Genomic DNA, 72,089 nt, shown 5'->3' with positions numbered 1-72,089 from the left:
TCTCCCATCACGTATCGGACTTCTTCCTCCATTTTGACTTTTCTTGAACAAAGATCTTTCAAGAATTTGGCATATTTTGGAATTTGCCTGATAGCATCGAGTAGAGGTATGCTCAACTCAACCTTTTGAAACATCTTCATCATTTCACTTGCTTCCTTCTCTCTAGCTTTCTGTTTCAGGCGTCCTGGGTAGGGTGCCTCGGTTGGGTTGCTACCTCCAGCTTGTTCATCAGTTGGACTTTTCCCACTCTTATTCCAGCTTCCTCGAAGCAATTCAGCCTCTGCTAACAATCCTTCCTCTTTTTCCTCTCCTTCAGGAAACTCGGTTAGCACTACTTGGGCATGCTCTCTGGGCTTGATTCCCACGGCTGGGAGTTTACCAGCGTTTTCCTCCAGTTTGGCCACTGCTTTAGTCAAGTGACTAATTTGCTGATTAGTCTGGTTCATCCCGGCACGAATTTTATTGCGAAATTTCTCACTCTCCTTAGCCATGCTTTCGATGGCTTCGTCCCAAGGTGCTCTCCGATGTGGTGGTTGATAAGGGGGTTGATGTTGATTCTGGTTGTGGTGCTGAGGTGGTCCCAACTGGTACTGTTGTTGATGCTGGTTCTGATTATACTGAGGACGTTGCACTGGTGCGCCCATATTGTTCTGTTGTTGGGGCTGACCATCTTGCTTCCACCGAAAGTTGGGGTGATCTCTCCACCCCGGATTGTAAGTGTTTGCATAGGGATCATACTTTCGTGGATTCCCATCATGTCCTCCAATGGCATTGACATCAACAATATCTTCGCCAAAATTTGGGCAATTTTCAGATTGATGTCCTGTGGCATCGCAAAGGCCACACTGGCGAATCTTCTTCGGTATAGTCAGGCCCGTCAGAAGTTCCTTGAGTTCGTTCATGCTCTTCTCCATAGTTTTCTCCAGTTTAGACATCTCCTCCTTCTCTTCAGCTCTCCTCGGTTTTTCCAGATTCCTTTCATGTCCTTCATCGTGTGATTCTTCTGCCATGGTGCCTAACAATTGGAAGACCTCCAATGGGGTCTTACTCATCAACGATCCATTGCAGGCTGCTAGGACCAAACTACGATCGTTCTTCCGCATGCCTTTTACAAAACTCTCCACCTGATCTTTTGGAGAGATTTGGTGATGAGGATAATTGCTTAACATTCTCTTGAATCTCGTCCAGTATTCATAGAAGGATTCTAGCCCATCTTGTCTGATGCTGCGGATATCCCATCTCATCCGCTCCACTCGTGCTGCTTGGAAGAACTCTTCCAAGAAGGCCTGTTGCAGTTGTGCCCATGTAGTGACACTGCCTTCGGGCAGGTCATACAACCATCTTCTTGCGTTGTCGACCAAGGTAAAAGGGAAGAGTATCAACTTGACATACTCTTGCTGCTCATCAGTTGATTGGTGCATGATTGTCATCTCAAAATCTTGGAGATGGGTATGAGGGTCATCTCCTGGGTATCCATTGAACTTCGGTAAGATCTGAAGCAATGAGGGCTTCATGTCATACCGACGCGGTGCGAACGGATTTGCGGGTAGGGTGATTCCGTTCGGCCTCAGGTTGAGGTTAGTTGGGTATGCCAACTGTCGGAGGGTCTGCTTCGGTACGGCTTCTGCTTGTTTAGCCTCTGCTATAGCTTCGCGTCTAGCTATTCGTGCTCCTGCGCGCAGTCGTCTTTCTGTATGATCGATATCAGGATCAAACACCAAAGCTCTTACAGCTCTACGAGTTCCACGCATACACCAGTAGCGGAAAATGGAGTGAGGAGAGAACAAAATTGTTGCGCGTCACTCCCCGGCAACGGCGCCAATTTTGACACACACCCATCGTGCGGTGCGGACAAAATACCTGTGTATGCCCAGTACAGACAGTACACGCTCCTACGTCTCACAACAAGAACTTAGTCTTAGCGGTAAGTGTAGGGTCGAATCCCACAGGGAGTGAGGAACCACTTTGTTCTCCAACGACAAACTGAGGTGTCACAATTCTTAATCTGTATACTCTGCACAAGGAATAAACAAGATCAATAATAACAAGGGGTGAGGTTATTTGGTTAGGTCATAACTGTTGTTAACATTCCTTTCGGTCATAGGCATACTGATGATCCGTCCATGATCCATATAAACCCAAGGCGTGGCCCAAAGACATTGGGGCGTTTCAAGGGGTTATAATTCACATTTAGGATGGTTGATCCCATTGTGGTCACTTGGTCCGAAGGTCACACAATCCCCGGTCACAAGGCAGTGCTTCACTTCTCCTTAGATGGTAGTCATACCCGTTACTCACCAAGTATGGCCCCTCATCAACCTTCCCTCCCGAGGTCCCCAACTCCGCGCTTTGAGTGACACATACCTCCTGGACACAACCATTTCCGGGTTTGTCAGCCGACCAGTCATAGACATGCTACGGCGTCGAGATTGCTTTCCTCGTTTGATAACCATGGCTTTATGCCTCGTCACAGTTGATGGATAGTCTCTAGAGAAGCCCAAGACTGAGAAATGACAGTGTATCCCATCAATCATTTCCCCACCTTCTGGATCTACAACGCCCTTTTGTTGACGCTGCTCAGCTACTCGGTCTTGGGTATACCGATCATTGTATCTTGCTACACCCTGGCCTTTGCTTGACACGGACAGCGTTTTACCGAACGGAGATCAACCGGTAGGCCCCTACTGCCCATGGTTTCGAACAGATCCTTCCGGAACCACGAGATTCAACCGAAGGAACAAATGCCTCACGAATGTTTTACATGTTAACAACAATTATTTCCACCCCTAAAACCTCACCAAGGGAACTACTCACACATATTGAAAAACGCAAATGCAAAATAGATTAAACACATTGTGGAACAAAAGAAAATACTTGAATAGATAAATAATACCTAGGCTTCAAGCCTTCGATCTTGTTCAAATGCAACACACAACGGAAATAGAGAGAATGGTACTAAAACGTAAATTATTTGGATTCCACACACGGCAAATTAAAGTAATAGCTAAGTAAATACAAAAGTTTCAAGTGCCAAGAGTCCGTGCACGTTGCACACCATTAGTCTTTTATACTGCCGAATGGTTGAGGTCCAACCCTAGCTGCGCCAGCTCCAAATCTTCGCTGGGATCTTCTTTCCTTAATTAGCTCAATCTTTGATTGATCCGATTGAAGATGGCTTCCAGCTGCAAGCTTAGTCAACCTTTCCCATTCTTCCGATCCTTCCAGTTTCTTCTTTCATCTTCCACGTGCTTCTTCGAAATCTCTGAGATTGACTTTCCTTTCGTGGCTCTAGCTGTCTGCTTCTTGTGGTAACGGTCAGATGGATTGCTCTCTTCGGTGTGGTTCATACCAGGTGGGTTGCTCCAGGTTCCCATGCCCGAGTTAAACTGGGGAGGTACTTGTTGGCCGAAGCTCCATGCTGGCAAACATGACATAACAATCTGGGCTTGGTAATGCCCATTCTGACCGCATTTCCTCTGTTTTCGCTCCACTGACCTTCCTTCCTTCACAACTTTGTTTTTCCCCCGGACAGATCTGTACCGACACAAATAAAGAGAAAAAATAGGGCTAAATGGCCCAAAAGTCGAAGACGCATCAGTAACCAATCCCTCAAATCGGTTGAGATGTACTTCCGGGTCAGTGGTACCGTCGTTGTCCAGAGAAATGGGTTTATAGCTTCGCGGCAGGGTATCCGCTAGGATGTCATCGGAGAACGGACTGCGATTGTTGATGGGATGGAACCTTGACGTTTTAGCCCTCTTGTCCTCCTTATCTCTCCCATGTTCCCGTCTGTCCCTCGGAGAGTCGTGAGCGTGGGGGCGCTTGTGACCCTTGCGCCCTGGCCTGCCAGATGAATACTCCAGCTCCCGTTCCTCTTACTTCTCTATATAACGTGATTTCTCTGAACGATGGGATCTCTCTGATCGATGCGATCTCTCTGCCCTATGAGACTTTTCTGACCTCTGGGCCCGGCCGTCCCTCTGGGACTTCTCCTTCACTGAATTCTCCAGGTCCTCCAGCTGGTGTTTCAGTTGCGATACTTGGTTTTTCAGTCGTGCATTCTCCTTCGGCCTCTCCTCCTCGAACACGAGCGAGACGTATTGACTATCAGACTCATCAACCCCCTCCCGTCTAACAACACTATTAAGCCTGACTCGACTCCCCTCCGGCCTTTTCTCCAATTCCTTGTCAGCAGGAACCCTTTGTATCTCCCTAGGCAGCGGGGCCTGTGCATCAGTGAGTTGGTTGTTCATCTCCTGAACAGTAGGAGGCGGGGCTTCAGTACCCTGTGGAATGAGCGCTCCTGCCAGAGGAGTTGCAGCGGGGATGGTGGACAGCAGAGGAGTCCCCAACGCCTGACGCATAGTAGCGTAGTTGAGTAGAGCCATCATTTGCTCTGCCAGCCCGAAGTTGAGCGGTCCCCCACCAGATGTAGGGGCCAAGCCTGGCATCTCGGAACCCGGAGTCACCAGAGCAAATCTCTGGACACCAACATTTTGCCCTGTCGGCGGAGTGGCTGAGACAGTGTGAAAACCCGGCGGTTAAGTGAAGATGGTGCTGGTGGGCAGCCCATTAAACAGCGAGGTGGGCACTTCAGTAGTGTGGGCAGCAGAGCCAGACCCCACGTTGTCGAACTCCTTCTCCAGAATACGGCGAGTTTCAGAGGAACCCATAGTACCTGCACATAGACGATGTGAGTAAAATCCAGATAACAACTGAGTCGATCCTCCTTTAATGATCGAAACTTCCCGAGGTAAGAAATCCCGAACACCGGCGCGGAGGCCGTTAAAAATTCCTCCTCAGAATATCTCTATACACTGGGAAATAAACCCAGGGCATAGATTGAAATAACAGAGTACGAATGACATAGATGTCCCCTTTGAACGCATATTATCAGCAGAGCCACATTAAGAAGAAACTCGAAGACAGATACAAACACAGTAACAACCAAGAAATCCATTAGCGAAATGCGTTAGGCATGATAGAAAATGAGGATTATGCGAGGAAACGCGAAGATCATAACCCATAAATATCACGAACGTGTACTAAAATAACCATGAAACCCAAAAACAGCAGAATCAACATATCAACCGATCAGATTATTAGGAACACATGTTATACATGCTGCAAAGCGAAGATTATACGAAAAAACATGAAAAACACCCATAATCGTCACGCTTATACGTAAAACACCCATAAATCAACAGCAAAAACCCAAGATAACGAAAACAGAGTGTTAATCAACATATCACCGGTGCAAAACGTTAGATCCATAATGAAAACAAGCATTAAGTGAAAAATCGGCATAGCCGCACACAATTATCGAACTGATCTGTAAGATAATCAAAAATAAACACAGATCTCCCAATTTACGGCCTCCACCACCTTTCCCCATGCACAAAAAACGCAATTAAACACAGATTTCCCAGATCGGCAAGTAGATCGGCGTAAAAACATGAAAATCGAGCTAGAAAGGCTTGGGCACTCCGAACAACGACGCAACCGGGACTTGCGCATGCAAATCCGGTCGGCGATTCCAGATCTGCATGCGCGGGGGTGGAATTCTCACATCTTAGCTCATGTTTCCCACAAACGGCGCCAGATGGTGTGACATGATTTAGTGGGTGTAGATTTAATCGGAGAATTAAGGTAAAACGATGAACTATACCTAGTGTTACTGATGGTCGAGAGAAGAAAGTAAAGCTGAAAGCACGAAATTGATTACTGCTGTATTAAGAATAGAGATAGCGTAAGTTACAAAGGAGCACGTATACTGGTATTTATAGATTACATATGGAGGGTAAAATGGTAAAATCAGCACCGGAGCATGCGTCTTGCGTGGTCGGGGGCATAATCGTAAAATCGCCTTCACGCAGAAGATTTCCCCGCGTCTCTGGTGATTCCTCTGGTGAAGGCCATTCCTCTGGCGAGAGCGACCTCTCTGGCGAAGGTGGTTCCTCTGATAAAGGTGATTCCTATGGCGAGTGTGATTCCTCTGGCGAGGGTGATTCCTCTGGCGAGTATGATTCCTCTGGCGTGTGTGATTCCTCTGACGAGTGTGATTCCTCTGGCGAGTATGATTCCTCTGGCGAGAACCATCTCGCTGCTCCCCGTGATTCCCTTGGTAACGTCATTCCTCTGTTCCGCATATATTACTCCTCATCAGGTATGTAATTAAATTCATTAATCAAATTCACACAATCAACCTATTAATCATAATTAATTACAAATTTAATCCAGTTTTGATAAGAGATCACAAATATAACCACACACTCTCGCCATAGCAGCACATGACAGTAGATTAATAAATTATATATCTCCGGTAGGTCTCAAGAAAATCCACCTATCTCCGTCAGGTCTCAAGGTTAAAATCATATCATACATTCTTGAATCCGCTAAACAGTTATCTCCGCCAGGCCGAATAGTTGATCACTATTTTTATTGGCAATAAAAATACCGCAACTAACACGGTGTAATCATAGCAATAAACAGCAAGTCGAGTATCGTATCCACAAGGACTGATAAATGAAATTACTCTAAATAATCCTAGTAAGAACTCCAACAATATTCAGGCAAACACCAAGATGATGAACAATTAATTAAAACTAAACTCAATAATGCAAAATAGAGCAAATAAAAATCAAATAGATAAATCAAATGTAAAAGACTCTGACCATAGGAAATGTACTGTTGTTAATCAAACACATGCATTCAACCTATTGATTCAATTACCAATTTTAATCCAGCCCTAATGAAATATCACTACACTATTCACAATCTTCTTTAACAAACAACTATGAAAGTAGATTAGTAAACCCCTTGTCGCATTCAAGACTCAAAGGAATAAATTAACTCCAAATAGCACACAAAGAATAGCTTCCTAAAGTCCACCTATCACATTCAAGACTCAAGGCAAAACTATATCATGCATTCCTGAATCGGTTGAACAATTATCACATTCAAGACTCAAACTGAATAGCTAGACATGCAAACTATTGGTTAGATAATTCACAAGAAATCAAGCACCAGGAATCATAAATCATTAGCTGGAGGGTAAATTGATATCAATAAATCAAAAACACATATTCAATCAACTATGTACAAACTCTAGGTTCAGAAAAATGAGCTAGCCAGACATAGCAAAAGAAAACATAAACATAATTAAAAAGAACGTAATTGTAAAAACTAAATTATATAAAATCCGGAATAAACCAAAGTGACATCTTGAATCTTCAATCTTGCATAAATCCAATCCAAACTCTAAGAACTAGAAAACAATGAAATTCTAAAGATATGAAACTCAAAACTAAAGTTAGGAACCCTTAATAGGTCAATAATGAGACCTATTTATAGTCTCAGGGAAAAGTATAGTGTAAAACCCTAAAGGAAACATAAAAAAAAATGAATAAAAATAAGGATGACCGGACACGCGGCTGCCAGTGTGGCGGTCGCCGCACCCTGTGGAAAATTCCTTCTAATCGCAACGGTCGTCGGGATCTCGCCATCATTGCCGTATACTTGGCCGTCCTCGCGGCGGGCGCCGGATAGGTCGCCGCCTCCTTCACCGTCTTCCTTCTCTGGGCGGCGGTCCGCTGCCCCGTCAGTTTCTTCGATTTTTTAGCCTTTCGAGCTCATTTATTCGATTCTCGCACCCAGAACACTTGTAACTCGATCCTTGAATCTTCATCATCTATATTAAGCTCTCTAAACACTTGAATCTACATCAAAATAGTTAAAGCTATACCCAAACGTAATATCGCCAAAGAATATAAAACTCAAACCAAATAACATCACAAACAGACATAATCATAACACTTTAAGCACTAAAATACCACAAAAAACAATGCAAAATGAGTGTTTATCAACTCCCCCAAACTTAAGTCATTCTTCGTCCTCGAATAATGAAAAGAACACAATCATTAAACACGAAAGGGCAGAAATCTATCATAGAAGCCTCAGAAAAATATAGAATGATAGAATTCTTAAATCCTCAACAATTAAGCACAAACTCCACCAATAAGCACAACTCATGATAAATCCAACCTTGACGTTCCAAACAATTGAAACTCACAAGTATGTGTATCACTCAACTCTCAATTGATGGAATGTGACGTGTATACTCTCATCGAATTCAATACAATGCAGATCACTTACCATAAGCTTGTCAATCGTCTACAGTCTCCATCGCTTAAAGTGTGTCAGGACTATGATCAAATAGGTCTTCTAATTGGGTTATAATGTAGGGACATTGGTTAAGGTAGAGAAATATAGGCTAAGTGACTCAAATAAATCAAGAACACCAACCTTATAACTTCACAAATCAAGTATGGAATAAATTTCATCTTCCACCTAACTATGCCACTATAATCAACTCCAACCAAGTGATTTAATCATCACAATTCAAGACAAAACACTCTTTTATGCTCTCCACTTATTTCCAACAAACAAAGTCAGTTTTTTAACAAATTTATCAATGTACACTCGACTTCACACTTCTTTTTGTTCTTTTTTTTTCAGCAATACTTTTCATTTTTTTTTCTCTTTACAATACTTTTTCTCACAACTTTTCTAGAGTTTATAAGAGCGAATAGTCTCCATTTCATCCCTTATAAACTGGAAGGCAAAAAAGCATTAACAAATCAATCACATAAATCTAACTAACTATTTACAAACCCTATAATCAGATAAAGAACTAGATAGACAACATAAAAAAAAAAGTAAAGACACAATAAAGAAGACATCAATAAAAATAATTTAAATTGATAAAATCCGGAAAGAATGACAACTTGAATCTTGAAAATCTTCAATCTTGCATGAAAATAAATCTAATCTATAAAAGCTATAAAATTCTAAGTCTAAAACTAAAAAATATGAAGATGAGAGAAGAGATGTGAAGAGAACTATATATAGGCAAAGGGGATAAATACAGTAGAAAACTCGAAAATACTGATAAAACCAAAAATTCTAAAAAAATCCCGAAAATACCGTCGGTAGGGGTGTAAATGAGCCGAGTCGAGTCGAGTATTGACATACTCGAGCTCGAGCTCGATCTATATGTATCAAGCTCGAGCTCGAGCTCGACTCGCTCGAGTTTGAGATTTTTTAGCTCGAGCTCGACTCGATTGCATATTCGATGAGCTCGAGCTCGACTCGGTCCGGCTCGATTATTGAATCTTAATCGAACTCGAGCTCGTTTAGGCTCGGTGAGCTCGAGCTCGTTTAAGCTCGTCTCATACATGCTTCAACAAATTGTATATATTATGAGATATATTAATAATTAAGCTATAATATAGGGATAAAATCGTAATTTATTTGAAAGCTCGATTAGGCTCGCGAGCCTAACGAGTCAAGTATGATGAAACTCGAACTCGGGCTCGATACCTAGTCGAGTAGCTCGAGCTCGAGCTCGAGCTCGACTTATACCAAGTCGATTTCGAGTAATTTTCGAGTCGATCCCGAGTAGTTCGCGAGTTAGCTCGACTCACTTACACCCCTAACCGTCGGACACTATTCCCTGTTGCGCGCGACTTTCTTGTTTTGGTCATATCTCTCTCATCCGAACTACGATTTGCGATTCATTTGCGCTCACAAACTCGTATAGAGATGATCGAAAACTTTCATTAAGACCAGTCGTCCAAATTCAGACTCAATATGTCTGTAAAATTAATCAAAGTACGAGCAAGTATCATATTTCACAAGATAAAGCAATTTAAGCACAAAAAAATTATCAAACACTCAATTCCATATAAAATTGACATTATAAAAATATTAAAAACCATGGAAAAGTGAGTGTTATCACCCCCTCCCCTCCCCCCACCACCAGAGAACCCTCCGCCGTCGGCCTTCCTTCCCCTACGATCGCCGCCTGCCTTTCTTCCCCAATTCCAGAAACCTTCAAATGCCACCAAATATCAACAAAATCAAAAATCAAAACCATATCTTCGTTAGAACGAAAACAATCATCACATGCCCGTGTATTTTGGCATCGATCGGCAGTGGCTACGGTTGTCGCTGCCGAAAATTGAAGCTAGGGCGCGGTCGCCAGAGTAGGGGCTGGAATTTGGGGATCTAGAGTTTCGACTAGCGGTCGAGTGAGAGGGAAGGGTGAGAGCGGCGGGTGTGGTTTCACTTGCCGCTGCGGTCACCAGAATTTCAGAGGGTGGCAACGAGGCATCTATGTGTATCGTTTTCAGTGAGAGACGAGAAAGAGAGGTGTCAGAGGGTGAAGGGGCGGCGACTGGCGTGTCACCGTCAAAGAGAGAAGTTGTGGAGGCGAGGATTGATTGGTCGAAATTCAGGCGGCGACGATTTATGAGAAAAATGAGGAAGATGTGTGTGAGCATTTGAGAAAGAAAGGGGTCTGCATTTGTGTGTTGTGCGGGTGTGGGTGTGGGTGTGTCCCACGAACAAATTAGGGTTATTTGGGATGATTAAAGAAAAATAAGGGGTGCAATTAGTTTTGTTAATGAGTGTTTTAAATTACCTATTTCTTTAAAAATTATCTAATTTTTGCCAAAAAAAGAAAATGGCTCAAGCTCGGTGGAACAGCCTGAAAAAGAATACGACTCAAGCTCAGTAGGCGGAAGGAGCATTAATTATTTTGTAAATAAAGTAATTATTTATTCATAAACTATATTTTACGATATTAGAATATAAAAAAGGAAGTAGAAAATGCAATTTTAAAACATTAATAGTAGTAACAATGAAAGACTTTCAAGATGAATTCTAATTAATTAACCATACTCAGACTCTAACTTGCCATATATATACATCATGTAATTTTATTTTAATCTTTTGTAAAAGAAATAAATAATTAATTTAAAAAATTGATCTTAAACATTAACCACACTACTATTAAATCAACATATACACACTTATATCATGTATATTTCATAAATACCAAGCAAGTTCGTGAGGACATGTCGTGGGACTTGAAATGCTAATTAAACTTGGTGTTGGTAAAAGGGTATGTTAGAGTTTGAAATACTATATTTGTTGTTGTCATTTTGTAGACATCTTGAAACGTCGTTGATACCTTCTGAGATACCAGCTATGTTATCCGTCTGCTTCATATTATATACAGGATTTGCAATTTTATGGATAAGCAAGGAATTATATTTTGAGTATTATTCCTGTTGGATAAGCACTCGATTTTATCATAGAGTTCTACATGTGATGAATTTCTTCTCTTTAAAGGATCGACGTCAAAGTTTAACAAGATAATCATGGATGAGTTCTACTTGAAGAAGGAGTCTATGATTTTACACCTATATAAGGAGGCCATATTTCAAGCAAGATGGCTAGGGATTTTCGTTCATATCAGCTCTCACAATGTAGTCGAGATTTTTTATTCATGCTAGGTGTCCCTTGGACTGGTACATTCTGTAGTACTTTTTCTGTTACAATATTTTTCTTTACACTAGCATAATAGTATTTGTGAGTTATACACTTGAGCGTACATGTAAAAGAGTTATAAACTCTTATTTGTTTAGTTCTTGTTCATCAAGGGATTAGGTGGTGTCTGCCAGTGTTAACGCCTAGGAAGTTAGTCGTTGTCTAGCTTTCAGTTATTTACCGTTTGTGAGGTTTTGGGAAGTTATAGAGGCGTAGAAAGGTTGAGTCTTTTTGTATGTCCTGTTATAATTTAGTCTCTCATATAGTGGATAATTTTCCCTGGACGAGGCCCCCAACGTAGGTTGTTTAACCAAACTAGGTCACCATTCTTGGTATTTTTATCTATTATTTTTTGTGTTACTGTATATGCACACGTACTCACATTGACTGTTACAACACATCTCACCATATGTTTTATAAATTAGTCATTCTTTCAGGGTATTGTATTCGTACACACAATATTAGATACAATGTTATGAGGGGTGAAATACGCGAGGTCTTAAGATCAGGACATGTGGCCTTACTTGGAAAACCAAAATGGAATAATGACGAGGACTAGGATACTTATTAGCATAGCACTTAGCCATACCAGAACCCGCTTCACCAGAGACAGCCCTGCCGGAGACCGTCTCGCCAGAGTAGGGCGTGGCAGAACTAACTAGAGCCAGGGCCAGGCTACTGGAGCCAGAGCCAGAGCCAAGCTGTCAGAACCAGAGTCAGAGAGCCAGGCTACGGGAGTCAGAGCTAGAGCCAGAGCCAAGCTGCTAGAGCTAGAGTCAGAGCCGAGTTGCCATAACTAGAGCCAGAGTCAGAGTCAAGCTGCTAGTGCCAGAGTTAGAACCAAGCGACCAGAGTTAAAGTCCGAGCGCAGATCTACCCACTATGCCAGAGACAACCAGCCAGAGCACGGAGCTACACGCCAGAGACAGTTTTCCAGAATGTGGAGCTATTTAACAGAGCAGAGCCAAAGAGAAGAAGTCTGCTCAGAAGAGGGAAATCCAGAGCTACCAGACAGAACAAGGTGACGAAGACAGAATCCAGCTCTGTAGTTAAGGGACAATGACCTGACAAGTTATAGGCTAATGATAGCCCTAATTAGTCAAATAGTGAGCATGCGGAACAGATGACCAAGTGAATTTACTATTTTGCCCCCGACTGTAATGCCTATAAATATCTGCTATGATTAAATAGAACACACGCTTTCTCTTTTACTGCTTAAGTAACCTTCTCTTTTGTTTCCTCTCTAGAAATTCTTTGAAAGATCGGTGAATCATGGGAACACATGTAGACGATAGTAAATCCCCACCGTAGATCCGATAGGTTTTAATTGTAGACATATCACTATGTCTTACATATGAATCTATAATTCATACATATCCAAATATTAATATTTCGAAACAATAACAAAATTTTCAGCTCCATATCTTGTGAATTTTATTTTCAGAAAAAGATAAACTTACATAATACTATGAATATACATAGTGCTAATGCCCCTTAATTTTGAATGGATTTTTTTATTAATATATAATTTCATGTCTAATTTGACATTACTACATATTTTTAGATATAATGGATAGGGGTTATTGCGGGAAAATCCATCAGAATTTTTTATTTTCTGATATGTATCATGACCCCTCAATTTGACTTCTAAATCTATCAATTTATAATTTAATTTGATTTTTCCCATAATTTACAAGTCCCCCCAAATTGATACTGACGTGGATGCCGAAAGTGCTAGCGTGTATTAACCGGTGTCCTTACTAAACGACGTCACTTTCAAAAAGGAAATACGACGCCGTTTCAATCAAATTAACTTTCAAAATCCCCTTCTGCCATGAAATTAGGTTTTACGAGTTAGATTATGCAAGTAGGAGTAGAAAAAAGGATTCTTCACAGATTCACGCTCGTCGTCTGCAAACTTTCAAGGGAGGCCGAGGTTCATGGATACTGATTCATGCTCATCATCTGGTGCTAGGTATTCACATGAAATTTGTCAAATTTGCTACCACCAAGTTGCTGCAGTGATGCGAACATCACACTCAGAGAAGAATCCGGAATGAAGATATTGCGTTTGTCATCGCCGAGGGGTAGGGATGGCAATCTACCCGCGGGTAACGGATATCCGCGAAAACTCGAACCTATTAGGGTGGGTTTGGATACCATTTGATATCCACGGATAGTTTCGTGGTTGCAATTCACTATCCATTTAGTTCGTGGGTATGAGTTTGGATACTTACTATCCATACCCGCGAAACCCGTTTACCCGCGAAAAATACCCGCCAATTACCCGTCAATTATCCGTGAATTACCCGTCAAATATCCACAAAAAAATCCATAAAATATGGGCTTTGAATATATATTTTGAGATTATGGACTAGCATATTATATCTTAAAATAAGCCCAGACAGAAACTCAACGAAGACCCCAAACTCTAATAGTCTAATTTAAATTTGAATTTTGTTGAGCAATTATAGAATTTTGTTGGATTTTATATTTTAGTTGATGAATTTGAATTTAAATATTGTTCTTTGTGGATTTCAACATGTGGATTTGAATTATGTTATTTGTGTTGATTTTTTTTTCTATTAAATTTGTTGTAAATTTATATTTAAATTTTGTTTCGTGGGTATCCGGTGGATAGTAGGTGGCGGGTATCCGGCGGATAGTGGGTATGCGACGAATAGCGGGTGACGGATACCCGCCGGATAGCAGGTTCGCGGATACCCGACGGATAGCGGGTATCCGCGGGTAGTGGGTATGGATACCATTTGATATCCATGGATAGTTTCGTGGTTAAAAACCACTATCCATTTAGTTCGTGGATATGGGTATGGATAGTCACTATTCGTACCCGCCGTACCCGATTGCCATCCCTACCGAGGGGTAAGATTTAGAATAATCGACTTGATGGTAGTCAAGTCCTATATTTCCTACTGTAAATTCTTCAATTTTGTTTTTTGTGTAGCAGTCGAAGGGGGATTGTAGATTCTGGAATTGGATAGATCCTGAATTAACCCCACACTACAAGATGAGTTTTTGGAAGATTAAGAACGAAAGAGATAATGCGCAGAGGCTACTTGACATTCAAGGTTTGGAATTCAATTTTTCGAATGAAGATTCACAAGGAAATGATGAAGACAGTCAACTGAAGATGTTCAAGAAGACAATAGATGATAGCCTTAAACGTATGGAAATAATGTTTAGAATGACGTTTGTGGTGTTGTTCCTTGTTGTGTTGAAGATCTTGTTTTCGTAGGATTGGTGGTGTTTGAATGTTATCATCTTGTTGCATTTTGTTGTAGTTTTGGAACTTTTAATGCATTTTGTTGAAGATCTTCATATATTGTTATATTTAGTTCATATATCCTAACAAATGTATTAATAAACATGATAGCAAATAATAAAGAGTTAATAGCTGCTATAAACATAAAGGCTCAAGCCTGGAAATCATTTCATACCATAATCATAAGGTTTTGTTACAAGAAAAAGATTGGAAATAACATGAGTTTGAGACTGCATTCAAACATAATCAAGTACAAAAAACATGAGTATCTCATATCTCATACATCCACAAGGAAAAAAACACAAAAATCACTTCAAATCTTCAGTAGGATTGAACATTTTTTGAAGTCAGTCTGCATTCCTACTTTCTTGAGTAGGTTGCACTTGATTTACTCCACTGCCTTGTGTAGGCTCCTGTCCCTCACTTGGTTTAGATGATGAAGCCTTTGCCTTGGTTTTCTTATTTTCCCATTTTCTATAGCCCATGTCCTAAGCGGCTTCCTACACTAGGATTGTTAAGTCCCGAAAGGTCTAGAATAGGTGTATGGGGGAAGGGAATACACCTATAGGCTATTTTTCAAAACACACAGAACAACCTTTGTCGTTAACTGATATTGACAATTAGAGAAAACTCAGTTAAGCAAAGGTTGAAGACTGATACTAAAATTACTTCAGTAAAGATATCAGTTAGGCTCAAGGCTTTAACTGATATTCGCGTAGAGCTTCAGTCTTGATTTTAAAACAGAGGAGTGTTATGAATCTTATTAATTATTCGAAGGTTTATTAGTTAGACTAATAACACTGGCAGCAGAAAAGTTATCTTTTGAAAAAGCCTTTGATTATCACGTTGTCAGATTATAGTTTCACTTTGCAGTTAATCAGTTTCAGTTAAAGAGATGTTTATGCACAAATAAGAAAGTAAAACTTAAAGCGATAAACGACAAAGGATTTTTACGTGGTTCGGAACAAGTTCCTACGTCCACGGTCAGTTGATCACACTAACAAACACTCTGGACTTGTGCTTACGGGTGCACAGCAAACCTAACAACTGAAAATCAGATTTTCAGTACCAACACACTGGGTTGGATTTCTCGCTCACTCTTAGCACGCTAAGATACCACAATGCCTTTTTAGCGGATAGCTAAATCTCTTGGAGTCAGAACACTGTCTGAACTCCGCTCTACTCAAACACTCTTTTCGCTCAGTTGAAAGGAGGTTCGAAATACCAACTAGATCACAGAGAACAGGCTCTCTGTAATCGGAACTTAGGCTTTGGATAATACAAGATATTTGCCTAAGGATCTAAGATAATGTATGAAATCAGTAGTATGATTTAGGGCTTTGGGTATTCTCTTCTTCGATTCAAATCTTTGAAGGCTTTGAATGGCTGAGTTGCAATTTTGGCAGCGTTTCAGCTTGTGTTTTTGAATCGGTGAAGGTTGAAGTGATTCTCGAGCTCTATTTATAGGAGAGGTCTTGAATAAATTCGTTGGCGGAGATAATTTTCAAGAATTCATTCGTTGTGAGAGTAATTTGAATTTGGCTGAGGCTTCAATCTTCGAGGTTCCTTGTTTGGTGAGAAACGGCGTCTCAGGTACATGAGGTAAGGCGCCTCTGAAAAGTAATCACCAAAAAAGGATGCTCTGCAGAGAAAGGACGATCCTCAATATCTCTGCATTTAATGCGGCTGTACTTGAAAGTGTGTGGCTTCCTTTTAACTCTAGAGTTTCAGTCCGAGGAAGAATGTCAACTTATACTTGACTTTAGTATCAGTTCGCTAAGTCCACGTAGCCAGCATTTGATGAATCAGTCATAACTGATTCTTCAGTTGAGAAACTCGTTCAGTGAAAACATCAGTATTTGACTTGGCCTTTTATTGCAACTTCAGTTGAGGTCTTCAGTCTTCAGTCATCAGTCCTTCAGTCTTCAGTCTTCAGAACACTAGATAAACTAGAAAGTGAACTCCAACAGTTTAGTTCAGAAAGTTCTAGTCTATTACAAAGAAAACCTAAGGATTTTGGTATCATCAAAACTAGGGCTAAGATATTTCATTAAGTTCCCAACAGGGATCCACTCTCAAACCGCATCCCTAACTCAATCTTAAGGTCTTTGTGTTTACATTTAGGATCATAGACAATCCTAGGCCTTTTGGTCTTTACAGGCTCATCCTCTTCTTCAGTGTCAAAAGTGTATACCTCACCATCACTTTCAGCATATTCAGATACAACATCTTCCTCACCATCTTTTTCATTAGGCCTTACATAATTATCTATATAATCAAACATTTCATCATCATTCATATTAACATTAGCTTCTATATCATCATCATCTAAATTCCCCTCACCATCACCACTACCATCTGGTTGATCCCCACCCTCTGGATTCCCATCATTCTCATCACTGACATCTGCCTCTTCAAATCCTTCTACCACATCTTTAGCCTTGTAATTTATAGCTTGTGATTTACTACCCTCACCCGGAGTACCTACTAATCCTTCGACCACAGTTTTACTACCCTCAACCGAAGTTTCTACAGAACTTCTTCCCCCATCAACAAAGACATGCAAAGATCTCAAGTTAAAGGATAAAAAAGTTAACATTTCCAATACCTCCTTATCACTTCTTATTATCCTAAATGAATTTTGGTTAGGAATTTGGTAATGCAATTTATCCCAACTTATGAACCCTGATTTCTCCACTAGTTCTACAAGGTCAAAGTACCCAAATCTGTCAGGGTCTAAGTCATAGTGCCCATCAAATTTATCATCTTTAAATTCACAGAAAGCACGATGATGAACAAATACAGCAAACCTATCACTGCACAGCAAAATCGTAAAAAAATGGAGTTTAGTTGACTGCTTAACCCAAAACCCTAATGGTAATCGTGATTAGCATTGAAAAATCACGTTTTACTATTAAGAAAACATTAAAAATCTGAAAATTGTGCTCAGTTCATTTTTTATTCCAATACAGTCACCAAAAGTATAAAAAAAAAATTAAAACTAAGGGGACCTATTTGTTCCCCATCAGCCCCAAAGCTTTAAACCACCACACCTTCATTCATCGTGCTGTCCTTGTCGCACAGTGAATGAATTCTTGGATCAATCAACGAAATCACACTTTAACTTTTGTTTAGTAGTGATAATAGGGTTTATCTGCAAAAAAAATGAAGAACTTGAATGCGACTTTTCGTTTCTTTTTCTGTATTATTCTAAGTAAGATTTGGAGGGAGATTAGTTAGCATGAAACGGTGTCGACGTCGTTTCATTCTGATAAAGCAAAAAATAAAATAAAACAGTACTAACATAAATACACATCAGAATCGATTTTGCCACATATGAGCCACATTCAATTTCACCGGAGCTTCTCGTTTGGGGAAAAATCAGATTAAATTATGAATTGATAGATTTAGAAGTCAAATTGAGGGGTCATGATAAATATCAGATAATGAAAATTTCTGATGGATTTTCCCGCAATAACCCATAATGGATATGGCAATATTTTTTTTTTTCATTTTATCAATTACTTTTTTTGTCGAATTTTACTGTTTCTTCTGAAAGTACAACAATTTAATTGTTGGATTTCTCATTCTAGCTACTAAATATTGTACATCGCAATCTGAAGCAAATGCTGCCTTTTTCTTTTTCTTTTACAAATTACATAAATAAATAAAGAAAATTTAAAAAACACGCGACGAAGGACTTGAACTCAAGACCTCAGATCTTGAGTATTAATCTTCTATCGCTAGGCCAACACACGCACACTAAAATAATTTTTTTCCTTCTAGGAAAAAAATAATAACAAAATACTTCGTAGATTCATAAAAAAATATTTGGACGTTGACAAAAATTAATTCATTTATATCTGTGGATAATATATACCCCAGTAACCCCACCATATGGTGAGTCATTTTTCCATTTACAATACAATTAATTACCATTACTAACATTGTTAAAAAAAATTACCATTAATAACACTACTTAATTTTTAGGTGTTACTTTTTCTCAACTTATAATATATTAAATTATTTTTATTAAAATTAATAATTTCTCATTTTAAGATTAATTTTTGTGATGAAGGGAATATGAGCATAGAATCCATCTAAAAAATATTACTACTATTATTAATTAGTCACTTTTACTATCAAAATCAAATCTTTCCGAATTGACAAAATCCGGATCCACCCCAAGCGGGCATAAACATATTGTAGGGCCGGATTTAAACCAAATTCATTTCCATTTATAACCAAAGTTTGGAATTAATCATTGCTTTAAAACTATTTCAAATTTCAAAATACATGTGTTGTTTAGCCTGCAGAGATCCATTTCTAGAAGAAAAAGAAATACTACAAATTTAAAAACGTCCTCTCCAATTAATTTTTTAATTAGTTATGGTACGGTTCAGTACTTTTGTTTCTAGTGAGATCAAATGAGCGAAGATGTCAAGTTGTTTGGTGTAAAGAATCTTATTTTGGTGAGGAAAGTTCGTAGTTCCTAATTTAATTAATTAACATTAGATAATAATAATATGTTTGCATATATATGAATGTATACCTACTTCAATTCTCTAACATTAATTGGATGCCCATTACACGAATCTGGTCCGATTATATTTTTATTCAATTGCACCTTAATGCTATACACCTGAGCCATTTAATATAATTTTCGAAAAATATTTAAATTTCTTTTGCTTTATTACTTTTATTGGGTATCTTTTATTTTTTGTGAGTTCAGGTGGGGGAATTTAGAGCTTATAGTTCTAGTAATAATCACAATTCCAAAAGTACATTACAAGTTTTTGTCGGCTAATTATTTGATCTGTAACAAAATGAACAAGGCATTGTTAAAATAATGAATATTTTGTCAAATGTAGAACATGATCTCAAACTCAAAATCCAAATGTGATTATGCTCTTAAAAAAAATCCAAATGTGATTAGAAAAAATCCCAAAAATAATACTCCATCCATCCATAAAAAGTGTGTGATGGAGTGGAGGGCACATATTTAATAAAAAAATTGAAAGATGTAATTTTAATATTAAAGGGTAGTATTGGACTCACCAAATTATAAAAGTAAAGGGTGAGTATTTTGTAAATATTGAGTGACTGAGGTTTAAAGTATAAATGAAGTTTCTGAAAAAGAAAAATAAACAATTTTTATGGATGAATGAAAATAGTAATAAACATATAATTTTTGTGGACGGATGGAATATGTAAAGTGATATTATTGGTGGTTGGGAGCTTGGAAACAAACAAAGAGGAGTAGATCAAGTGGTTTCCTTCCAAATGAAAACAAAGAAAATCGCAATAATTTTAAAAAAATTCCTCAATTAATTTTGTGAGGTTTTTCTGTCTTCAGATCAGACGAATGACAATTCACAGTGGTCCACATATTTTATAAATGAAAATTCAATTAAATATCACTATAATTTGGTCACACAATCTTCTGGATTATTTAAAAATTAGATTGCGGTGGTGCTTTTGAAAGCAAAAAAATCTTGAATCAGTGCATGCACCACTTTTCGCTTTAATGGTTTCTGATTTATGAGACAAAGCTGCAAACTTCTTCACTGTGTTATTAGATGGTAAGGAGAATGTAACTACTAATAATATTGATGATAACAAAGGATATTACTATAATAATAATAATAATAATAATAATAATAATAATAATAATAATAATAATATATTTTATTGGGGGATATAAATGAAAAAATACTTCAAACATAAGAAATATAAAATGAAATAAAAAAAACGAAAATACTTCAAACATAAGAAATATACTCCTATATTAATTGATACAAGGCCACCAAAATTAAGGTTTTAAATTTTGTATTATTTGGATTATATATAAATGTGGAAATAATTATTTGTTCTTTTAGATGGATGATTCTTGAACACTATTTATGTCAATTAAACGAAGTCAACATTTCAAAAAAAAATAAATAAATAAATAAAAAGGCTTTTTTATGATTTTCCTCCAACACCTTTAGGTCGAGACATACATGCATCATGTAAAAAATTGGTGATATTTTCAATTAATATATATAATATGGTACCATTATAAATGTAGCTTTATCGGATATAACTATAGTCTAATAATTTAGGCCTCATGCAATAATACAAGTGGTTAGCCACCCAAAAATAAAATATGGAAATTAAATAAGTGTTTAAGACAAACGAAAACCTGGATGTTTCATCTCACTCTCACATCATAATTCAATTCACGCTTGGTTTTGGACTTTGGTACAAATACATGGGATCTTCAAACCATACTATTACTGGAAAGTTATCAGCTTTTCTTTAGGGATGTTTTATTTGCCTGTCTTTCAATCTGAATAATTATAAATTTTTTTTATTTTTATTTATATCGTTGCTCACTTTGGACATAAATCAGCTTGCGTGTGAGAATAAAACTTCTATTTTTTGTATTTGATTCTACTGTAAAAATATTTTCTAAATTAATTTCGTGCTCTGTATATAGTAGCCAAAATCTCTTCTTTTTCTTTTACGTGAATTTAAGTGGTTGTGGTCAACATTTTAACTTGCCCCCTAATAGACTGGTCTTGCATATTTGCATATAGGATTTTCTATAGTTAATTGATTTTGTATTTTTATTATTATATTGTGAGTGAAAAATTATCCACACATAATTTGCTGAAAAATATCAATTAGAAATTTAGACGTCAATAAAAACAATACAACTTTATTTATATAGCTTAATTAAATATCCTGGTAATATAATAATATGGGGATCGTGTAATTCTAATGTTTATTTTCTACATATTACATCATTTTAAGATTTATAATTTTTTTATGTCTATAATAAACATTTGCTAGAATATAGTGTATTTATATATTTCAATTCTTTTTTTATTAGTATTTTTTGTGACCAATAAAGCCCACAATTGCTAGCTGAAATTATTATGCACAACTTAGAGAAGCCCAAATACTTCTATGTCATCCAATTTTCCCAATCTTACATCATAATGGGCTTGTTGTGGACATTTGGGCTTCTCAAAATACCTCTAAAATTTCACTCATTGATTTTCAGACAGTTCCAAACAGGGGTGTAACTGAATCGAGCCGAATATCTTTTCTCGAGCTCCAACACCTCATGTGATTATTAACTAAATCAAGCTCGATCGAGCTCTTATCGAGCACATTTTACACAATCAAAAGCAGCAATCTTGCCTCATTGCTGCTACATTTATACAGTGAGCAATGTTGACAGGCAGCAACAAGAAAATGTTCCACACAGCAAAATGAAACATTTGAAAAGAAACAACGGCTATAAAGTTTGTCCAATGAGCTCAGAAATGAGTCAAACAGATGGGAAATATTTGTTGAGATTGAAAGGAAGGGAATAGAACTCCTCACTCCTATTATCAGTCTTGAAATCCTTGAACTTATCCCACCAATGCTTGCCTCTGTCCTTCCTTATCTGAGGATCCTTCTTGTCTAGTGTGTTGTCGAAGAGGAACGCCAGCACCCCGGCCACGAAGGCCTTGGAGGCGAAGGGCACGTTCACCATGTCGTTGAACTGCCAAGAAACCAATCAAAATAATCAGTGATCGAACAGCACTACTTCATGTTGATCTTGATCAAGACCAAGAGTAGTTAGTGGCTGCACGTACCCATCTCCCCGACGTGTGTGTGGGGCCGTATCCTTTGATGGCGGTGTACTCGTTGAAGTATTGAGCCACAGACAAGCCCAGAAAAGTGGGAACAGCTAGTATGAATTTGTTTCTGAAGCTGTTGAGCTGGCAGAATTGGAGGAAAGCTAGGCCACCAACACCTGTTTTGCAGATGTAACAATCTTGTTTTAAGTCATATGAAAAAAACTAAGATGTTGATGCAGTTTTGAAGTACTCAAATGCTCACCAAAATACCCAAAGAAGACACAGTAGAAAGCAGCCACAATAGGCATTGGGATTGAAGCAAAAACTGCTCCAAATTTGCCTGCCAACAACATGTGCATATATATATATAAATTGATGTTCAATTTGTTCATTTCCTAATCTGAGTAGAAGAATTCCAAGATAGGTTACCAAGAACAGAGAAGAAAAGCATGAAACCAGCAGATATCTGCACCGTCCTTCGACTGCCAACGCGAGTCATTGCTATAAGGCCTGCATTCTCTCTACAAGAGAAGTAAACTAGTATCATATATAGGTTGAAATAGGAGCATTGTCTTGTTTGTAAAAGATCAAAATCTTTTAGTTTACATGGATACTGATGATCCGTTTCCGGTTCCAAATAAACCGGACAGCAAGGTGGCGACGCCCTGCCAGCCTATGCCACGGCTCAGAATGGACGGTGGCAACGGGGTTGCACTAGCATATCTAGACAGCCCAATGAAGCCACCAGTTGCCTACACTTGCCATAAAAAGCACAAATGATTACATTTTTGGAGAATTCAAGGAAACACAGCAAGCAAGATTCTTGTTTTGAAGAGAAATAATCAGACAGCATAGTACCTCAACAAGAGCAACGAATGCAGCCATCATCATCGCGAAACATTCACCAGCATCAAACGAAGGCGCTCCCCATTGAAAGGGATACGGCACTCTTATCCTGCACGATTCAAAGCTTGTTATCTGTACAACTTCATAGAATATCATCAATAAGCAGAAATTTGAACACACCAAGGAGCAGCACTGATGAGTCCAGAATGATCAGTTCTACAGCTTGCTTGAGTCTGTGGTGATGCTCCGTCGTAGGCACCACCAACGGTGAGTATGTGCGCGTAGATCCACACGATTGACACGGTAATAAGAACTGCAAAGCGTTCGAATATATTCTTTCCTGGTTTAATCAGTTGTGGTAGATACTGCAGTAAAACATTATGTATATCAGTGCTTACCAAAAACAGAAACTGCAGTAACAAATGATGATTATGCTGTGAAATCAGTCTTCATGAAAGGAAAGAAAAAGAAACGAAGTTGAAAAAACCAATTTAGACTATACCTGACCACAGAAAACCAGAAGAACGAGCTCAGGCAGCCCGATTTCAACACATTTGGCAACCTAAACAAGCAAGGGAAGAGAGATCAGATCACAATGGTTTGTAAAGTACAGGTAGGGAGGCGAGGGAGCTTGCACGTACCCCGGGAAAACCGAGTTCATATAGGCCAAAACCAGAAAGAGCAACCAAAGGAACAATTGAAATTGGACTTAGAAACCTGAGATTTGCAATAATTCATGACAAAGTTTAGTAGCTTATATCAAAAGTTGACTGTAGATTAGAGCATGCTATGGTGTGTAGATTCACCTCACAACGTTCCTCCAAAGACCACTGAATCCTATCACTATCTGAATGGTCGAGGCAACAATAAGCGCGCCTTGTGTGGCCCTCATTATTTTCTTGAACCTCTGCACATATTTGCAGTTAAAACATGCAATAGAATTGAGAACACAAGTGATGTAACGCGTTTTTCGGCTTTTAAGCTGCCTGAAAAAGATTCAGTAGGATCAAGATGAGGAACCATGATAGGATCTGGATCATCCCATCTACCAGATAGGATGATTGAGATTGTGGGCGCAACGAAGGTGTATGAACCTCCGATCACAGCAGGTAATCGAGTTCCAAACCATGTTTGCAGGAGGGTGTTGAGCCCAGCAACAAACAGCAGAGTCTGAATAACTTTTGCTTTCTCCTCCTGAAGAAATTCAAGCAGAGATACTAAGCAACAAGGAATCATATCAAAATTCAGATGCAAGAAAACTGCTTTTGAACGCCTCACGTTTCCTCCTCCCATTTGAGGAACCAATGCAGTCGGTATGAGGACAGTCGTGCCCAGAACCACCAAATAATGTTGAAAACCAAGAAGGATAGCCTCAGCTGCAAAACCAATTGTGCAAACACAGTATTCATGAAGCTCAAGAAACTGAGCAGCCGTAGAATTTTACATTCGAAAGCATGTAAAAGCTAATGACCTCAAATGAAGAAATGAGATGTTTTATCATGTCAATTTGCATACATCAAACTGCTAGATTTTGATGTAAGATTATCTCTGCAGTAACATTGTTTTTTTGTCTTGGAACTATGTTTAGATATTGTGAGGTTAAACATGTATTACATGCTATAAACAGAATTTCGAATTAGGATTCTGATGAATAAATAGATATCAGCAAAAAATTGAACCATTCCACAATAAATCCACGGCTTCACACAGATATATCTAATTTTTTGAACAAAGCTGAAAAGGTTGAATCCCTTTAAACTTTGAGAGAGAGGGAGAGAAAGAGAGGATTATGGCCCAAGAAATCCAGAATCATAGGGAGAGACCATAATATACTAAAAAGTGTATTAAAAACAAATAGTATATATTAAAAAAGACTGACGCCATGGAGGAGGGCTGGTGATGCAGTATGCAACATTTGGAAGTTGATCTTTAGGAGGGTGTGGCGCTGGTTCATCTAGCTTTGCTGCCATTTCTTTGCTTGTTTATTCCCCTTCAATCTCTCTCTGCAAAAATCAACTTAATCTCTCATTCTTCAGCAGCAAAATGCAGAGGACACAAACACAGAAACAATGCAGATGAAAAAATCATTCATGAAACGTCCAAAAAGTAGCAAAAATGAGGAAAAGTCTGCAACTTTATGAGCAGCACAGAAACATAAGAATCAAGATAAGTGTTCATATGCAGCATACCTTTGTTTTCTGCTAATAGTGGAATGAAGAAGGCAACATGAGTTCAGGGGGAAATACGGGAAAAGAATTGTAATAGTGTGTGCCAAGGAAATGTAAAATACTGCAAGAAAATGTAAAATGAATATAAACAGAAAGAAGCCCAGAAAATAAATTCGATAAACTAGAGACCCCACATAAACATAAATTCGAAATCAGGCACAACAAAAAAAAAAGGAGAGAACTTTGTATTTGTAGAGAGGTGGCAATGCTAAGAGAACATTTTCTTGCACAAAGGTGAGGGGAGAAAAGAAGTCTAGAAAAAGAGTGAGCAAAATGTCAAGATAAAAAGATGAAAAACTGGTCCCAAATTTTATACTGCAATCACCACCCTCTCTCTGCAAGTGCAAGAAAAAGGACTGGGAACATAAACTGATGAGAATCTTTTAACAGTGTAGCAAAATTTAATGCCTTATTTAATGTATGGCTTTCTGCAATCACTACTCGTCAACACATATGTGCTCTTGGTTAGATAGAATATTACATCATTGAAATATTTAAATAAACAAATTCCAAGAAAATTCAACGTGTAACCTGCAAGAATTATTTTGCAGTTGCCAAAACTTATTGGTACAGTTAATGACTGTGCTAAGTCAGGTATTCAGCTGCAGACTGCTAATATGAGAAACTATTGATTTCAAAACTGGTCAAAATAATGGCTTTTCGTTTTTCGATAATCTTTCTTTAGAATTATTTGTATTTATTTATTTCAATATTACTCCCTCCGTCCCATAATAAGTGGCCACATTTCCTTTTTCGTCTGTCCCACTATAAGTGGCTGCTTTCTAAAAATGACAAAAGTTTACTTTAATTAAGTCAACAATTACTCACTAATTTGGTCAACAATTGTAGGCCACTTTCTAAAAATGCCAAAATTACTTTAATTAAGTCAACAATTACTCACTAATTTGGTCAACAATTGTAGGCCACACTCTATTAAAACATATAACACTCAATTTCTTAATCTCCGTGCCGAAAAGAATGTGGCCACTTATTATGGGACGGAGGGAGTATATGTTTCTGCAAAATACAATTAGCATATGACAGATATATATATCTAAAGATAAAGAAGACATAATTAGAAAAAGTTTGTCATTCTTCATCATTCAATTTCTATTAAGTTCATCAATCAAATACTTTGATTTTATTAGCTCCTGCCTTAATAAATAAAATCATACCATGCAATGATTGGATATTTGAATTTAATCATGCATATTCTATATATTTTATCAGTACATGATATATACAACGAATGGATATTTGGCATGCACGAGTAAAATGCATACATGAGTGATACTAAGTGTGGCGCAATAATCACATACTATATCTTTTGAAATTATCTGCTGAAATAAGATTTTATTAAAAAGAAAAGAAACAACAACGGAGAACCAAAAACCCTTGAAAGTTATCTTTTGAAATTATACAATATGATATTTCTTTTTCTGATAAAAAAAAAAAAGTACTCCATTTAGGTTCATGTTATAGTAGTAAAAAAAGAAGTGTTAATAGGGGAATCTACCCACTTCAATAATATGTCTTGCAAAACTACCCACTTTCAAAGTCAAAGACCGAAAAGCAAGTTTGATGGTGATGGGTTGCTTGGTTTTTTGTGTAAAAGTTGATGATGATGGAAATTGTGTAAGAGTTGTGTAAGAAAACAGTTAAAATTGGTACAAAATGTGAGAAAACGTCACTTTCATGCATTATAAGATTAAATAGATTTGCAAATTTTGAATAAATTAGGGGACGTTTGTGTGTTACAAACATTAATACGAAGGCCAAAAAAATCACGAACATGTCAATTCTTAAGATTTTTTTTTTTGAAACCATTAAACTATGTAGCCGCCAGTAATTCGTAGCCGGCCGAAGTAGCCGCTGAAGTTTGTGACCGGCGGCTACTATTCAACGGCTACTAATTACTGGCGGATACTTGTGTTATTCGCTTCAAAAAAAATACTTTGTTCATAATTAGTATGATTGTGAATTTTTATCCTTCGTGATTTTTTATTGTTACATATGCACCGTTATTTTTAGATTTTTATTTAATTTTACAAGGGGAAATATGAGAGATAGTGAAATATGTACAGTACAAGAAGCACACATGGATGGGAAATATGAGAGATAGTGAATCTGCCAAAATTTGGATTATAGTGGGGGTAATAACACTCACTTTATGCATGATTTGACTACACAAAAAATAATAGACTTGCACATAAAATAATAAGAAATTATATACCAATTATTTGGAAATTCATATATTCGGTAATGAAATAATATTATATAGCCAAAAAGTAAAGTATCCGCCATTAAATTATTTGATTTATCAGTAGCCGCTAACAAAAAATATATGGCGGCTACTGAACTTTTTGTACGATTTTCTGGCGGATACTTGGTCTGTTAGGCAGAAAATAATATTTTATGTCAAATTATGTATAATTTTTAATTTTTCAGCTTGTTATGAATGTTTAAATATAACATACGCATTCCCCTTTTGTATTTGTTGCGATTTTTTACTTTTAATTTTTTAGTAAAAAATTAAAAGTACATACTGAGAAGGTGACTCTGCAAAAAATTTGGTTGTAGTGGGGCATTAATGCTAATTTTATGCATGCGTGAGGTGACATGCAATAATAGATTGAAGCCGTATTGAATGAACACTGCACTTCACGTGAACTTTTTGTAAGGAATCAAGTTTAGTCCTTATAAGGCTGCATTTGTGAATGACCAAAACACAAATTGAAATACTCACCTTGAATTTCATAAATTCAGGCATACCCTAAAGATTTGAGTGGTTTTGTGCGAGAGGAGGCAATTTGTGTTGAATTTCAGCCCGAAAAGGTGATTCTCCTGTATTGTTTGTATAAATTATAGTTTGCATGTTTAATCGTACGTTGTTTTTAACGTTGAGAGCATGTTTTACGTTATTTTAATGAATTTCTTTATTATCTGAAATTTAAAAGCATGTTAGGGAAATATTAAACTTTTTTCTAATATAATTGAATGTTTTGAACCCAAAAAATAAAGTATCCGCCAGAATATCATTAGAAAACGATAATAGCCGCCGACCCTACAAGGTCAGCGGCTACTGGTGTCGGATAATGATTTACTGGCGGATACTTCATTTTTCGAGCTTATTGTGATGTTTTGAACTTTTTAAACGTATTTTAATACTGTATTTTATGTGGTTTTATAGATGGAATTCGTGAGATACATATATGTGAGATACAACGGAGTCGTCGATGGTATACACTATGTTGGCGGGGCTACGGAGGTCCTTCCCCTCTTAAATGAAACAGTTGCGAGCCTGATATACAGCATCAACAATGTGCTGACAATGCATTCGTTGAGCCCGAACTATCAATTGTATTATTTGGCGACCAATCGATTTGGAAGGGAGACGAAATGCGTAATAAGTGAGGACGATGATGTGCAAGGCTTGTTGGAAACTGCCGAATATCCCATGGTGTACGTTGAGCACAACAACGACCCGGTCGAAGAAGCGTACATCCCTACTTTTGATTTTGGCCAGGCTTCGGGATACGGAGATGATGAAGCACAATCTAGTCAGTATGAGACGTCGTATCATGCTCGCGAGAGCGCGCCTCCAACACAGTACTTTTCATGGGATGGGCAACTGTTGGACGAATCCGCATGGAATCTGAATGAAATGTGCGGGAGATTCAACCAGGTGCGGACAGATGACGATTCTGATGAAGAAGCCGTACAACCTGAAGACGAAGCCGAAGAACCTGATGACGATTCTGATGAAGAAGACGAAGAATACGATCCAACGAACGAGTCGGGCACAGATTCTGCCGCCTCTGAGGATTTATTAGACGATGATCTGATAGAGTTCACGGCGACCGAGCGAGCAGGTTGGATCCGACAAAGTAGAACCCGTCACGGAAATCCGACGGACTCGACCGGTGAACTATCTAATTGGATAGTTCCGTTGATTCCAGTGGACGCCACGACTTCGCTCGTTGCTCGCGAGAGTGAGCTGTCCAGAGTTGCTGATTTGGGGAAGAACTCTTTTTACAACAGTAAAGAAGAATTGGTCCTTGCTGTTGGCTTCTGGAATATGAAGCAAGGGGCTGAGGCAAAAGTTGTACGCTCAGATCAGGGACGCCTCTATTACAAGTGCAAGCACTCTGATAAGTGCAAGTTCGATGTGCGTGCATCTTGTCACGGCGGAGGGATGTGGGGAGTGCATAAGTTTAAAGAGCACTCTTGCGAAGGGGAGTTGGGCATTTTGAAACGAATAAAGGCACATTCGAATGTGGTTGCAGCTTATGTGGAAAAAAGAATACGCGATGACGGAGAGGTCATTAAGCCGAAATCTATTATGTCGGAGTTGTTACGTGAATTTGGCGTCAGAATCAAATATGATGTCGCGCTGCGTGCAAGAAATCTCAGCTTAGAGAAGATATACGGTCGAATTGATGATTCGTTCCTTCTTCTGCCCAAATATTTGTATGCCCTAACTCAAGCGAATCCAGGCACCGTGATGGATTTCGAAGTAGACGAAAACAACCGGTTCAAACATCTGTTTCTTGCTCTTGCGGCTTCCATCACACCTTTCTTCTTTTCGCTTCGGCCAGTGATTGTGGTCGACGGCACACACTTGAAGGGGAAGAACAATGGCATTTTGTTCGTCGCCGTGACAAAAGACGCAAACGAGCAAGTTTTTCCGTTGGCATTTGGTGTCGGGCCGATCGAGAATGATGAGTCATGGAAGTGGTTCCTCTCAAATGTGAGACAAACTTTTGGTCAGCCCGACAACTTACTAGTTGTCTCTGATGCGCATGTCTCCATTGCTAATGCTGTGAAGAGCGAGTTACCAAATGCTACTCACGGTCTTTGCTACTACCACTTGCAGAACAAAATTAAGGGCTACGGGCAAGCTGTTGTTGAGCTTTTCCGCCAGGCTGCATACGCCTACACGGACTCAGAATTTTCACGTGCAATGTCGGCTATGGCTCAATTGAAGCCGGCGGCGTACGGGAAGTTGATGCGCGTAGGCCCTGAGAAGTGGGCACGATCACAAAGTCCGGTGACCCGTTATAGTTTTCTTACATCTAATGCTGCCGAGGCTTTGAATGCTCGTTTGTTGTGGGCCAGACGCCTTCCTATATGCTCCATGCTGGAGGCAATCAGGATGGTTCTGGAGCAGTGGTTCAATGACAGACTTGCGTCTGCGGAAGAGAGCGATGACCTTCTTACTCCAGAGGCAAAACAGAAGATAAGTGCGGAGATCTCAAAGAGTCGTCGCTACACTGCGAAGAGGACCTCCGAGAGAAAATACAGGGTTCGTGCTGGTGATCGTCGCTTCATGGTTGACCTTCAAGCGAAGAGCTGTGAATGCAATGAATTCGACCTTGACGGCATGCCGTGTTCTCATGCGATCGCAGCCATTACGTATGCTAAATCTATTTTATTATAAAATTACAGTTATTAGATGCCTACTAAATATTAGCTTTCTTTTCGCAGTGAGGCGAAAGAGCCAGTGGAAGATTACGTGGAAGCTTACTACTTGCGGAGTTCACTGGTTCAAACATACTCCGGAGCAGTAAATCACTTGCCTCCCTTAGAGCACTGGGAAATTCCGTTTGAAGTTGCATCTGATATTGTTTTGCCAAACCTTTCTCGGCGACAAGCTGGTCGACCAAGAGAATCTAGAATTCCTTCAGCTGGTGAGAGGCCGACTCAAAGGACCACAACAGCGGATGCATCAAGTAGTCTGGGAAAACGAGCACCCAAAACCTGTGGTCTATGTGGCTCGCCTGGCCACACACGTAGAGCATGCAAGGGTACGGGCTGGGAGCAGTAGCTTAATTACCTTTTAAATTAAATTTTGATGGATATTGTTGTTGGGAGTATTGGATACTGATTGAATATTCAGTAGAGCTAGTTCATTCCAGTAAGTGATGTTCTGAAGTTGGGAGTATTGGATACTGATTGAATAAATTTCGAAGCGGTTTCATTTGCATAATATCGATGAACTAGCAAACACCATGGAATACTCACTATCCGCCAGTAATTAATGGTTTATCACTAGTAGCCGCCCAACAATAAACATCAGCGGCTACTGGCCGCGGATATGTATTTACTGGCGGATAGAATGATAATTAGCGGTTTTTTGATGTTTTAGAAGCTATTGTGTTGCCTGATTTGAAATATTTGAAGCATAAAACACACGCCTTTAGTAATGACCAACATGGACATGTCTTAACAATTATGAGTTGAAATTATGAATGAGACTTTGGAGAAGTGAACAATGTTTTATATAAAAGTTTAGTTAATAGCATAAAACACCCAAAGTATGCTTTTTTATGCATTAAACTATCAAATAAGACGTTTAGCCCAAGTAGCCGCCAGAAATTAATTACCCGCCGTGATTAGCCGCTGAAATGTTTTCAAGCGGCTACTGCTTGCGGATAATTATTTACTGGCGGCTAGTTTCATTAATCATCTTATTTCATAATTTTATCTAGGATGCAAGTGGAAAATCATAGAAAAATACTCAAAAAGATACTGCAACCTCTAATCAAAACGTCATTTGCATAATTATCATTTAAATGTACAAATACATAAGCTATTTCGGTGCGGGGATGCAAAACTCGTAGATGCTACTGCCTATCTTGCGCCTATAGTCGGCGGCGTGCCCATTGCCCCACGCAAGGCTCGGCGAGCCTGATATCAGACGCTCCACATACATGCACGCAAAAACACCGGAGCTGCATTGATCTGGCTGCTGAAACTGCTCATTCTCGTCGGCATATTGGATTTTCAACCTTCGCCATTGGAGGTTTTCCAACGGGTTGTCGACAATCGTGGTCCTTGCGAACCACTGGGACACTTCAAGCATCTTACCCAACAGGCACTGCAGCGGATATAGGGCGGCGATCACATCGAAGCGCGGCTGCGGCATGGTCTTGAACAACTGCGAATCGAAGATGTCGCAAACTCCACTCAGCAAATCCACTCGGCATGTAATGTAACGTCCACACACATGTATAGGCAAAATGAGCTGCACGCGCAAATGCAATTGGTGAAGAGGAAATAAAAAATGAACTACTCCAACATATTGATACTGTAGATATATATGTGTACCGTTGTGGCATTCATCCAATCGCCATGAGTCGAAGATACCCCCTGCCCATGCACCATATACATCTTCTTGGCATGCGGTTGCCACGTAGCAAAAACTCCGTCGGAATATATAAACCGCCCTTCTGCCTTCGCGGGAAACATTTCCCGCCACGCTGACTTCAACTGCGTGAATTCATCATTGAAATATTTCTGCAGCAATTAAACATTATATTAAAAGCATATTTGATTATAATTCTGTATCCAATAATAATATTTAATTAAATGCTTACGAATAACTCTGTATCCAATACGATGGTGGTCCTCGCATCAACACCGTCTATCAAGTCATCACCCCTCATCAACCTCGATCTCATCGTCATCATGTAGCAATCAACAGCCTGCACGTACTTAAATGTTAGTAACAAGTGACCAGACTTTCATGATAACAACTGATTCATAAATTAACCAACATTGGACGAGAGGTCCCTCCTCGTGTTTTGCATAGTGGTCCAAAAGCTCCACGGGAGAGGGTGTTCGCTCTCTGCCACCGACATCGTCCGGTAGTTGCCACGGTTGCCAGCTTTCATCATACGGTCAAACCCGTCAACATACTGTGAGTCGACGGGTCTCGGCACGGCGCTGTGCACGTATGGTGATCGAAGTGCAGCCGACGGGTTCCGTTCTCGGCGACTTCTGCGTGGAGCCTCCGGTGGACAAATACTGAGGGGAACAGCAGCTACTGCCTCAGAAACTGCCTCAGAAACTCCCTATAATTCACATAAAACAACGCAAGTTAAACAATGTTGACATAATTTAAATTAAATGACTTGTAAATTTAATGCAACGACAACATACCCCTCTAAACTGCTTCCAATACTCGTGCATCTCATCTTGAGTCAGGATCGGAGCCGAAGAACGGGCCGGCTCAAAAGGGTATGCTGAACTCGTGCCCGGCTCAGCCCACGAGTAGCGTGGCCCGCCATAAGAACTGGACGCCTCGAATGTGGGCATGTGGTGGACACCCATGTGCGGAGTCTGCACATGCCCAAAACTAGTCGGGCCACCAAACGGATCATGCTGCCACTGCGGGGTGTGCATGGCATCACCAGTAGTCTGTCCCACCTCTCGTGCAGGAGACTCATGTGCAGGGGATTGGTGATGCGATGGGGCCTCTGAGGATGTAGGCTGCGCCGGATCGGAGTCGGGCTCGGGCTGGGGCTCGCGTCTCCTGTCAGAGTGAGATCGTGGAGCAGGTCTGGGCACGTGAACATCAGTGCTATGCGAGCATCGGCAACGCATAGCATCGAACTTGTCCTCGAAATATCTCTTAATCCTCCTGAACAGGCTGTCCTCCACGGTCCTCGCGACCCGTTCCTCACTCTCGCGCATCATGTGCTGCATGCGCTGCCAATCCTCCTCGCTCCACTGTGAAGGTGCAGGAGCATCCTCGTGCCTAGGCCTCGGGGCTCTGTGACTGTGAGACCTTCGACCAGAATCAACGGGGTGATCGCCCCCAATGCTCTGATCGTGATGGCTGCTGCTCGATGAGGTGTCCACTATTTGTCCCCTCGGGCGCTTGCCAGTATCCTGTCTCATGTTGCGACGCCGAGGTTGATGCTCAGGAGCATCCTCGTTGTGGTCCCCACCAGTGTAGCGCTGCCGAGGCTGCCTATGACCAAAGACTGCCGGCTCTGGTACTCGAACCCCTATCCCGGCATTGACGCCTGCCACCGATAGCCAGTAAGATGTCTTGGCCTCGTACTCATCGGGGACCATCTCCCATATCCCGTTCTCCTAGAAACAAAAAAAATGTAGTCAAACATTAATATTCATAAACTAAAATAATATTAACAAATAAACAACTAAATTATTACCGGAGACTCAAAATAACTCTGTAACCCATCCAACTTGGTCTTCACGAACGTCCACCTCCGAAATCTAGGGTAAACCCCCGCATTGCATATGGCTATGGCTGGGCCCAAATAGGGAATTTTCTCAAGACCCCAAATGAATAGGGCCCAAGAAGGACCGTAGAAGTGATACTTTTTACAATCCTTTTTGATTGTGCTGTGCTTCAACCTGTAGTTCAAGCTTCTATACGCGCACGATCCCCAAGGAAATCTGGAAAAGGTCGGCAAATCATCCACCAGCTTCCAAGTCCAGGACTGCACGGGTCGGCGCACGTCCACTCCTAATACAAATGCGTGTAGCACCAACAAGTGGGCCACACGGAGGTACAACCCGCCGTCGGTGTCAACCACTGGATTGACGGTGTCGAAATATATATCCGCCAGCTCCCGCACTGACACCGGTTGAGAGCGGCAAAATTGTCTAAATGTATGAGCCCGACTAAGATCGTGCTCAGCCTCGGGGTCAAAAGGATCATCCCCAAAGGACAATCCTGTCACGAGAGCGAAATCTCTCGGAGTAAACTCAACGTTCCTCCCGTTGATGTAGAAGCAGATCTCATCATCCTCATCGTCTCTCGTGATCTTAAGATGACGAGAGACAATATGGTGCAATGCAGCATTGCACTTCTGGCCCGGCTGCCAATCCAACATCATCCCAAAGCACCCATGCCTGAACGTATTCTCCAGTGCAAAACCGCCAATTTCGTTTAGTCTCGAGACTACTGTCGATAGGTAAGTAATATTGTTGTACGTACTGATCTCAACTGCCACACGATTGATTTGCTCGCGCCTCGAATAAGGGACCTATTCAATACAAAAAATAACTCAATTTACAAAGCATAATGAATTAACAAACATCAACTAATAATAATGCATAATTAACTATTAAATTACTAGAAACATAAATAAAAAAATATAGAACCACAATAAACAAGTATCCGCCAGTAATTAATTTTTTTAAGAAGTAGCCGCCTGGTGTTTTCAAACCCGGCGGCTACTTCTTAAAAAGATTAATTACTGGCGGATATTAGGTAATTATGGTTCTATATGTTTTTATTAGTATGTTATAAATTTTTAAATTCTGAATAACCAAAAAAACGTTATTATTTTATGCGTAATACAGTAAAATTAACCTAATGATCTAAATAGACGATTAAATATATCTAAATATGCTTCAACTAAATAAAAATTCTAACAACACTGAAACTATACTCAAACTTGTAACAGCACTCAACTACACTATATCTAACATATACGAAACATATAAATAAATCTAACAAATACTATATCTAAATCAAAATTCAATACTATACAAAACATATGAAAATTCGAAACATATAAATTGTAACATACAAACATATAAATTCTAACATAATGATTCTAACATAAAAATTCACCCATATACAAAACATATAAAAATTCGAAACATACAAAACATATACTTACTTAAAAATATACAAAATTCGAAACATATACAAAACATATAGATTCTTAACATATAAATATATCTAACATATACAAAACAAATAACAAGTATACTTACTTGGTTTGAAGAAGAAGCCATGGCGTGAATTGTGTAAAATATTGTGTAAATGGGCTGATTTTTTCCTTCTCTCAAGTGGAGTGCGGCTGATTTGAAGAAGAGGAACCAAAACAATGGATTTTTTCCTCCAGCGGCTGATTTTTTCCTTCTCTCAAGTGCGCGGCTGCTTCTCTACTTCTTAACCCTAATTTAACATAAAATATTGTGTAAATGGGCCCTACCCAATTTATCTCTCTTATCAAAGCTTCAATTTTTTCAAACAAATCCCACAAAAGCCGTGCCCACTCAATTCTAGCCGCCCGTGACTTAATTTGCTGCAAAGCCTATAGATTCCCACCCTATAAAGCTTCACCCTTGCCGGTTGAATTGTCCAATCACAATTAAATTAGCTTTAGCTCTTCAAAATTGAAAAAAATACAACAACCATTAATTGGAACGATAATAAATAAAATTTATATATATTGTGATATCAAAAGCAGTAATAAATGACATGGTACTATTATCCGCCAGTAAAAAGTATCCGCTAGAAGTAGCCGCTTAGGGTTTCTTTCACGCGGCTAATTCTAGAGGATACGAATTACTGGCGGATAATTATATGGTAGGCTCTCTAGTATTTTACTGTTTCATAATATATGATTATATATTATTTTTATCCAACATTTTCTATTATTTTATGCGTTAGGCTATATTAATTCATGTTAAATAAAATAAAATAAAAAAATCGAGACTTATTACACCACTATAATCCAAATTTGTCTAAATAGAAGCCTATTATGTATTTCTACTTCATAGAATATATTTTAAAAAAAGAAATACAAAATTAAGGTAAGTTTGTGTATAATAAAACAGTAATACGAGGATGAAAAAAATTATACTTTAAGTATATTTGGAAACAAAAAAAAATTATGAACCAAATGTATACATTATCCGCCAGTAAAACATAGCCGCTAGCATTAGCCGCCGGGTTTAAAAAACCCAGCGGCTAATGCTAGCGGCTATGTTTTACTGGCGGATAATGTATACATTAGGTTCATAATTTTTTTTTGTTTCCAAATATACTTAAAGTACAATTTTTTTCATCCTCGTATTACTGTTTTATTATACACAAACTTACCTTCATTATTTTCAAACTTAGGGCATTATACGTCAATCATCTTACAATAATTGCACATTTATCTGGTTTTGTGCATTTTTAACTACCTATCTTACACATTTTCTTACACAATTGTACTTGTGTAAGAAAAGTGTAAGAACTTTTACAAAAAACCAAGCAACCCATCACCATCAAGTGTACTTTTCGGCTTTGACTTTCAAAGTGGGTAGTTTTGCAAGACATTTTATTGATGTGGGTAGATTTAATTCCAACCCAAAAAAGAATATAATGTGTCAGTGTGTGCGTCCGTACAATATATATAAGATTGAAATTAACATATATACTACTCCATTAATTAAAATCGAAGTTTGGGTGCATTGAAAATGGAATTTTGGGATGCCAAAAAGTGAGTGCGACTTGGGATACCAAACAAAATTCACCGACACGTTCTTTTCATCTTAATTTACAGCTTGCATTGGGATAGATTTTTTAAATAGATCAAGAAAAACAAAACTTCCTACACCCAAAGTTAAATAGTACATATTTAAAATATAACTATTATTCCGATTTAATTTTATTCACTATAGTTTACTAAATGGTCAATAAGATAATTATGCTGTAAATAAATACTAATGTCATTCATGCATGCATGTCATAGATATGTGTAGGTGAATTTTTAAATTTTTTTATTTTTTTTATTCTTTTGTAATATCGCATATTTCTATATTCGAACTATATAATAAAATATCGGTGGAACTCAAATCCGTTATCTTTAACTTATAAGTGAAGGTAGCTGATAAAATTCTGATAACTTAACTGTAGTCTGTATAATGAGATTATGAGAGTTAAGTACGTAATTTTATTTAATCTTATATTTAATTTTATTTTGTGGTACGTACATATATTATTACTAGAGTACGTTTCGCGTAGGGGTTGGGGTTTGTAATTATAGCTAGTCTTTTTGCGAGTCGATAGTAATTAAAGTTGGTACATATAGCCAATTTTTCCATGAATATCTATATATATCTAGGAATTAAATATACATATACATACTCCAACTGTATTTGTTTGCTTGTCCTACTCCTAGTCTTCTGCCCACTTACTTATCAGAACATGCAATAATGGATAACATTATATACCCTTTTTTATTTGTGTTAAATGTCAATTATATTATATATGTACTATAAAGTACTTCTAATTAATTGTGAAAAGAATTGTTTTATTTGTCACGTCAATAACCCATTTACCCTCCAACGTCCATTTCTCTTAACAAATTGTTGAACTTCAAATCCTAGATAAATGCTTTTCAGGCCTAATAATAATAATAATAACAACAACAATAATAATAATATAAAAAATAATAAAATTTGAAGATGAATGGAAAATTTGAAATGTTCTTGGTGGAACATGGAATTTGATGGATCTTATAAAACTCACATTTCCCAAACTACACCTTTTTTGAGAATTTTCAGCCTTGACTTTAGCAACTTTTAACATTTTTCAAGTACTCATTTTTATTTTAATTACACAAATAAATGAAAAAAATTTAAAAACTGCATAATAATAGAGTCAAATCCAGGGTTTCAATCTTTAGACATTAACCACTTACTATTAGGCCAAAACACACACATTAATACTCCTTTCGTTTCATTAATAATTACTCGTTTTTCTTTTTCATCTGTCCCATTAATGATTGTTCAATACAAAAAAGAAACCTATTATCTCTCGTAAAAAATTATGGGTTCCACTATGTTCCATTATTTTATCCTTTAATCACTCTTCTTTTTCATAATAATGTCGAACAATAACAAGTCATTATTAGTGGCTACAAATTAGTCGCTCTTTTTATCTTCTCATATTAGTGGAGTTTTAATTGTCTGATGTTTATTTTCTATTTTTTGAAAGAATGTGTCACACCCCAATTCTTGAATGAATAAATATAATCGAGGTGCAACTAATTCATAGAAATAAACAAGGGAAATACCTTGTTAAAACCCGAAATAGGATAGAAAGTCGGGCTATGCCCCTTTGGATCACAAGTTTTGTTTCATGCTTCTGACAACCGACATTCATTGGCATAAATTTAATAGTAAAGAGTCTAAGCTCGGTCAGGTATATCATTTGAAATTTAACATAAAGATCTTAAGTTGGGAAAACAAAAGACTGATATGAGTAATTGCTACAGCGGAAGTCTAACATAGGAATTTAACTCTAGCCTCAGCTCCGTCCCGTCAGCACCGGCCAGCCAACCTGAAAACATTTGAAAGTATTTTTGGGCTAAGTACTAATGTACTTAGTGGGCATGCATTTTCTGAAACATCTCATATTTTAATAAAGACAGTTTATCCAATCATATTTGACATGACTTAGAAGGTTTTAAATTGAAAGAACTTCTAAGCATGTTAAAATAATTTCTTTCATTTGTGCGCACATGTCACACTCCCTTTCCGTTACTCGCTGTGATCCCGGACCTTTTAGCCACCGACGGATCCATTACTCCTGCTTTACTTGGACTGAGGGCGTAACCCAGCCAAGTTCCCATTTGGGACCCAATGCTCCGGAACACATCCCGTCGAGCACCCTTATAACGCCTCATACATGATTAGTGCCCGATGGAGATCAACCCACCAGGTCAGCTAATAGGTGTACACAATTCTCAAATAACGTGTTAGGTCAAGAGAGAACCTCGATCGATTCATTGTTGCGAGCCTTAAACGGAGCAGAGTGCACAAAATATTTTATTGGATAAACAGTTTGCATTTAATAGAATAAACAATTTGCATTTCATTGAAACATTTAGAGCTTAATAACTCAATCATACTTTATACATTTGGAAAGTAAGCCCACCTGGTTAGGCAAAGCCTGAAGATCATAATCACATATAAACCTGTCTTGGGAAAGCAGCGCTAATCCCCCTGGTCACAAAGCCTACAAGAAATTCTATTCTTAATAGGTCTCGTAAAGCTAACTTAAAGTCTTAGTGGGTGCACTTAACTACTATGATTTATCACGCCGGGTTTTCAAAAATTTAATGAATAATAATTGAAAACTAAAATTCTTGAGTTAAGGACACCGACAATATCCTTACTCGATTTTCTTAAATAATTGGAATTATAAATAAAACCAATTAAATCATAAATACTTTTATTGCAAAATATAATGCAATATCATGTCATGCTTAGCATATAATAAGTAATTTACTTAAAATATGCACATAATAATAATTTAATATTATTATGAAAATTATCCTTTAAATAAATTAATCAAACTAATAATAGTTCAATTAATTAAAAATAAGAAAGCTCAATTTAATTAAACAATAATAGGGCCATCTATTAAATAATTGAATTAAGGCCCAGCACAATTATTAAAACCAAGAGCCCAACTGATTTAATAAACAAAACTCGGCCCACTAAATAAAATAATTTCGGCCCAATAAATCGGCCCAACTGCAAGCCCTAAGCCCAAACCAAATTCCTCTCCCTTTTCTTCTTCTCCTACAGCCGCTCCCCTCCCCCTTCATTCTCGTCTCTCTCTGTTTTCACAAAACACACACACACACACAGCCCGCTGGCGCCGGTGACACCGCCGTCGCCTCTCCACCCTCGTCCCTTCCTCCACCGCCTGACACCCCCACACAACGCAGAACTCTCCCTCTATCTCAAAGCTCACGACACGCACAACGCAGCCACGCAGCAGCACGGCATCGCCCTCAACTCCGGCGACATCGCCGTCGAGCCGCCCTCTCGCCCTTCAACCTTCCTCTCTCTCTCACAAAGCTCCGTCGCTGCGGAAGCTCGCCGGGAAGCAGCGGCGAAAAGCCGCCGTCACCCACTGCTCTCCCCTCTCTCCGTCCGTGGCCGATCAACAGCAGCCATGGCCGCCGCGCTCTGGCCTACCTCTGCTAAACCCAGCTCCGACCAGTCCCAGTTCCCGATGGTCGACGACCCCCAGGCCGCCGCCGCCCTCTCCTTCCCCGTTCTTCACCGTGGCTAGGCAGCAACGGCAGAGCCGCAGCGCCTGGCCTTCCTCTCTGACTCCAGCCGACGAGTAGCAGCCGGAGTCGCCCGCAGCCTCCTCCCTTCTCTCCCTCTCTGTGACAGTGGCGGACCACCATCACCACCACCGGACGGACAGCAGCGATGAGCCGCTGCCGCCTCCCTCGACTCGACTCAACTCCAGGGAACACACAAACACGACAAGCAAAAATCAAAGCTCAAAACTCCAGCTTTCAATATACAACAAATCTCTTCTTTCTTTCTTCTTTAAAAAAAAACAGTCATGCTTGTACATAAATGTATACACGTATATAAACAGAGTGCAAATGTAATGTATTTATGGGTGTTTTCCTTGTTAGGCAGTTGAAATTCTTATGACATGATCTGGGTTTCTTAGACGTAGTGTAAAATGAGGTAAGTAGGGAGCTTTAAAAGAATGGCACCTTTAGGAATTTCGTATGAAATCTGGAATGGTTGGCTGCGCGAATCTGTCGGACTGCTCGCTCTTGAAGTTCAGTCCGGGCGTTGGAACGGAAAAGAGGAAGTGCGTGAGTTGAGAGAAAATAGTTTGGCTATCGCATGAGTGAACTTTAAAGAGGAGTTAGGCTTTGGGCTGCTGAAATGAGGAAGGAATGAGGAAGGAAAACATATGGGCGGCTGGCACAAGCTAGTGAGGCGTTGATTTGAGGAATGGGGCGGCCATGGGTGTAGGGTGGGCGGCTATAGTTGACATTGGTGGCTGTTGGGCGGCTATTAGACATAGGGTGGGCGGCTGTGGTATTTATCGAGTAGGTGTAATTAAAACTAAGGCCCAAAATGAACTAAAATAAAACTCCAACACACATTTATAATTAAAGTCCAACATAGATTTTAATTTAAATCTGTAAAAATCAATATTAATATATGTAAAATATTTCACATATACACATGCTCATATTTAAATTAATATGCAAATGCACAAAAATTTAAATAACTAAAATATTTACAAAAGCTTTTGAATTTCATTTTTGTTGGAATTAAATAAATCATTTTTTTCATTTTTCCGGCGTAAATCATCCTAATCTAAGTTTAAAATAAATTCTAAACTTAATATAAATAGGCGGGGTGTTACATTCCTACCTCCTTATAAAAATTTCGTCCTCGAAATTGCATATATGGTATTCTAGTTTGGGATACTAGACTTTCATTATCAGTGCGGCTACATAGCTTGATTGTTATCGCATCTTTCTAATTGTGAGAACACCATGTCTATAGTCTCGAGAACTAGTGACAACCGAACTCATTCTAATCATATTATGCTTATCGTGATGGAAGAAAAATCTTATTGTGGCAACTACATAGTGAGAGTCTCTATATATTGTGATGACGCTCTACAAACATTAAAAATCTAAATTGACAATCACCGAGATCATAGTCATGTGGGCTGGCCAGACCCTGCACAACGAATCACTCAGTCAAATGGGAGCTTCGCCCCCAATCATGTCAACTTCTTATTTCTTATAAAGCTCTAAGTCAACTTCTAACTTAAAGCACTTACTTCTAAGTACTTCAATCATAAATCATTGGTACCATATAGGTCCATTCTATGTCGTTCTAGCGGTGCTATCACGACTAACATTCTTAAGACATTCTTGGGTGGTTCTCAAACAGTTTGTAAAAGAATTCATCATTCTAATCATATAGGCAGTGAATCTAAAATGATAACATAAAGCTTTCTCATCATTTATTCATACATACATACATATATTTGCTTTCTTTGAAAATTTGAGTCATATGGACATTAAATGTCCCTTTCATGAAAAACTTTGCTTATGCCGGAAAGATTCAATGAATCTAACTCGACCATACATACATACATACATTGATTCGTTAAGGGCTCGGGTTGTCCCAAACACGAAATACATTCATTGAGTCGTTATGGGTTCGGGTAGTCCCAAACACGACAAAAAGCATTCACATAGCATCGTAAACATAAGGCGCACATTTTCTTGAAAACTTTCATAACATCTGAAATACATATATGTATATTTTTGAAACTATTATCGTACCTTGGTTGCGGCAGTGTGACGGTGAGCTGAGTACTACTGACATTCTTAGAAGTCTAGAGATACTATTCTAGACTCTACATCAAAAAGCTTATGGTTATCAGAAAATGAAAGAAAACTCATGCTCTGATACCATTCTGTCACACCCCAATTCTTGAATGAATAAATATAATCGAGGTGCAACTAATTCATAGAAATAAACAAGGGAAATACCTTGTTAAAACCCGAAATAGGATAGAAAGTCGGGCTATGCCCCTTTGGATCACAAGTTTTGTTTCATGCTTCTGACAACCGACATTCATTGGCATAAATTTAATAGTAAAGAGTCTAAGCTCGGTCAGGTATATCATTTGAAATTTAACATAAAGATCTTAAGTTGGGAAAACAAAAGACTGATATGAGTAATTGCTACAGCGGAAGTCTAACATAGGAATTTAACTCTAGCCTCAGCTCCGTCCCGTCAGCACCGGCCAGCCAACCTGAAAACATTTGAAAGTATTTTTGGGCTAAGTACTAATGTACTTAGTGGGCATGCATTTTCTGAAACATCTCATATTTTAATAAAGACAGTTTATCCAATCATATTTGACATGACTTAGAAGGTTTTAAATTGAAAGAACTTCTAAGCATGTTAAAATAATTTCTTTCATTTGTGCGCACATGTCACACTCCCTTTCCGTTACTCGCTGTGATCCCGGACCTTTTAGCCACCGACGGATCCATTACTCCTGCTTTACTTGGACTGAGGGCGTAACCCAGCCAAGTTCCCATTTGGGACCCAATGCTCCGGAACACATCCCGTCGAGCACCCTTATAACGCCTCATACATGATTAGTGCCCGATGGAGATCAACCCACCAGGTCAGCTAATAGGTGTACACAATTCTCAAATAACGTGTTAGGTCAAGAGAGAACCTCGATCGATTCATTGTTGCGAGCCTTAAACGGAGCAGAGTGCACAAAATATTTTATTGGATAAACAGTTTGCATTTAATAGAATAAACAATTTGCATTTCATTGAAACATTTAGAGCTTAATAACTCAATCATACTTTATACATTTGGAAAGTAAGCCCACCTGGTTAGGCAAAGCCTGAAGATCATAATCACATATAAACCTGTCTTGGGAAAGCAGCGCTAATCCCCCTGGTCACAAAGCCTACAAGAAATTCTATTCTTAATAGGTCTCGTAAAGCTAACTTAAAGTCTTAGTGGGTGCACTTAACTACTATGATTTATCACGCCGGGTTTTCAAAAATTTAATGAATAATAATTGAAAACTAAAATTCTTGAGTTAAGGACACCGACAATATCCTTACTCGATTTTCTTAAATAATTGGAATTATAAATAAAACCAATTAAATCATAAATACTTTTATTGCAAAATATAATGCAATATCATGTCATGCTTAGCATATAATAAGTAATTTACTTAAAATATGCACATAATAATAATTTAATATTATTATGAAAATTATCCTTTAAATAAATTAATCAAACTAATAATAGTTCAATTAATTAAAAATAAGAAAGCTCAATTTAATTAAACAATAATAGGGCCATCTATTAAATAATTGAATTAAGGCCCAGCACAATTATTAAAACCAAGAGCCCAACTGATTTAATAAACAAAACTCGGCCCACTAAATAAAATAATTTCGGCCCAATAAATCGGCCCAACTGCAAGCCCTAAGCCCAAACCAAATTCCTCTCCCTTTTCTTCTTCTCCTACAGCCGCTCCCCTCCCCCTTCATTCTCGTCTCTCTCTGTTTTCACAAAACACACACACACACACAGCCCGCTGGCGCCGGTGACACCGCCGTCGCCTCTCCACCCTCGTCCCTTCCTCCACCGCCTGACACCCCCACACAACGCAGAACTCTCCCTCTATCTCAAAGCTCACGACACGCACAACGCAGCCACGCAGCAGCACGGCATCGCCCTCAACTCCGGCGACATCGCCGTCGAGCCGCCCTCTCGCCCTTCAACCTTCCTCTCTCTCTCACAAAGCTCCGTCGCTGCGGAAGCTCGCCGGGAAGCAGCGGCGAAAAGCCGCCGTCACCCACTGCTCTCCCCTCTCTCCGTCCGTGGCCGATCAACAGCAGCCATGGCCGCCGCGCTCTGGCCTACCTCTGCTAAACCCAGCTCCGACCAGTCCCAGTTCCCGATGGTCGACGACCCCCAGGCCGCCGCCGCCCTCTCCTTCCCCGTTCTTCACCGTGGCTAGGCAGCAACGGCAGAGCCGCAGCGCCTGGCCTTCCTCTCTGACTCCAGCCGACGAGTAGCAGCCGGAGTCGCCCGCAGCCTCCTCCCTTCTCTCCCTCTCTGTGACAGTGGCGGACCACCATCACCACCACCGGACGGACAGCAGCGATGAGCCGCTGCCGCCTCCCTCGACTCGACTCAACTCCAGGGAACACACAAACACGACAAGCAAAAATCAAAGCTCAAAACTCCAGCTTTCAATATACAACAAATCTCTTCTTTCTTTCTTCTTTAAAAAAAAACAGTCATGCTTGTACATAAATGTATACACGTATATAAACAGAGTGCAAATGTAATGTATTTATGGGTGTTTTCCTTGTTAGGCAGTTGAAATTCTTATGACATGATCTGGGTTTCTTAGACGTAGTGTAAAATGAGGTAAGTAGGGAGCTTTAAAAGAATGGCACCTTTAGGAATTTCGTATGAAATCTGGAATGGTTGGCTGCGCGAATCTGTCGGACTGCTCGCTCTTGAAGTTCAGTCCGGGCGTTGGAACGGAAAAGAGGAAGTGCGTGAGTTGAGAGAAAATAGTTTGGCTATCGCATGAGTGAACTTTAAAGAGGAGTTAGGCTTTGGGCTGCTGAAATGAGGAAGGAATGAGGAAGGAAAACATATGGGCGGCTGGCACAAGCTAGTGAGGCGTTGATTTGAGGAATGGGGCGGCCATGGGTGTAGGGTGGGCGGCTATAGTTGACATTGGTGGCTGTTGGGCGGCTATTAGACATAGGGTGGGCGGCTGTGGTATTTATCGAGTAGGTGTAATTAAAACTAAGGCCCAAAATGAACTAAAATAAAACTCCAACACACATTTATAATTAAAGTCCAACATAGATTTTAATTTAAATCTGTAAAAATCAATATTAATATATGTAAAATATTTCACATATACACATGCTCATATTTAAATTAATATGCAAATGCACAAAAATTTAAATAACTAAAATATTTACAAAAGCTTTTGAATTTCATTTTTGTTGGAATTAAATAAATCATTTTTTTTATTTTTCCGGCGTAAATCATCCTAATCTAAGTTTAAAATAAATTCTAAACTTAATATAAATAGGCGGGGTGTTACAGAATGAGATTGAACCAATAAAGGAGCATTGCAATTTCAATTATAGTCATGAATTTACAAATACTGTCGACGTTTGTGAAATCAGACTTCTAGCTAATAAGGGGAGCAACTTATTACATACATTGAATTTGTATTGTATGATATATATTATTAGCCATGTTTTTTTCTTTAGTAAATTACTCATTGTACTAATAAATTGAGAAAAGCGAATTGAGCCATATGTTCATTTGATGAGCAAAACTGCTGACATAGAAATTTTATTGAAGAAAAACAAAAACCCTTGAGAGCACAGGCGCAAACAAGGGGAGTCCGGAAAAACCAAAACCAGAAAAAGACAAAAAAAACCCAAGCGAAAGGAGAAAAAACAACAAGAACGAACAAAAGACGGGACGGGGCCGCAAAGGGTGACAACCGAGGCCGAGCAAAGTCCACGCCAGATCCGTCCCGGGTAGAGCACAAAACACAAGTACAAGCGCCAGAGAGATCAAACGCCAGAGGCGCCAGAGAGATCAGGCGTCCGAGGAATCAACATTTGATGAGCAAAACCATGATAGGAAAAGTAGCCACAACTTCAATTTCAAGACATAAGAAATAAAAATTCAATTATTTATAGGGTTATACACAACTTCATTTAGAATAGATATCTCTAGCGCTATAAAGAAATTGCTTTGATTCTACATGCTCCAAAAGTGGCCACTTTCCCAACTTTTGAATCCCCTCCCTTTTATTCTGTATAATAGCTACGTAAGATTCAAAGGGGATATTTTTCTCTCTTCTTTTTCCCTTTCCCTAAAAGTATACCAAAACAAATAGAATTTTAGGTCTTACTCAGATTTATATATTTTTTAAAAAAAAAGAAGAAGAATTTTAGACTTATCCCAACTTTTAGTAAACAAGATGTTTGCTATAAATGTGTAAAGTTTATACCTTTGGGTAAAAAACAAAAAGAAAAGTTCAAACTCCACAACTCTTCCATTCCCACATATAATAAAATAAAATAAAAATAAATATTTTATACTCGTATATTGGATACATTTCTGCTAATTTCACTAGTGGGCCGCTTGGTCCCTTCTTGAAGCCCAATAGTAGCTCAAAGCCGACTGCGCTATTGTAAATATATATTTCGGCTTTTTCAAAACTGTTGGGCTTTCATCAAAACCCGTGCGAAACTCACTTACGTTGCTACAGGTCAATTAGGAACACAAATTTATATCGTTAAATCAATTTTTGTCATTAAAATTTGTGTAATATATCATCTAAATTAGTACGCCCGATGCAATGCACGGACAATGATATATACTATTTAAAAAAAATTAAATTATGTAAAAGTATAAAAATATTATTATTTATAAGTTAGATATGTATAATAATAGTTACATTTATAGATTATAAAGCAAATAATTTAAATAAATCTTATTTTGAGCAAATAACATTAAACCATCAATATAATAAAATTAAGGGTTAATGGCACCTAAATTACTCAACTATTTCGAAATTCTGGTTTGGGTACCATACTTCAATGTCTGTAAAGTAAAATACTAAAGTATTAATTTAATCTGATTTAGCAACTCCGTTCAGTTTCCGGCAACTTAATTAAGTGAGTACGTGGATGTCGGAGAATCCGATGTGGACTCACCGGCGCTTAAATGAAACACAGTCATTTCGGTCATTGTGATACGTCGTCGTTTTGAACAAATAACGAATTTCTTCTTTTAAAGGAAGGGAACCCTAATTTCTTCACATTTCCCCCTAACTTTTCTATGAAAACATGGAATAGCGAATTTGAGGAGTCAATGTCGAGCTCTAGCTCATGTGGCGGCACCTTCAACGCAAGAGCAAGTCGATGGTTGGGGCGTCCTAAAATGTGTAAACATGGGTTGGCTTTGATGAGGACCTCGAACACTCCCTTGAATCCTCTGCGTCGTTTCTATTGCTGTAGTCGTCATGGGGTTAGTTCAATTGTGTTTTTTTCTCTCTCACTTTAGCACAACAATTATTACAGCAATTGTGTTTTTTGGCGGTATGTAGTCAAATGATGATTGTGGACTATGGGAGTGGGTGGATCCAGAGTTGACGGAGCACTACAAAGGATGCATTGAAAACTTGAGAATGCAATTGAGTATGGCAGATGAGCAACTGGGGCAGGCAACAATGTTGGGCACCTTCAACCGGGATAGATTTGACCACCGACAAGAGGAATTCCAGTCCACTATGGTGGAGCTTCAGTTAGTGAAAGCGAAGAACGAGGAACTTCAAGCTATTGTAGATGGTCAAGATTTGAAGCTTCGAATGTCCAAATGGTTTTTCTGCTTTGTTGTAGTGGTTGTTTCTTTTTTGTTCATGATTAAGTAACTATTGAAGTATGTAGTTGTAGTATTTTGAAGGCCTTCGAAGACTTATAATTGTCTTAATTTTGTAAATTCTTGTATGGCCTATGATTAGTAAACCCTTGTTGTATCTTAGAAGACTTTAAATGCCTTCAGTTTGGTTGTTATTAGACTACTTATCCATTAACCCTAGTTTATATGTTACTTTCCTAGCTTACAATTCCTTCATTTTAACAAGCATAAATAATATTTAAGGGTGTGTAAACACTGCAAATATGAAGCACACAATCTGGAACTAAAAGCTAAATATTCAATAAGTGAAAGCCAGTAAGTGATATGATGAAGTTGAGTTACATAGAACCAGCTAAGCATCAAAGTATTTCAAGCTAATTTGTTGCTCAGTGCAGACAAAACCCCAAAATAACCGGCTACTATGCCGCAAAATATACAAAAATAACATGTTTGATTCACAAATCTTGGGTTGAGGCTCCTTCATTCCTACTTTCTTGAGTTTTTGCTACTCCGGTGACAACACTTTCTTGAGTTGTAGTCCCACCATCTTTGGTATTTGAATTTCTTGGCTTTTTAAACTTTTGCAACAACATGGTTTTCTTGGATGAGGTTGAACCCTGAAAAATGTTAGATATTTTAGAAACAGTTCACAAATGAAATGTTCATAATACAATCCCTTTATACAACATAATACAACAACTTACATGGTAGAAGGAATTTCCAGTTGCCTCATTCACGTAAACACCAATCCCTTTAAGAGCTGCCCCTCTGCCTTTGTATTGAGTGGATCCACTTTTTTTCTTCATTTGAGAGTGTTGCTCAGATGCAGCCTTTTTCCTTTGCCCTCCATTTTCCTTGCTTCCTTTTTTAGTTGCACCATCTTTTGAAGGCATTCCTCTTCTCCGCTGTCGTATATGTAAACAAAGCAATTGTTAATCTATTCGACGAAGTCCTAACAAAGTAGCATATTATCAAAAGATGGCAATGTACCTTGTTAGGGTTCGGGTTTTCCAGGGCTGCATTAGTGCATTTCCTTTTGTTGTGCCATGTCTGCTTGCAGTTGCTACACGACATCATAACTCCATGTTTGGTCATCCTCCCTTCCTTCTCCTGAGGTGCTCGAACCCGTTTTTTCTTGGGACGTCCAGGCATTCTTGTTTTAGGTGGTGGTTTCACCAAATCGCCCTTCACTTCAGGCCACATCTTGTTCCCAACAATGGGTTGGATACCAAATTCATACCCCAAAAGATAGGTAGCCACAATGAAGTAATGAGAAATAAGATCAGCGGGATCACGATCCATGTATCTAATGGCAGCGCAAGCATGCTTGCAAGGGATACCACTTATATCCCATTCCTGGCATGAACACTTGTTTTGCCCATTCATACTTGTTTTCACATGCACAACAAAGGTATCACCTTCATAATGCACCTGTAAGGTATCATTCATGGATGGAAGTGCTATGCAGTATGCACTGGCCATCACATTTCTCTCCAATATTTTTGAAACATTTGGAGTAAGTTTACTTGTAACAGATGACATGGCTTTGAATTTTTCTACCTGTCTAACCATCAAAGATGAACGGATTTCCTCTAACATATGAATTACATGCTTACCTCTAGCATTTAAAATGTACCCATTGAAACATTCACTTATATTATTATCGACGCTATCACTTTTAGGTCCAGTGGATATGAATGCCTTACAGAATTTTTTGGTGTCCCTTGACAGGAAATCTTCATGCGCCGCGGCACTCTCTTGCTTCAGTTCCTGAAGTGCAGCCTTGAACTCCGCTTCATGGGTAGCATACACAGCCCTAAAGAACAAATTCTTAAGCGTTTGGCCCTTGTGATCCTTCTTTCAATTCATGTATATATGTCGGGCGTAGTTCCGGTGTTCAGCTTGTGGAGCCAAAATGGCCACGGCATTTTGCAATCCCTACATAGAATGAAAAAAAGTTAGATCGATGATTTGCAAGACAAATCTAAATTAGATGTATAAGAGTACCTTATGTTGATCACTGACGAAGGTCCAACCACTGCCATCTTGGATATCCAAATCCTCCATAAGACATTTCAAAAACCAAGTCCAGCAGCCTTCATTCTCGGCCTCAACAACGGCCCAGGCAATCGGAAACATACCATTGTTTCCGTCCTTGCCAGTTGCGCATAAGAGATGACCGCCGAGATAGGTTTTCAAAAAACAGCCATCAATACCTATAACAGGCCGACAACTGTTTTTGAACCCCTTTCTCAAGGCACTCAAACCCACATATAGTGCTTTAAATACACTATCTCCTTGAAGAAGAAGCTCATATCTGCCCTCCCCATCAACCCTTCTCAATTCAGCAATATAGTTTTTCAGTTGCCCATAATGCTGCTCTATTGACCCTCTCACCAATTCTTGTGCAAGTCTCCTAGCCTTGTATAGCCTGTCTTTTGGTACCCTCACCTTGAACCTCTGTAGAATATCTGCCCCAAGATCTTTCACACCTAAATTGTATCTAACTCTATACACATTAACGTACCGTTTTGCAATCCACTGTGAACTTAGCAATTTATTACTCATTGCCTTAGGACAGTTATGGTCACCATGGTAACTTTTTATCATGAAGCTACCATTACCCTGCATAGAGCTTGCAAAAACTTGCTAAGGGCAAGGAAGAGTACACTTTGCTAATAGCTTCTTCTTAGAAACAGCCCTAAAGTGAATGTATCTACCATTCTCAATTGCCCAAGTGGTTAAAGCCTCTCTACACTGCAAACCATCCTGAAAGTGCATACCTATGACAATTTCAAGTTTGCCACTTGGGGTCATAAACGAGTCTTTTCTTTCTCAATTTGGGTTGAAAATCAGAATCACTCTCCTCAGACACATATTCATGTGTTTCATTCTCATAATCAGACACATGTGTGTGCTCTATCTCGGCTTCAAACCCATCATTCACATTCATCAAATTGAAAACATTATCTGCTGTTTTTAATTTCTTCCTCAATTCAACATTTTCTTCATCAGAAATGTAGTCTAAATCACGAAGACAAACTTCTGACAAATCAGTTTTACTAGGTTGGTAGTCTTCGTCACTACTCTCACCCCAACACTCCATATTTATAGCATCCTCAATCTCAGAGAAAGTGGAATTGTCTAAATATCCCCAGTCATCTACATCTCGGGGATATTCACCCTCACCCTCCCCTTCACTGCCATCAACCTCAGTCTGACTACCCTCGCAATCCCCCTCACTGCCATCAACCTCAGTCTGACTACCCTCACAATCCCCATCACTGCCATCAACCTCAGTCTGACTACCCTCGCAATCCCCCTCACTGCCATCAACCTCAGTCTGACTACCCTCACAATCCCACTCACCCTCCCCATCACTACCCTTAGCTTCACCTAAATTACCCTCTTTAACAGGCACATTTTCCTTAGGTTGTTCACTGTTATCAGTAACATATGTGGTTTTTACACTACCCTCAACACACACTGTCACTATCATCTGCTTACCCATTGCTGTTAACATATTCAAGACACCACTATCATCTATGATTACTTTATGTGTTTGAGTGGTAGGGATGCGATAATAAAGGTTTTCCCAGGAGACATAACCTAATTCTTTCACGTAATCAACGAGATCAAAGTACCCAAAAAGATCGGGGTCTAACCCTATTTTGGTGACAAACGCCCCTCCCATATAATGTTGTTTTCCTTCTTTGTTTATGAAGTGACCACCATGGCATATATGCAAACCAAATTCAACACTGCACGAGATTCACACAGACAACAAAAAATCAAATAATGGAATTTCCAACATTTGTGCAGGCGAAACCTAAAAATCTAAATTAAAAAATGCACATTAACCCAAAAAAAAAACAACTACAGTACAACCATAAGAACAGTAAACCCTATCTACATTATTAAAGTCGAAGAAGGCGACAACACAGACTTTCCAACAAATATAGTATAATATGAATAGGCGACAAAATATTCGACATAACTATAAAGGAATCAAAGAAGGTACCTTTTCGCCATTTTTAAGAGCTTGGGACCACTTCCTCACAAGTTTATAGACTTCCACTCACAATGTCAGATTTCCACTCACAATCTCAGATTTCCACTCAACAAGATTGTTGATTTTCCAGGCAATGGAAAGGTCAAGAACCATGAAACGATGGGAAGATGAGAGAATTTTTTTTGGGAGAAATAAAATGTATCTGTGAAGACAAGATTTTCGGGTATTTGGCGCGCCTTTTCGGTGGCCATCTGTGTAGGAGAAACGACGTCGTCCCAACATAATGACACTGGGACACCACACGGACGCCAACTGGGCACCAACTTGCTTTAATTTGGACACGTATGCATATTTCCAATTTTGCCCTTGCCGGAAATTGAACGGAGTTGCTAATTCAGATTAAATTAATACTTTAGTATTTTACTTTACAGACATTGAAGTATGGTACCCAAACCAGAATTTCGAAATAGTTGAGTAATTTAGGTGCCATTAACCCTAAAATTAATAGCAATCAATTAATATAATAATTTTAGGCTCTTAAAAGTTTCAACTATATTATTATTAAAGTTCATATTTAAAGCCCAAAACTAATTAAAAAATCAGGAAAAATATGAATGAATAATATAAAAAGAAAATATAACCACACATATGTTTAAATAAATAAATAGATAATCCATACACATAATTAAATAAATTTATATAGTAATATTTTAAATTCTAATTTTTAGATATATAAATAGTTTTTTATATAAAAATTCATAATTAAATTAATACAAATTTTATTCACCTTATTTGCATTAAAAACTACTATAATTTATAAATATTTAAATTTAAAATAATTATAATTAAGCAATTATGTAGACTTTGTTAAAAGGAAAAAAATGATATTTACCTTTTTTTCACCAACAAAAACAAAATTAAAAAAAGAGTATGTTGTTCAACATTAGAGATAGGGAGAACAAAAATTAATTTTAACACTTTAAACGATCATAATTTATTCATTTTTTATAATTTTTTACATCGAATTAAATATCTTCTCGTAACTTTAATTCAACGTCCATTTTGAGTATTTTTTTTTCATGAATCGAAGTTAGCAATTTTTTAAAAATAATTAAAAAAGAAAAAAAATAGAGATAAAATTTGATGGGAAAAAATTAAATGAGAAATAAAATTTGGCATTAAAAAAACTCCTCTTTTATACTCCCTCCATTCCATTAGTACTATCTCATTAGTTTTGGGCACGAAGATTAAGAAAGAGTGTTGTTAGTATATAAAATGAATTGGTGGAAGATATTTAATGATTATTATTTTAAGTGACTTGGTGTATTGTTGGGTCCGCCGTTAATAATACTCCAATATAGTATTTTAAATAATTAATTTTTACTAAAAAACATATTAGACATTATTAATTGAACGTTCCAATATAGTAACTGGAACGTCTAATGAGACGAAAGGAATATTATATATAGATACGTCAGAGAGTCCAATATTCAAATTTTAACTGGTACTAATTACTCATTTGTAATTTTGTTGGTGTTTAATAGTGATTTTTGTTTCATTATATACTCTAATAGATGTTTTTATCTAATGGATTATGGATTCTCAGTTGATTTGCATTTGAATAGTGGTTTTTGTTTTTCTAATTATTTATGAAATGTGGAAAGTTGCATGAAACTTCTCCTAGCTATTTATAGGGGGAGTTTACTTTGTATGATTGATAAAATGAATGATTAAGTATTTTATTCTCAAAAATAGTATTTGTGTGCGTGTGTTGGCCAAGCGGTAAGGAGTTAATGTCTAATGCCAAAGGTCTTGGGTTCAAGTCCCCTGTGACGCGCGGTCTTTAAATTTTTTTATTTAATGTTGTTAATTTATCCCAAAAAAAAAAATCAAGCAAGACAAGCTTAAATGATAAAAATAATTAAGGGTCTTGGGATATTCCGAGTTTCAATCCAACAAAGTAAACAAGGGATTAACTTTATTATTTTTATTTATAAGGCTAATCCTTCAAAGTAAACACTCCATTAAAGTTTATATATATATATAGGAAGAGGTTCTAATAAAAACCTCTGTTAAAATGAGAACTAGGAACCTAATCTTGACCTTTTAAATATTAGATCTAATGGTTAGGATTTAGTCAACAAAAGAAACTGTGCATCTATTATATTTTACTGTGCACTTAAAAAATATGCAATTTATGCAATTAAAACCAACAATGCAAAATACTCAAGCAAATCGAAATTATGCATCTATGCAATTGAAATTGTGCATCTATGCAATCGAAATTGTGCATCTGTAGTTTAATCTCAGCCCTCTATTTTATTTAAATCAATGACTTTAAATTGGTTCCTAGTTTTCATCTTAAGAGGGGTTTTTATATTAACCCTACCCTATATATATATATATATATATATATATATATAGGGGGTCGCTCCAATGAAACCCCTAAATTTTTATCTGGTGCGTTTATTTTATCAATCCTATGGCTGATATTGTATCTGGAGGGTGATTTTTTTTTTCGCAGGGTTCGAATCCTGGAGGGAGCAGAATATTTTAAATTTTGTTATTCATCATTATGTACTGCAATGTTCATATATACTCCCTTGAGTTGCCGAACCTAACTGTAGCTCAAACACCAAATCACGCAGCTGCTCACGGCGGTCTTGCCTGGGTTCGGCGGCGCAGGGGACCAGGGCTCGCGACTTTAGCTCGCGACGAAGCAGGGGAGCGGCGGCTGCTCACGGCGGTCTTGCTCGACGGCGCCGGCTCTGGAAGAAAGGGAACGCAGAGGCTGCCAACTGCAGCTTGCGCATCAGCTGCTCTCTCTCTGACTCAACGTGAGATAGTAGTGAGTACCGGCGCCGGCGCCGCCCACCGGCAGGTGGCAGACCGAGACTCCCAGCAACAGCAGATCGTCCCGGCAGCAGCAGAGCTCGTCCGGTCGTCCCAGCAGCAGCAGCGCTCAAGCTCGACCCGCCTGAGCTCGACGCCGACGTGTGTGCAGCCGCCTGGAGATTGCCGCTGGAGCTGCTGCTCGCCTGGAATCGCCGCTGTTGAGGCTGCTCTGCAAGGGAGGCCTGAACCTTCCACTCGTTTCTAACAATTTTAACCCGAACGCTCGTGTTGTTTCTTCCCCAAGGAAACACCCTAGTTTGGTTTCGCCTGCTACTTCTGCTAATCCGAACTTGGCTTTGAACAAGGCCAACGAACAGTCTGGAATGATGGTCCTTTCTGATGGCTCAAAGGAACCTCAACGTACGCTTGTGGTTCCGGATGATACTTCCCTTACGCAAGGACAAGGGAACCCCAATCCTAACTCTAATGGGGCGGCGGCTTCCTCTTCGACAACTATTCCCACTAATCCGCTTCGTCAACAAGTTACTGATATGGAAGAGAAGATTGATGCCCACAAATCCTATGCGGAGATGGCTTCTAACCGGGGGCAACGACGCTCTGACGTAGCTGCTCATAACTTTCATGCACTACGTCCCATGAAGGATGGTGATCAGTTCTGTTTCAAAATGCCCAAAGATCTTCTTATCAAACAAGTTTCGGAGTTTCAATACGCTTTGACGGGAAGACTTTTGCTTCGTAAAGGTGAAAAACCGAAGCCGGCAATGATGTTAAAAAAGGAGTTGAATGATTTATGGGGAATTGCTTCTTCTTGGCAACTTATTCCCCTTGGAAAAGGCTACTACACTTTGGTTTTTCAAAGTGAGGCGGACAAAACCTGTGCCAAGGTTAAAAACACTTGGGAACTTCTTAATGGTCATCTTCGACTCAGGGAATGGTCAAGGAATTTCGATCCCTTCAAGGAGCATTCTTCGTTGGCTAATGTGTGGGTGAGAATACACTATTTGCCGATTGAATATTGGCATGCGAAGTGCTGGCTGGAGTTGCGAGATATATTGGGCATCCTATTAGAATCGATGCGGCTTCAGTGAAGAAGGATTTTGGACAGTTTGCGAGGGTCTTGGTCGAGTTAGATATGTCTAAACCTCTTCCTACCTACTCTTCTTTTTGATGAAGGAGATTTCGCTTTTTATATTGAGTTCACTTATGAAAAGCTCCCACTTTACTGCAACAGGATGCAAAATAACAGGACACTCTCCTGATAGATGTTTCAAAGCTACTTCAAAAGGAAACTGACGAGCCAACTACTCATCGTCAAGATTGCCACGCAAGCAGCCGAGGGGAAAACAATGGCAAGAAATTGAGCATATTCAGACTACGAACAACGAACATGAAGCCAGCCTTGCATGAGCATAGAAATCAACCTGTCGGCGATCAACAGATTCAGCAACATTCGGTTAAAGATAAGCAGTGCTCGGGGACTACGATTGGAAATACTTTTGCTGTGTTGGAAAACCTGAGAGGTGAAGAAACTGGGTTACAAATCTTGGAGGCTGAGCAGATAACTGATAAATCCGCGCGCGATACAGCAGCAAGGCTTCCGGTGAGGACAATGAACCAAGATCTACAACTCAGAAGGTTGCGCAGCCTTCGCATCGAGGCTCTTCGCCTCATCTGTTGGAGCAGGAGGAAAATGCTAAGAACAGAATCAGTGGTGAGAATGTTAGATTTCAGTTGAGGAATAATGAGGATATCAGAGGGCCGGATATGCTGGAAGCTATCACCAACAATGTGGAGACATCGGTGTACGATAGGCCGCTTGAAGTTTATGTTTCTGAAAGTTCGGAAGAGGAGAAAACAATTGAAGCGGATGTTATAAGTGAGGAAATTCATTCCCGACAGCAACCAACTGACGCGATTGCTTTTGAGAATGCTATGAAGGCTCAGAGATTGGAACAAATTTTGGCATTGGCTAAGGAGCCAATTACTTCGGATATGGCAGCTAAGCGGCGCGGTCGGCCTTCAAAAAAACAGCTCGCAGATCGTGCAGCGGAACAAATCTCAAAACAGGCAGAGGAGAGTATAAAACATCGTCTTCGAAAAGCTGGAGATGCTGGCAATAAGCCGGAAGCTTTTGTTATTGACAATAGCAAGAAAGACTGTATTCAGGCGATGGAGAATGTCGCCCGTGAAAGCTGGGCGGCTGAGGTGGAAAGATGCGGAGGCTCCTTCGCCCATTTCAATCAATCTTCATGAATATCATCGCCTGGAATGTCCGTGGTTTGACGGACGAATCCAAGCGGTTACTTAAGGAGCATTGTAGCTCATTTTCTCCTATTATCTTGGGTTTGATTGAACCTAAGAAGGCATTTCGTAAGGTGAGGCAGAGCTACTGGAATTCTTTAATATGGTGCCTATTCATCAAAATTGTCGAGCATCTAAAAGTTCTAACATTTGGGTTCTTGCTCACCATGATGTGATTGCAACCATGGTTTTTTCCTCTGACCAATCTGTGATCGTTGATTGTATTTGGCAAACTTACAACTTCCGTGTAGCTATTATACACGGAGCCAATGACCAGATCCTCCGCCGTCAACTTTGGCATGATCTTCTACATTTCACGTCGGGTAATACTTGTCTTTATTGGTGATTTTAACGCAGTCAAAGGCTCTAATGAGAGGATCAGTTCTAGGTCCCCTTCAAGAAGCTCATGCTTGGACTTCTGCGCTTTCATTGATGATTCTCAATTCATTGAATCTCCGACTGAAGGGATTCGCTTTACCTGGTCTGGACGTCGGTTTTCTTCCCCGTCATGTTGAATCTATCCTTGATAGAGCATTTTTTTTCCAAGGGTTTTGCTGATTTATGCGATTCTATTGTTACCACGGCGCTTCCGAGGCTCACCTCTGATCATTCTCCGTTAGTTCTGCAGTGCCGTCAGGCTACTGCCATCTGGCATAAGACACTTCAGATTTCTGAATATGTGGACCCTTCATCCTTCGTTCTTAGATATGGTGAAGAATTCGTGGACGGTTGCTGTTAACACTAGCTGCCCTATTCTGTGTGTTATGTTGAAACTCAAGAGGCTGCGTCATGATATTAAGGTCTGGAATAAAGATGTTTTTGGCAACGTTGATAATTCGATTGGTCTATTTCAGAATCATTTGGCGGTCACCCAGAACCAGATTTCTGAAACTGGATATACTGATGAGCTCTTCGATAAGGAGATTCGTTTGCAAGCTGAGCTTAATGTTGCGCTTTCTAGAAAAAATAATCTTCTTCAACAGAAAAGCCGTGCCTCGTGGTTGCAAGATGGGGATAGAAATACGACTTTCTTTCACAGAATGATAAAATTCAAACGGAGGAATACTTTGATTACTCGCTTGAATATTGATGGTGTGGATGTCTATGATCCGAGTATTATTGAGCAACATATCATCGGGCACTTCTCGGCTCTTTTCATGGATGATGGAAGCCCGAGCGCTGACCCTTTGGAGATTGAGGCGCTTTTTGATCTGGCGGTTTCGGATGCTCAGAATAATTTTTTGGTCAGTATACCTGCGGAGAGTGAGATTGCGGCGGAGGTCTTTGGAATGGACGCTAATAGTGCCCCTGGACCTGATGGTTTCTCTGGTTCCTTCTTTCAGACTTGCTGGGAAATTATTAAGACGGATGTGGTCAGTGCTGTTCAAACTTTTTTCAGGTCTTCTTATTTACCTACTGGTTGCAATTCCAGTACAATGATTCTTATCCCAAAGAAGAAGGATGTTTCAACTGTTGCTGATTTGAGGCCCATCGTTCTGTCGAACTTCTTCTTTAAAATCATTTCCAAAATCTTGGCGTCAAGGCTTAGCAGGATTGCGTCCACTCATATCTCTAATAACCAATTTGGTTTCATTAGTGGTCGCAACATCCATGATTGCATTATGCTCAGCTCTGAGGGATTCAACTCGATGCAACGTACGAATCGGGGTTCGAATATGGCTTGCAAAATTGACATTCGTAAGGCTTTTGACACCATTCGCTGGGAGTTCATTATGCAAGTTTTGAGAGCGAATGGATATCATGAGAAGTTCGTCAATTGGATTTGGATCATTTTTAGCTCTGCCCGGCTCTCCATTCTTTACAATGGTCAGCTTTCGGGGTACTTCTCTTGTTCTCGTGGGGTTAGGCAGGGTGATCCGTTGTCACCGATTTTATTTGGGATTGCGGAAGACGTCCTGAGTCACCTTATCAGCAGTTGTGTGGAATCGAGACACCTTAGTCCGATGGGTTTCAGCCGGGCCACTAATTTTCCAACACACTTATTTTATGCTGATGATATTATCCTTTTTAGCACTGCTACGGTTCGTAATGCTCGAAAGATCAAGGAAATTCTGAATTATTATGGTTCGATTTCTGGTCAGGTTTGCAGTCAGGAGAAATCGAATCTCTACTTCGCTAGGGGCGTGACTACGGATAGGAGAAGGGCTATTCAGCGTGTCATGGGTTTCTCTGTGGGGAATCTTCCGATGACGTATTTGGGAGTTCCTATATTTGTTGGTCGTCCGCGGGCCTCGTATCTCATGCCGATCTTTGATAAAATTGTCCAAAAGTTTGCAAGGTGGAAAGGTCTTCAACTGTCTATCGCAGGCCGTTTATGTTTGGTGAGGTCAGTGATTCAGAGTTCGATTGTGCATTCGATGATGGTTTATAAATGGCCTAAATCGTTATTGCATTCGCTTGACCGTAAATGTCGTAATTTCATTTGGACGGGCAGCATTGATTAGCAACCGCGTTGTTCTGTTAGTTGGAGACGGGTGTGCGCTCCTAAAGAGGAAGGGGGTCTTGGCATTCGTTCTTTTACCTTAATGAATAAATCTTTTTTGATGAAGCTGGCATGGAAGATGATAAAAGGTGATGATTGGGCTCATCGGATTATGAGGTCCAGATACCTCACGACCTTCAGCTATGCTAAGCAAAATATTGCTAATTCGACTATTTGGCTCGGCGTGAAACAGGAGATTGATCCCTTGGTGGTTGATTCTTACTCTTGCATCAATAATGGTGCTAATACTTATTTTTGGAAGGATGATTGGCTGGGTTACATTTTGGTGGATAAGCTCAAAATTCCTCACTACATGCATGATTATCTCCATTTCTCTGTGAAAGATTACTACTACGATGGTCTGTGGCATTTCTCGCCTTCGTTTGTGAATTATTTTCCTGAGGTGGTGGCTGATATTTTATTGATTCCTATGAGCGAGGAAAAAGATTCTAGATATTGGAAGCATTCGCTCAAGGGGGATGTCTCGGCGGCTTTAGCCTTCTCCAAGAATTGTCATCGTTACACTATGGTGAAATGGGGGACATGGATTTGGGAACCGTACATTCCGATTCGTCGTTCGATCTTATGCTGGAGGATTCTTCATGGGCGTCTTCCAACCTTGGATACTCTCGTTAGACAAGGTATGGTCACTCCTAATGGTTGTCCCTTTTGTTATATGGATGCTGAAACCATTGAGCATATCATGTGGAGCTGTCCTCGGATTAGTTACATTTGGGAAACATTTCTGGTCTGGTTTCATAAAACGGATCTGTTAAGTTGCTTGGATATTCACACTTTTTTAGTGCTGGCTTGGAATGCTTGCTTCAGCCCCCAAATTTTGGCTTTTTGGAAAGGAGGCATTATTTCGATCCTGTGGAAGATATGGGACTGTAGGAATGCGCTTGTTTTCGATGATCTCCTTTTTGAGGCTCGGTCGATTCTTACTTTTGTTAAAGCTTATTTTAAAGAGATGGATTCTAATTTTTCACGGCTTGGTACCATCAAGAATAATTGGACTGACTACGTGATTGTTAGAAGTCTTGGAATTGGCAGTCGAGCTGCTCCTCCCCCTCGCATGGTGGAGGTTTATTGGTGGCCTCCGGTGACTCATTGGATTAAGGTCAACACCGATGGCTCTGCTAAAGGGGCTCCTGGTCGTATTGCCGCGGGAGGAGTTTTTAGGGATAATTTTGCTTATGTCCGTGGCTGTTTTCACATCAAGGGTGGTAGTGGGTTTGCTTTTGAAGCTGAGCTTCTCGCGGTTATTACTGCTATTAATATTGCTCATGATCGTGGCTGGCTTCATCTTTGGGTTGAGTCCGATTCGATGTATGTGGTGCGGTTGTTGGAGAATCGCTCCACGAATGTTCCCTGGCGTTTCTTAGCTTCCTGGAAGCAGGTTCTTCGTCGTCTTCATGGTTTTTCTTTGATTGTTACTCACATCTTTCGGGAAGGAAATCACCCCGCGGACATAATGGCCAATGATGATAGACAAGAGGGATGGTGGCCTTATGCGATTGACGATATTAAACATGCGGTGGCTCATGATTTTTCTACCCATAGCTTTGTTAGAATGGTGCTTTAAGGTGTTAGTGTTTGTTTCGAATAGGTTGGATGCTTCTCGCGACAGGTGCGGTTGCTTCGTTGGGGTTTCGGTTGTCTGTTGGTGTTGGGATGGTTCCTACTTCTTCCGTTTACATAGTTTTTCTTGGTCTGCTGATTTTCCTTTTAGCTTCGCTAGTTGTGGCTGGTGTCGTGCTGTTTCTGGTTTTCATTTTGGTTCCTTTTTGGTTGGTTGTGTTTTTGCTTGTTCTTTGCTTGTTCTCTTTTGTTGGTTTGCTTTGATGTGTTCGGGAACCGAGCTGCTTAGGGGTGATGGTTCGGCCGGAATCTCTGAAGTTGTCTCACTTCCGTTCCCACACAGCTCCTTGTTTAGACGAGTACTCTTTTTCCCTTTTAAGGATTTTTCGACCAGGTTTGCCTTAAAAAGGGTTTTAATGAGGCTCGGCCCTTAGTTTGTTGTTTGTGCACTCAAGGGTTCTTGGTTCGTTTTTTCTCTTTCTCTTTTTAATAAAAATTAATTTAATTAATTTAAAGTTTTTAAATATTTTTTTCTCTTTCCTCTATACTCTCTTTAATGTCTTTTTTTCTCCTTAATGACATGTTTACTTTTTTTTTTCTACTATATTAATTTTATTTCTTTTTCTATTTTTCTTTTATGTTTTTAAAGGGAAAATAAGTAAATATCATATTTTATGTTTTGCATGTTTTTTTTTTCAATTATAATAAGTTTAGAATGCAATAGAGGTGAAGGAAAATATATTGGTTCATTTTATAACTCTTTTTAAGAAAATATTTTTTTGTATTAATTTTAATATAACTATTGAAAAATAGAAGAAATATCCTAACCTTGTTTTGATGATCCCAAAATCCTTAGACGTTTGCTTCTAGACTAGACTTTTTTCGAACTCAAGTGTTAGAGTTCATTTTCTAGTTAGACTGAAGCGGCAAAGCTTGAAAACTGAAGATTGATGAAGACCTGACTAAAGAAGTTGGACTGAAGTACTGACCAACTGAAGCTCACCTGAAGTTATTGCAACAATAAATGAAGGACTAGTACTGGAATGATGAAGCAATCTTTAGTCGAAACATTCTCTGAAGACTTGTTTAAGGATCAGAAGATTACAGCGGACTGAAGCTACAAAAAGACGGACTGAAGATGCATTAAAGTACATATCACTTAGACGAATAAAGAAAAAGGATATCTTCTGGTACACATCGCATTAAATGAAAATGACAGTGCATTAAATGTTGGGATATGGCAAATCGTCCTTCACCGAGCAGAGTTACTTCATCCATGTTACTTCACACTATAACACCATCTCCCCATGCCTGAAGACCTTACCCATTTCGGCGAAAATGGAGATAGATGACGAAGACCCGTAGCACAGATCAAATCAAGCGTCAACAATAATATTTAAATAAGGATCTCCTCCAACGGATCTATTCTTTATCCTCCGCCTATAAATAGAGCTCAAGAAATAACCTTCAACCTCACCGATTCAAAGACTTACGCTGAAGCTCTGCTAAAATATCGAGTCAGCTACTTACTTAGCAATCAAACTTGAATCGAATAAGAAAGTAAACCCTGTTGTAAAAATCAGTTCACCTGATTTATAAACACTCTCTTAGAAGTGTCTAGGCAATCATATTCATACATCCTTAGCCTAGTCCTTGATTACTCGAGAGCCTGTTCTCGGTAATCCTAGTTGGAAGATTTTTAAACCCCTTTTCAACCGAGTGAAAAGAGTGTTTGAGTGTTAGAGTTCTAGACGGTTGTCTAAACTCAAAGAGTTCTCAGGCCCCGCAAGCAAGACGAGTGAAGTCCTAGCGTATTTGCGAGATTGAGAAAAGAGACGAGAAATCCAACTCAGCGTGTTGGTACTGAAACAGTTGTTTCAGTTGATAGGTTTGTTTGTGCACCGGTAAGCACAAGCGCAATCGATTGTCAGTGTGATCTACTGACCGTGGACGTAGGAAACGATTTTTTGAACGACGTTAGAAATCTCAGTCTCATTTACTGCTTTCAGTATTTCCTACTCTATTTGTGCACAAAGCTTGTACACTGAAATTGTTAATTTGAAAAGACAAACCTTAAAATTGACAATCTGATTCACTAAAGGCTATTTCCTTAAAATCGTTTCCACGCACCAAATGTTATCAGTCTAACTGACAAACCTTTGGGTAGTCAGTGAGATTTATAACACTCACTCTGATTTTCAACTAATTAGACTGAAGGCTTAACTGAACTATCAGTTTGTCGACTTGTTCTTCATACTGAAGTTATCTACTGAAACAATTTCAGTATCAGTCTACACCTTCTTTCAACCGATCTTGCTTCTCACTGATCACATCACTCTACTGACTTTAGTCATCGAAAGAAGTTTTATTTTTAAAATAGCCTACTGGTGTATCCTCCCCATACACCAGTTCAGTGACCCTCTGGGACCCAACAATAACTTTATAAATGAATAATTAGTTATTTAAATTAAAAATATAATTTTAAATATGACTTTTTATTTATGTTTGTGTATGAAATTATTTTTTTATTTATTATGACGCGTAATACTCTATAATAATAATGTGTAATGCTAATTTTCGTTATAAATTTTTTTCAATTGTTTAATAATTATAATTACTATTACAATTTATACAAAGTTGAAAAATTACGTTTTCAAATTCAGACTGAGTAATTAATGTGAATTATTTTATTTTTAAAACATATTCTGCATTTGATTATTTTTTAATTATGTTTATTTTTTTTTTGAATATATCGTTTAATTTCAATGTTCGTCGTGTATCGCACGAGCGGACGTACTAGTTAGAGATAAAATGTGATAATGGTAAGTTCACCTGCATACTTTTGGATGGAAAATGCATGTTCTAGCATTTAAGTTGTATAGGTTTGATGTTGTGATATTTATCTTTCTTTAGTGGGTAAATAATAAAAATTAAAGATGTAAGGTATTAAGTGCTACCTTAGGACGAACAACTCAACGAGGAAGGAATCGACCTACAAAAAATTATTATGGTCTTACTAAAACTTTATTGAGTAAAAATCTCCTAAGGTGATTAATCTCAAAGTTCTTCGAATACGAGAGAGAAAAAAAAAAACAAAAAAAACAAAAGAACAGACAGAACACCAATAATCAATTTAGTATCTCACGTTAAACAAACCCAATGTTACGTAAGATCTTTTATATAATATTTCCTTCCTTCCATTAAATATGACTTCATACTTTTGATTTTGGACGACGCAGTTATTAAGAATAAAAGTAATTAAAGAATAAAAATGAAAGAATGCGTTGGAGCCCACAACTTTTTGTAAGAGAAAATAATTTTTTTTAAAAATGAATTACTATTATTAATGGAACATACTAAAAAAGAAAGTGAACATTATTAATAAGACGAAGGGAGTATACGATATGATATTAAAAAACTCGAATGTTACACAACATCTTTTATATAATATACAAAATTATATTAAACAAATTTGATCTTAATTAGATAGATTGAGTAATTCACTTTGTATATTTTCTATAGGGGTCGGTCTCTGGTGCGACGGTCGCACTCCAGTGCGGCGGGTTCACCCCAACCTAGCCCGCGCCCCAGACCCGAAACCCTAAATCCTAAATTATTACATTTGTTTATAATAATTATTACTTTTAATAAGTATGACATATACATTGGTTGGCACAAATGCATACTTATATAAATATAAGTATTTACCTTCATTTAATATAAAGTATTATATTTTCTAAACCCTAAATTCTGTAAACTAAACACTAAACCCTAATAGGAGTATTTACTTTTAAGAAGCATAAGATATACATTTGGTCGCACAAATGTATACTTATGTTAATATGAATATTTACTTTCATTCAATATAAAACATTATACATATCAATAATTACTTTTTCGTACGATAATAATTATTTGATCAAATAATAATGTAATTATTTATGCTTATTAAAAGTAATCATTGTTATAATAAAAAGGAATATTTGATATGGAGAAATGTAATGTTTCAAAAATATTATATTAATTGAAATTATTATTGTAATAAAAATTAATTATTATTATTATAATAAAAATTATTATTATTATTATAAAGAAAGGTAATATTTTTAAAATATTATATTTCTTCACAATATTGATGTTAACTACTTATATTAACATAAATATACATTTATGTGTACAAATGTATATATTATGTTTATTAAAAGTAACAATTATCATAAACAAATGTAATAATTAGGAACATGGGTCAAACCCACGCGGGTCAGAGTTCCGGGTCAGGAGGGCGGGTTTGGGGCGTTGGTCGACCCGTCGCATGGGATGCGACGGTCGCACCCAATAATCCGCGTTTCTATAGAATTAGTTTTCGTGAGTATTATTACTAAGCTTATCAGAAATTACATTTTCACCATATTTTATTGTTGCATGGAGATAAAATAATACTATATTTTAGGGTAAATATTCAATTTTGATCCAATGTATTAGCATTTGAACGCATATGTCCTATCCTTAGGATAAGTGCATAGAAGTACTCATCGTATCAGTTTTCAATTATTTGTATTTCGAAAAAAAAATCGACGCCTGGGTGTTGACGTGGAACGCCGAGAATCCAAATTGACACGTTACGTGGCATTTTATGTTAAGAAAAAAAAATCATAAATACATGTAAGCTCCTTTGTGGACCACCGACGGCATGATAGAGAAATGCAAGTACTCGATGGCCATGGACGTTTGCACACTATTACAAAATTTCACATACATAACACCTCATAGATAACGGTTTTTTTTTTAAACCGTTATGTATGAGCGCATTTTCTAGAAAAGATAACGGTTTTGCAGAACTTCGTTATCTATATAGTGTTATCCGTAGGCATAGATAACGGTATGATGTAATCCGTTATGTATAAGCGTTATCTATTAGTTGCATACATAACGATTTTATCGAACCGTTAAGCCAACTGTTATCTATTAACGTCTTTTTATAACGGTCGTTTTACCGTTAAGAAATACGTTATATATTAACATCATTTATAACTATTGTTTCAACCATTATTTATGAGCACCTCTCAAGACGGTTATGTATTACATCATTTTTTCTATCAAGTTTTTTAAAATTATTATAATATAATAATTTTTAATAAATAAAATGTTAATTTTTAAAATTATTTTTAATAGCATTTAAATAAATTAAAGTAAATAAGTGTTGGTATAAATTTTAATAAAGTTTAAATACATGGTTGAAATTTGAAAACCCTAACTATTAAGCTACCTGTCGCCCAGTTTTCCGTACTTTGTATTTCTTTCTATTGTAAAAGATCTCGATTGTGTATCCCGGCACTTACAGTACTTTCTTTCATCACAAATCTTTCTTAGTTTTTCTCCTTGTATCATTGAATACCTCTATTATTGCTAAGTAAGAGTGGTCCCCTTTCTATCCACGCTTTTTATCTCCCACCTCGACATCGCAGCTCGTTTGGGCAACCTCTATAGGTAATGGGCTGTGACAGATAATGCAGTTAACATGCTTACTAAAATATTTCTAGTTTCAAAGTTTAAGTATTGTCATCAATTGATGAATTTGGTGCATTGTCATTAAAGCTGCAACTTGCCATTAAAGTTGTAGAGACTGACCTTGTGGTTAGGTTTTCGGATGAGGAATGTTTGTTCTACTGGATTGCATGAATCACAAAGGTAATGTGGAGAATTAATTGTAAGTATATTACCTATTGTATTCATGTTGCAATTCGAATGAGTAAGAGATGAAGGGCCTCTGAGCAATTATTTCTGTGCGGAGAGGTTTAGTTGCAAGTTTTATAATTACCAGTGATTAATCGCGGTCGTCCATTGCATTGCAACAGTTGAGATTAGATGCATAGTTGGGTTAGTTATAACGGATTTGGTAGTTGTAAATCTTCTTCTTCTTCATTTGTTTTTTCTCACAGTTGTGTGTGCAATTTGCAATGCTTCCTACACAGCTCAAAGTTCGATTGTGATCTCTGTAAATTTTTCTTTCAAAGTTCGTTTACTGAATCAATAAAGCTACATTTTTTTTGTCTCATGAATGTAGATCAATTGATCGAACCACGTAATCCTCTTGTGTCTTTTACATTCTAGCTCGTGTGTGTGTGTTCTTGTCAATCAGATCACGTTCTTGTGCATTATTGCTTAGCACGTACAATGCCACATAAGTTGCCAGTTTGGATTATCGGTGTTCCACGTCAACATTCAGGTGTCAGAGAAAAATTTTCGCGCCACAAATAATCGAAAACTGGTAGGATGGGTACTTTTATGCACTTATGTAATGACCCGACTTTTAATTGAGGATTTAAAATCTTCTAATGACTGATTAAGGATTTATTATGATAATTAGGGTTCGGCATCCATTAATAAAATACGAACTTATATGAATTTGATGATTTATATACGTGATGATTTATTTTTATTTTTATTTTCAATAGATGATGCACTCAAAATATATTTTGAGTCCATTAATTTATTGTGGAGGATTTAACACTGAAGTGTTAAATATGAATCTTTTATCGATTGTTTACTTAAGCCCATGAGTAATTTAATTTATGTTAGAAGCAAGCTCAAATGGATTTTATGCTTCAATAAGAATTAGGCTTATATGTCTTAATGTATTTAAATGAGTTTGGAACCATATAATTAATATATTAATCTCTTAGATATTTTAATGATTAAATTTGAATAAATCCTAAGCATGCTGAAGAATTTACTACGCATGCTGAAGAAATTCTTCAGTCATACAAAGCAAGCTGAAAAAGAATTATGTGTTCATACTGGTCAGCTGAATAAATTACACGATCCTCATCCATCCAAACCACCCCATTTTTCTTTAAAACCACAGCCACTTTCACCATTCTCACACCACCATTTTCAACTACTGCAGCCCATTTTCAACAGCAAGATTTACGGTAATAATGAAAGGAAATTCTCCCTCTTTCAATTTTCTTCACTACAGATTTCTAACTTATGCTATACACATAATTATGCAGAGACAAAAATCCACCTATTCAAGGTATCATCACCCTTTCGTTGTCAATTTTTAGAGAACCACCAAGGGAATTCATACACGACTGTTTTGATATTTCACAACATGTTTACATATGCACATATGAACTAAAACTTTTTAATTGAGTGTTTAAATTGCAAGAAAAGAAATTCAGATTTGATTAAGCAAGTTTGAGAATGATATGTGCTAAGAAATCCTATGCTATTTTGTGAACTGAATGTGAGGCTTGAGCCCCTGTTTTTGTATGTGTGAGTCGAGGTCAGGGAGAGGGCAGCCTTGGTGGCTCGTCGTCTCGACGGCGAGACGGAGGCGGAGCCGCGGTGGTTCCGATCTGCCAAATGGGGGAAGAGATAGATGGGTTTTCAGCTTTTAATTAAAAGTGGAGGGAGGTAGAAAAATCAGAATTTGAAAAGGGAAATTAGGACCTACCTTAGGCTGCTGGATGACGGAATCGGCGGCGGTGGTGGCTCGGGCCGTTCTGCAGGGGAAGATGAAGCAGGAGGCGGCGGCGCGGCGTTGGCTGTGACCGTCCGTGTCCTTGCAAGTATGATGTGTGAAGGAGAGGAAGGTTGGAGATAGAGAGATAGAGGCGAGAGGGTGAGAGAGGACAAGAGTTCAGGGAGAGAGAAGGAGAGGCCGCGCCGCTCGCCGGCGGCGACGGCGCCGTTGAACGGCAGCGGGGCGGCAGAACACGATAGAGAGAGAGAGTAGAAAGTGAGGCGCAGGTGTGTGTGTGAATGATGGTGTTTTAATGTGTGTGCAACTAGGTTATTTAATTAAGATGGGCTTGGGATGAACTTGGGCTTTTATTTAACTGTTGGGCCGAGACTTGGGCCGATTTTAATAAGTGTTTGGGCCCTTATTTAATTAATTGATGGGCTTAGATTTAAATATTTGGGCTGCAATATCTGTTGGGCTCGGCCCTTTTAAATAAAAATCTGATGGGCTTCTTTTATTTAAAGGATTTGGGCTTCTTTAATTTAATTGTTTGGGCCTTATTCAAAGAAAAACATGATAGACTTAATTTATCTAATTAATTTGGGCTTATATCTATTTAAATTATTTGAGCTCTTAATTATTAATTTAAATTGAGCTTGATTAATTTAATTATATATTAACCTTTAAATTAATTATATAAATGAAGTTATTTTATTTCAAGTATTTATAAATGAACTTTAAAATAAAATATTTTGAGTTAAACTCTTATTTAATTAATTCTTTTCAAATGACTTATTAATATGGATTATTTGAAAATGAATAAATTATTTTAAGTATGAGAAAGAATGATCTATGATGATTTAATTTGTCTATGTGATATTATATGATTTGTTATTAAATGATGGAATATTTAACTTGATGGCGTGAGTAGGACAAATTATGATTGATGCGCATGTTGATGTTCGAATAAACGGTTTCGAACCTAAATGTTAGTTATGTGATAGATGTTTTGAGTTTAAGGTTTTGAACGAGACAAGATTAATATGGATGCTAGAACCCTAAAATCATTAAAAATGAGATAGTTTAGTTTAGAGATCAATCTTCCTTTCTTACACGACTTTCTTCTCGAACTGATCGACTCTTCGTCAATAAAGGTCCAGACGGGAAGTGAAAGCTAAAGAAGGAGGTAACTCTACGCCCCTAGTGGGAACAGAATGAGGTGGGCTTTCTTAAAACACGTATATAGAGATCCCCTGCATACAGGCCTCTTATACGAAATGAAATGAATGACATGATATGACTGTATTATTTCAAATGTTGAATGAAATGTTTATGGAAATGATTAATTGATGAATGGTTCTTATGAAAGGAAAGGAAATGTTTATGAAATGATTGTCTGCCAAAAATGTTTATGTTTTATGTATGTATCCTATCTGTGTTGGTTCGCCAACTATAAAGGAAATCGAATTCGGACCCTACGCTAGACGAAGGTTTGCTAGTAAGGGTTAACGTGTACACTCATGGAGACTGTGTGTTGCTTGCGACCGGTCTTAGCGTCCGTGGAAGGAGGCCTCCTTCCCGGCGTGTAAAAGGAACAGATATGGATCATATAGACCGAAAATGGGATGGCCATCCAACTTTATGAAATGAAAGAAAATGTTTAGTAAGCACAGGTCCTTCAAGTAAAACCCTGTGTGTTACTGTTGGCAGTACAATAAATAATATAAAATGTTATGTTTCCGGCATATGTTCACTGAGTATTTTTACTCAGCCCTGCATGTTGTTTTCCCTAATGTGCAGGTTGAGCGGGTAATGGAATGGAGTGGAGTTGAGCGGATGTACCCTTGTGACGTAGAACAGTAATGTAACCTTGAGTATACATCTTCATATGTATAACTCACACGTATTTCCGCTGAAAGATACTCTGATTATGATAATGTTTTATTTTAAGTATGATACTCTTTTGTTGAGTAATCCACTTCGACGGGCCTTCCCGAACGAATGTCTTGATTTTGCCCAAGTGATCAGTTATGATCCTAGTGTTATATAATAAATGTCTCTTTTCGTAAAATGTTTGATTGTTAAGTAAATGCCCCTTTCTTTCCCCGCTTCTTAATCCCCTTCCCGAGTCATAATCCCGGTTAAGCCATCCTTAGGGATTGCGGGCTGTGACAACTTATCCTAAATATATGATATTTTCGTTAAAATGCTAATACGTTGAGACAAAATTGTATATTTACCCTATATTTTATTTACTTTGGGTGTGAGTGAAATTAATATACATTGACACGCCATTTTGTTGTAAGAGCATTGACATCGAGGGGGCTCATCAGCCCAGCTCGAGTCGGTTTTGACGATAAGCAAACCGATGTGAGGCCCCCCGGCTTGAGCTGCGGCTCATATGAATGAGTCGGGCTCATCCGCCCTTTTCCCCCTATGCGTGCATTACACGTGCGAGAAAAAATTACTTACCTGGAGCAGTACTTCAGCCGCATTGAGAAAAGAAAAAGAAGAAAAATGTGAAACGGTTGAGAGAGAGAGAGATAGAGGTTTTGAGTGGGCTTTTAAAATAATCCATATAATTAGTTTGAGCTTTGCTAAACATTAAAATGATCCGTTTAATTATTTTAATTTGTTTAATTT

At 38.4% G+C, this 72,089-nt stretch overlaps 3 protein-coding genes and 2 long non-coding RNA genes across 7 annotated transcripts; all 5 read right to left on the bottom strand.

The window, feature by feature from the left end:
• Positions 1-21,769: 21,769 nt before the first annotated feature.
• Positions 21,770-25,748, bottom strand: LOC131003169 (nucleobase-ascorbate transporter 6-like). The gene is made up of 14 exons (XM_057929651.1): positions 25,332-25,748; positions 25,022-25,145; positions 24,421-24,518; positions 24,163-24,336; positions 23,949-24,049; positions 23,784-23,859; positions 23,645-23,704; positions 23,323-23,507; positions 23,155-23,251; positions 22,903-23,048; positions 22,726-22,817; positions 22,559-22,636; positions 22,312-22,472; positions 21,770-22,217 (listed from the first exon to the last, which is right to left on the bottom strand). The coding sequence occupies exons 2-14, from the start codon at positions 25,110-25,112 to the stop codon at positions 21,999-22,001; spliced, it is 1,578 nt and encodes a 525-aa protein (XP_057785634.1). The 5' UTR covers positions 25,113-25,145; positions 25,332-25,748; the 3' UTR covers positions 21,770-21,998.
• A 6,185-nt stretch (positions 25,749-31,933) lies between these two features.
• LOC131003168 (uncharacterized) lies at positions 31,934-36,361 on the bottom strand. The gene is made up of 7 exons (XM_057929650.1): positions 35,913-36,361; positions 34,334-35,173; positions 33,315-34,253; positions 32,930-33,226; positions 32,750-32,857; positions 32,481-32,669; positions 31,934-32,397 (listed from the first exon to the last, which is right to left on the bottom strand). The coding sequence occupies exons 1-7, from the start codon at positions 35,931-35,933 to the stop codon at positions 31,963-31,965; spliced, it is 2,829 nt and encodes a 942-aa protein (XP_057785633.1). The 5' UTR covers positions 35,934-36,361; the 3' UTR covers positions 31,934-31,962.
• Positions 36,362-39,045: 2,684 nt separating this feature from the next.
• Positions 39,046-41,603, bottom strand: LOC131003167 (uncharacterized). Of its 2 annotated transcripts, none has more exons than XR_009094570.1 (2): positions 41,447-41,603; positions 39,046-39,255 (listed from the first exon to the last, which is right to left on the bottom strand). It is a non-coding gene; the product is annotated as an uncharacterized LOC131003167 (long non-coding RNA). The 2 variants fall into 2 exon arrangements; XR_009094569.1 differs by lacking the exon at positions 41,447-41,603 and adding an exon at positions 39,853-39,968.
• A 1,714-nt stretch (positions 41,604-43,317) lies between these two features.
• Positions 43,318-45,875, bottom strand: LOC131003166 (uncharacterized). 2 transcript variants are annotated; one of them, XR_009094568.1, is made up of 2 exons: positions 45,719-45,875; positions 43,318-43,527 (listed from the first exon to the last, which is right to left on the bottom strand). It is a non-coding gene; the product is annotated as an uncharacterized LOC131003166 (long non-coding RNA). The 2 variants fall into 2 exon arrangements; XR_009094567.1 differs by lacking the exon at positions 45,719-45,875 and adding an exon at positions 44,125-44,240.
• A 4,561-nt stretch (positions 45,876-50,436) lies between these two features.
• On the bottom strand, positions 50,437-51,491 carry LOC131003165 (uncharacterized). The gene is made up of 2 exons (XM_057929648.1): positions 50,733-51,491; positions 50,437-50,663 (listed from the first exon to the last, which is right to left on the bottom strand). Exons 1-2 carry the CDS (start codon positions 51,354-51,356, stop codon positions 50,586-50,588), a joined length of 702 nt encoding a protein of 233 aa, XP_057785631.1. The 5' UTR covers positions 51,357-51,491; the 3' UTR covers positions 50,437-50,585.
• Between the last annotated feature and the right edge of the window lie 20,598 nt (positions 51,492-72,089).

This window comes from Salvia miltiorrhiza, unplaced genomic scaffold (genome assembly GCF_028751815.1).
Source record: "Salvia miltiorrhiza cultivar Shanhuang (shh) unplaced genomic scaffold, IMPLAD_Smil_shh fragScaff_scaffold_79, whole genome shotgun sequence".
Taxonomy (NCBI): Eukaryota; Viridiplantae; Streptophyta; class Magnoliopsida; order Lamiales; family Lamiaceae; genus Salvia; species Salvia miltiorrhiza.
The sequence above is the reverse complement of the archived record's forward strand: the minus strand, read 5'-3'. Positions and strand labels throughout refer to the sequence as shown.

Excerpts from the sequence above, each read along its gene's own strand:
- LOC131003169 (XM_057929651.1), bottom strand. The coding sequence starts at position 25,112 with ATGGCAGCAAAGCTAGATGAACCAGCGCCACACCCTCCTAAAGATCAA. Across the intron at positions 24,050-24,162 it reads ATGATCCAGATCCTATCATG|AGGTTCAAGAAAATAATGAG; the intron begins GTTCCTCATCTT and ends AAATATGTGCAG. Across the intron at positions 22,218-22,311 it reads CACACACGTCGGGGAGATGG|TTCAACGACATGGTGAACGT; the intron begins GTACGTGCAGCC and ends GTTTCTTGGCAG.
- LOC131003168 (XM_057929650.1), bottom strand. The coding sequence starts at position 35,933 with ATGGCTTCTTCTTCAAACCAA. Across the intron at positions 32,858-32,929 it reads GGAGGGACCTCTCGTCCAAT|GCTGTTGATTGCTACATGAT; the intron begins GTTGGTTAATTT and ends AAGTACGTGCAG. Across the intron at positions 32,398-32,480 it reads ATTGGATGAATGCCACAACG|CTCATTTTGCCTATACATGT; the intron begins GTACACATATAT and ends TTGCGCGTGCAG.
- LOC131003165 (XM_057929648.1), bottom strand. The coding sequence starts at position 51,356 with ATGCAGGGTAATGGTAGCTTCATGATAAAAAGTTACCATGGTGACCAT. Across the intron at positions 50,664-50,732 it reads TCGTCAGTGATCAACATAAG|GGATTGCAAAATGCCGTGGC; the intron begins GTACTCTTATAC and ends CATTCTATGTAG.